General features: G+C 41.5%; 3 protein-coding genes across 3 annotated transcripts; 2 read left to right on the forward strand and 1 right to left on the reverse strand.

The window, feature by feature from the left end:
* The first annotated feature begins 23,183 nt into the window (after positions 1 to 23,183).
* On the forward strand, positions 23,184 to 43,643 carry LOC134859822 (ras-GEF domain-containing family member 1C-like). Its single transcript, XM_063876547.1, has 14 exons — positions 23,184 to 23,554; positions 35,195 to 35,410; positions 35,618 to 35,740; positions 35,949 to 36,086; positions 37,465 to 37,686; positions 38,967 to 39,041; positions 39,840 to 39,938; positions 40,456 to 40,558; positions 40,652 to 40,731; positions 40,828 to 40,923; positions 41,036 to 41,131; positions 41,214 to 41,337; positions 41,454 to 41,526; positions 41,859 to 43,643. The coding sequence occupies exons 2-14, from the start codon at positions 35,201 to 35,203 to the stop codon at positions 41,881 to 41,883; spliced, it is 1,464 nt and encodes a 487-aa protein (XP_063732617.1). The 5' UTR covers positions 23,184 to 23,554; positions 35,195 to 35,200; the 3' UTR covers positions 41,884 to 43,643.
* Positions 43,644 to 44,229: 586 nt separating this feature from the next.
* Positions 44,230 to 45,065, reverse strand: tmem126a (transmembrane protein 126A). Its single transcript, XM_063876548.1, has one exon. It carries the CDS (start codon positions 44,885 to 44,887, stop codon positions 44,270 to 44,272), a length of 618 nt encoding a protein of 205 aa, XP_063732618.1. The 5' UTR covers positions 44,888 to 45,065; the 3' UTR covers positions 44,230 to 44,269.
* Positions 45,066 to 45,651: 586 nt separating this feature from the next.
* clk4a (CDC-like kinase 4a) lies at positions 45,652 to 52,668 on the forward strand. The gene is made up of 13 exons (XM_063877203.1): positions 45,652 to 45,781; positions 47,318 to 47,478; positions 48,635 to 48,893; positions 49,520 to 49,622; positions 49,932 to 49,998; positions 50,091 to 50,207; positions 50,319 to 50,485; positions 50,563 to 50,657; positions 50,742 to 50,871; positions 50,952 to 51,034; positions 51,389 to 51,468; positions 51,584 to 51,674; positions 51,984 to 52,668. The coding sequence occupies exons 2-13, from the start codon at positions 47,318 to 47,320 to the stop codon at positions 52,188 to 52,190; spliced, it is 1,560 nt and encodes a 519-aa protein (XP_063733273.1). The 5' UTR covers positions 45,652 to 45,781; the 3' UTR covers positions 52,191 to 52,668.
* Positions 52,669 to 53,002: the final 334 nt, after the last annotated feature.

The raw sequence follows: 53,002 nt of genomic DNA on the forward strand, positions 1-53,002 counted from the left end.
GTGGGCACCTGAAGAAGTGATGCACACATTTCACCCATTTGGGATTGATGGACATAAAGATGTTCCTACAGGTGTTTCCACTGTTCAAGGCAATATTTTATCGATAAGGGGATTTGCTCAAATTCAGAAACAAATACACCCATATTCAAACATTTCTTTATGGGGACTGCTTTGTGTCATGTGAAACTGAATTGAGCCTACCTCAAAGTTGGATATAGACTACAAGTTTATTGCCAGGGAATTTTACCATTCAAGGAATTTGCTTTTGCGAATGGTGATGTAAACATAAACAATCTAAGAAAAAAAGTTGAAATAGAAGATAAAAACATTATGATGATAAAAAAGACACTCATTTTAAGAAACTATTTTGCATAAAAAAGACGAGTATTTACACCACATTAATTTTAAATATACAAAAGAACGACAATGAAAATATCTGGAAAACTATGTATTGTTTATTATATTTCAAGTGGAGCGCTGTGCACACGTGTGCAGAAATGAACAACCTCAAGTTCCCTACATTAATATATTGTGTGACGTTTGGTACAACTTTTTGCCTTGTGTCTTGTTCCTCTTTATGCTCTACCATCTTGTGAAAAGGTTTCCACAATTTGTTGAGTTCCCTCACCAGCCTGTTTCATGATGTGATTGTATTAGTGAGCCTAAATGTTTTATGTGATGCACCTGTCAGGGTGGATACACCAAAACCTCTCTCCCAAAAGTGTAGAATGAATTTATAGATCACTCGCATCAGAAACTGGGACGCATGCACACCACACTGCACAGCTCTCTGATGTAACTCCTGAGACACAGCAGAGTTTCAACATCCAGAGGAAGTCAGACACACATGAGTTTACCGGCATGTACGCTATTTAAAGGATCACCACATATGAGCATCACACTGTACCTCAACACTCAAGTTTGATACTGTGGAAATTGATTCCTCTTTTTGCTATTTAACTATAAGACCACATCCAGCAGTATCGGGGTGTTTGATTTGTGCTGGTGGACAGCCAGAGCCAGACGGCCGGGAATGGCCTGGATCTAGATGTAGATCTGGGTTTAGCCCCCAGACACAGTCTGTCTCCCTCTCTGGCCCTCAGTGCTCTCAGCCTCCTCTAACCTCCCAGACTGAGGTAATGGATCAGCAAAATGCTTTTAGTTCTCCTTAGAGTTTTTGTCTATTTCCCTCAATAACCTTTTACAACATTTCCTCTGGTAAAGATTATTGGCAGCCTGAGGCCTTGAAGGCTCAACTTAAAAAAAAAACATAATAACACATTGATTACGGAAAAGTTAAATGCTTTCAAATTGTCCATTAAGTGGGTATGCATGCATAATGAGCAGCAACAGGGTATATTAACCCACAGCGATGGGTTCAAGCTGTCTGGCGGACAATGTTACTATGACGACACTGCTCCCAATTTTTCTCCATAACTGCAAACATTCACTCTAACAAAACTCAAAATAAAATGTGCTCCAGGAAGTTACTGGGAAGAGAAAGAAAAAAAGAACTGAAATTGATTTGTACACCCCACTTGAAACAACACCGTTAATGTCATTAACATGAGATCCTCAAAGCGACGATGATGTGTGTTTACTGTGTGCAGATGATGAAGATATCAGGTAGGACAGCAGCTGAATGTGAGTAAAACATAGATGCAGGTGTGCTTTGTATGTCAATGAATGTGTCCATGGCTATTCTCAGTGGGACAACTAATGATCGTATTTCGATCCTGTGTGTGTGTGTGTGTGTGTGTGTGTGTGTGTGTGTGTGTGTGTGTGTGTGTGTGTGTGTGTGTGTGTGTGTGTGTGTGTGTGTGTGTGTGTGTGTGTGTGTGTGTGTGTGTGTGTGTGTGTGTGTGTGTGTGTGTGTGTGTGGGTGGGGTGTGTGTGTGTGTCAGCCCATGTCTGCATCTGCATCTGTGTGTGCAACACAATCAAAATGTAAGGCTTGAAGATATCGACCGGCTGTGCAGCAGGGCCTCCTGGGTCTTTCTACACAGATGTATTTCCGTACGCCCACATTTGATTATTTTCCCTTCTCCTTCCTCCCGAGTGGCCTTCACGCCCACACCCCCTCCCTGCCAGGGAAGCATTTATCACAACTACAACTTTTCAGACAATCACAGATCTGCAGATCTAACCCTCAGCTGAAATACACTGAATTGCTAAATAACTCATTTGTAAGTGAAATGTATGTTTAGCATTCAGTACAAGTGAAGTAAAGCAGAGTGATGTTTCCACAGAGCAGGTGTGAGAGGCCAAAGTGTAGGAGACAGCTTTTGACTTTGACACGAGAGGCTTGGCCTGGTGTCCTGTCTGGTAATTCAATTCAAGTGACATTTTACCTGGCGAAACATAACCAATAAAAAGTGTAGAGAATGAATGAAAGGCCACATATGTTGAAACACATGTTTGACCAAATACCTTTGATCAATTTCGTGATGATATTGTAGCATTGGCTATTTGTGTTATCTCTGGTAAGGTTAGGATATAGCACAACTTTATGACAGCTTTTAAAACCGGGAAAAACTTTTTGCCATTATTAGATTTCTGATTATCATATTGAGTGGTAACCCAAACCCTAACCCTATAGCCCAGCTTTATCCAGCACCATGAAGTTACATTTATCTTCCAAGTCATTTTATATTCCCCTTGTAAGATTTTCTGGAGGCCATTTGCGACAACCACAATAGCCTACAGCCATATTAGTCAAAGCAGCCTCTCTGATAAATGCCTGTTGCTTTTAGAAAATTGGATTTTTAATTGGATCCACCTGACTGCAGGACCATACAATATGTTTATAAGTTGCGTCTGCTTTGTTGGTGTTCTGTGCTTCTGAATGGAGAATGGTGTTCACAAGATGAGTGAGCCTTTGGTGCACATTGTACATCAAACATTGCTAAGATATCAATCTAAAGACTACACTTCTCTTGACTGTGGTTGTGAAGAGTTGTTTCTCAGTGAAGATGTTTGTCATTTAGTCTCCACATAAATCTTTCCCCTACCGTTGGTCTTCTCAGCTTTGCATTCGTAACATATTTACAGCCACTTAGCTTTTGTGTGTCTCTCCTGTTGCAGCTCATTGTTTCTCTTCTAGAAAGCATCATAAGCATTTAGTATGTTTGTAAAATGCCCTGTGACAGAGTGCATAATGACTCTGGGGCTATTTACACCTGCATGTCAGCTTTAGCATGTGGGCTGATACATCAACTGTCACACTGGCACTTCCATAGCCTGGCCCCCCTGCAGCTAGCTATTATAATGCTAATGGAACAGATGAGATTGGATTGGCATTTTATTTTGGTCAGCTCAAGCGTCCCAATAGTAATGCCACACCAGACAGACACTGTATTGCTGTAGCAGCTCAATTTAAGAGCCAAAACACCATTGATGGAGGATAAATGAGGCGGATCCAAGCTGCCTCTCATTTTTGTGACAAGACTAAAGATACTCTTCCCTGCAGGCAAAGCAGTTGGAGCCTCCCACTCTGAAGCTGTCTAATTGAGTAAGGGTCTATCTAACTAGTTCAGAACACATTCAGTGTGAAATACACATTTACTCAAGCAATAGAAGAGTGTAGTGTACGAGGCGTGGATAATTGTTTGTGTGTTCCTCTATCTGTTCAAAAATATATTTCTGTTTTCGTCAGAACACTTCTGCATGGCGTATTACATTCTGGCAGTTTTTCTCTTCCTTAAGTGGGTATTTAAGGCACTCATGGAGTATTTTTCTGTTATTCCCCGCATACAATATGTGGGAATAACCAGACTTAATCTTTGCGTTTCATTTCTTCCTCTATGCCATGTCAACTCCCTTCCCCAAGTTTGTACTGTAGATTTTCCCAAGCTTCGTACGTAGTCAGCCCAAGCTTAAAAAAACATAATCAACTAATCAGGTGACCTTTTATCATGATTGAAAACGTTTCCTTTATTCCTTTAGAGAAAAAATTATACAAATGTTTTAACAGGCTGAGCAGTATTGCAGCTTAGACTGACTTTATGTGTTAAACCGGGGGCATCCCATTTAAAACTGTGCAGGTTAAACGACCAACAAAAGAGAAGTTAGGTCATTAAAATACTCCAGTTTGAATACATTAATAAATATACAGTATATAATAACAAAGAACAAAAAAATGTAGGCAGAAAATAACAAACAATTATTTTCCCCATGCTGTGAGAAGTACCTCAGCGATCACAAATATACTGACAAATAAGACAGAATGGCCGGAAATAAATATGATGAAGAGAAAAAGAAAAGGTAGAAAACTTAGTATGATGCAATAGTCTTTATTGTATTTCATTTGTAAAATATATGATTAGGGCCAGACAGAGTTGAAAGGGGGAGATACTGGGGATGGCATCACCTGGAACATGCCAGCTTTAACCACTGAGCTAACCAGAGGCCCAATGATGCAACAGTTGACTCAAATAAAAGTAATTTGATTTATTTAATTCTATTTCATTGTTATGGTCATCATATGATGATGTCATTTGCAGCAGTGCATCTTGGGCCATGTGTGCATGAATACGTGTGTTTGACCACGCACCGGATACGTCAAAATAATGAAGTACCACCTGATGATGACAAATGGTGCAGCAGAACCCCCACCCCCTCCTTCTGCACAATAAGATCACTGAAGCATTAGAAGTGATGTCACATGTGAAGGCTCTGTGCAGGTAATGGGAAAGTACTTCATAAATGCAGAGGATCATAAACAGTATACTTACTACTATTCAAGAAATGAACACAAAGGAATATAATATGTGAAATGATTTATCTTTTTAACATTTCATTTTCTGGAGGTTATCTCATTTGATACAGATAACACATGGTATAAGCTAAATATGAATGAATTAGTAGATTACTATTTAATAATTAGTTTATCTTTAATGTCATTTTTTTAATGAAAAAATGCAGGAAAAGCAGTTTTCATCTTTGTTAATATGGAGGTTTTTTTAGGTTTTAAAATGACAACACAAGACATTCAAAAACATCACACTGGTCTTGGGATGGATATTTATTTATTGACACTTTTGAAACATTTTATAGACAAAACTTTTGAAAATGTTTCTTTCGTGTATAGACACTTAAATATAAATACATTCAGTACAGTTTCTGCACTATGCATTTGGGGTTGGTTACTTTGTCTCACTGTAACAAAATGTCCTGCTAACTCTGCAGTCTGTTTAACTTTCTTCCCATCAAATATTCTACTTTTTGAGTGTGTGATATTTGAGGAAATGTGGGGGCCTCAGCAATATTTTTTGGCAGATAAGTTTCTAATCTGTTTATAATGTGTTCAGAGGAAATGAGAGTGAAGTGAAGTCTCAGTTTTCACCTCTCACTTCCTCTCTTTTTGGGCTAGCCATGATTATATTTGTGCCGTCCTGTTTCATTGGCCAGACTGTGGTCACCCGCTGACCCTCTCCCTCTCTCTCTCTTCTCTATTTCCCTCCCTCTCTCCTCCCTTCTACATGTGACCATGTTATAAATCACACAGGAGCACAGTCAGCCTAAAACACAGGCCATAAATCTCTCTCCCTCCCTCTCAAACAAACACACAGGAGGTTTTTTGTGAAGCTGGTGGAGCATGAAGCTTCCTCCGCGCCATAACAAGTGGCTTTACTTACTCCTTCAACCAGACTCCCATGTTGGAGGAAGACATGAATATTTTGTGAACAACAACTCCTCCATAATGTTTTTGTGTTTTTTCTTGCACAAGTTTGAAGATGTTACGATTTGCCTTGCTTCTCAAACTTTCGCCTGTCTGTCCGAGGAGCCTACTGTACATGAGCGTTGTTCTTCATGTGAATTAGAGCCCACTTATTGCAATTGTTTCATGATTGAGCTGAGAGAGCAAGAGGACGGGCTAGTTATCCACTTTGCTGATGTGGGACCTCGTGTAGGGAGCTGAATACAGCGGAGAGCAATCTCTCACCCTAATACAGCACCAGCAGCTGCGTCCCAAGCCCCTGCAATGAAGACAGATGATGCTGAATGGCTATGATCAGTGGGAGCAGGAATTCATTTGCTTGTGTAAGAGAGAGAGGTAGAGAAAAAAAGAGTGAGCGATAGAGAGTGTGAGTGTGTTCAAGCTGTAGAGTGGCGATAGAGCGGAGCGAGCCATGCTGTTTTCACAGGCCATTTCCCCCGGGCTTTCTGTGTGCACAGTTGGGGCCTAGGGAGACACCGCCAAGATAGAGACAACTATTCATGTAGCTTAAAATATTCAAGGTAGCAGATAGATCAACATAATGACTCCCTGCTAGAAATTCAAAAGAAACTTCTGGTAAAGTCACACAATAAAAACGAATGTTAAAGAAATCAACAGTTTGTTCTCTTTGGAAAAGAAATATCTCTAAAGCACAGATTAAAAGTAGGTTCGCTGTGCCCTGGTGTGGCTCTGGCAATGTTAGTTAGATATAAATCACTGCAGTCTATCCTGACTATAATCAAATGGATTTCATGACATTGTTTTACCGACATGCTTGGTCCCCAGAGGGTAAAGTTTGCTGTTTTTGGTGATCTTCTGATTATTTCCCCAGCAGCAGTGGTGAAATATCTTGAGATTTGACTGATGGATGTGCAGCTAATTTATAATGCTTAACCAAATGTTGTTTTGGACATAAATAATTCATTGACAGTTTCAGATGAAACTTAAAATGTCATATTCTATTATCCAAACAGTATCCTAAAGCATTATGTGCAGCAGTATGATGTTGATTTAGATTTGTCAATACACATACACACACACACACACACACACACACACACACACACACACACACACACACACACACACACACACACACACACACACACACACACACACACACACACACACACACACACACACACAATGTCTCTATATCTCATTAAGGTTTTTGCACAGGTTTAGCCATAATCACCCATAATAATCCACAGTGTATGAAGTATCAGAAGCTGCATCAAAGCTGAAATATTATCCTTTGATTTTGCCGATTCACACGTGATTTAATAATTACATTGTGGTCTGTATGAGTCATGCTCCCTGCTTAAGCACAGCAAGAAACTTTGCAGCTTTTATCGGCCTCTGTCGTCATTATCAAACGCTATAATCCTCCTCATAAATGCAATGAAATGTACTTGAATTATAATGAGTCTAATGGTTGCAATGCTCTAAGCTCTTTTATAAATGCAGGCTGAGGCCTTGGCAAAGATTCACACAGGCCATCTGGGTACATGTGAGGTACAGCTGATGCCACTTCACGGGTCTCTCAATCAACACTTTTAATTACTAGTTAGGTATGGATCTAATGTATTCTATTTTCATATCTGGTTGACAAAAGAAAAACATGCATCAAATAATCCACAATATAGGGAGAAGCCCTTTTTTGGGTACTGTGTCAGTCCCCATTTATTATCTTCATATTCTCCTTAATAAGGCATTGAGAGATTATCCGCCTCCCCCTCCTCACTGGTGTTTGATCCCCCCCAGGAAAAACACGAATGACACAGAACAGGAGGTTAGGTAGTTATGCAATAAATTGAATGTCAAATAGGAAGATGCCCTTTTCAAATGCTCCCTCCGCTCTTTGCACCTGAGGGACCCTTGAGACACCTGAATCTGCTGACTCATTAATGAAAGCAAGAGGATACTGCTTAGTTCACACTCTATGGGATTCAGTGGCTACACACATGTTTAAACCCCAGCTAACACACACACACACACACACACACACACACACATACACACACACACACACACACACACTTCCTGCAAGTAATCCCCCAGCTCTATCTTTCCAGCCTCAAATCAAATTGAGCCACCGCCACAGTGAACACCACAAAAAAACAATTTGGCTCCCAGTTTGCCGTGGAAGTGGTGAACAATCATCAGAGAAGTGTGGCTGGAACATTTGTAGAGAATCTGACACCTCGCTTCTTACACACTCTGCTCCGGGAGTACATGCTGCGCCAGGCACTGAGACAAAGCCATAGGATGCTTGGAATGACAGAAGCATACAAACACACAGATACATATATTCACATATTTGCTCACATGCTCGCTCATACATGCACATAAGGTGAATGCTGGGGACTCTGTGAAGCCATGCATCAGCCCTCTCAAAATACAACATGCTTCAGTGTAATTGCATGTTAAAGACAACAAAACTTTGGCAGCAAATCCACTGCACAACCACCCCATCCCCCCTCACACGGCGCAGGCATGCCAGCATGAGTGTGTTTAAATAGTATTTTGGATAAGCCCCCCTGACTGATTGGTGTGGGTGTGTGGGTAGCAGTGGGCACAACATCTTCAAAGACTCATTGTTTAGCGATGAGGTTGACATGTAAACAAATCCCCGGAGCGAGGAGTATCACCCTTTGTGTTTCATCCACGTACATATACATTTTCAATATAACTATGAAAGCTATGCTGTTATGTAATCATGTGTGTATTGAAGCTGTCAGAGACTTTAGCTAGCTGCGAAGACAAGCTCTATACTTAGACGCCCCTTTCTGTTCCTCCTGCACTCGGCCTACACACTCTGACTCACCAACAGCCTGACTCCGATTCTCCATCAGAGGAAGCTTTAGCATTTAAGTGGCGCGGTTTTTTTCCTCTTTTTGTGACTTTAAAACATGCTGTTTAAGGAAGTCTACGGTGAGGTTCTCAGTAATTACTGGCAGGAAGAGAAAGTTGGAGAATGTATTGTCACATTGCTGTTCGTTGTAGTGTTCACTGCAGAGAGGTGGGTGAACCAGAAAGGATCATAGACTTTTAGAGGAATTTCCTTTTTCTAAGTGTGTATTCATCTGCATTACAAATCATGTCCTTAGAGTATGGACATTTTAATATCAAGTGTGTATTCTATTTTCTAATTCTCAAAGACTTTTTATTATTTTTGCAAATCACTCATAATCTTAGGTTGCACAAATAAAGTTTAAAGTGGCTTCCTTAGTACAAAGGCTGGCAAAACAAGCCTTTTCCACTAGGGTCATTGGCCTGCATACGATCAGCAGGCCAGGCTTAAACGTGATCCTCTTTATATTATTGAACATTTAGAATAAAGGAAGCAGTCACTGCTAGCTGCCGTTAACTAATAAACACTTCTGAAGACTGCTGCTTTTTTAATGCTCTGTATGATGTAATTTATTGTTTTGATCTAATGTGTTGTTATTTGTTTGATGCTTCCTTGGCTAGGTCTGAAATATAAAGTTGTAATCTCAATGGTACTTCCTGGCTAAATAAAGGTTATTTATATTCTGCTATACAGTGGGATTGTCCGACATCTGGGTATGAGAGAGGTCCAGCCATGTGCAGCTCAATCACTGGGTCCATCTTGTTAAATGACAAAATATGTTAATGAGCCAATCAAAATGTAGGTCCACTAAATTAAAATGATTCATTGAGAGGGAATAGCTGGGGCTCTTTAAAGGTAATTTATATGGATGTCGCTGCTTCATTATGTTAAAATATTTTAATATGATATGAGTTTTTATCACAGCGGTAAACAGTGAGCATGGGGTAGGTGAGGTGAATATTTAGCCTGAAGGAACATCTTTTATAGCTGTACAACTTGTTCCAGTGTACTCCAGATCTTCGCCCACACAATACCGAGTGGGGTGCATGTGTATGAACACACAACTACAAGATGTACACAATACACTAAGACACACATTTAGAAATGCAGTTTTTCCCTCTTTGTACCCCGCAAAATATCTTGTTTTTCATCCTCCTCTGCTCCTTGTCTTCTTCCTCCATCTTTTCTACTTGCTATATTTTTATATTCCTCAGTTCACTACAATGCTTTTTATTCTTTGCATTCTAAGACTTGCAGGTTTTCTCATTAAGACACAAGTCAGATTAATAACATCAATATTACTTATGACAACAAACTGAATTTTCAGTGTGTTTGTGCTTTTGAAGGACTTCACTGCTGTCCTTCAAAAGCACAAACACACTATTGTGTTTTTTACGCGTGATCAACGCAAATGTGTCCTTACATTTCGACACAAATTCAGACTTAAATCCCCTTCCATATTACTCTATTTGAAATACTTTTGACTATTTACAATATGCAGCATATGTTTTAGTCATTCTATAAAATCTTGGTTAGTTTAACTTTTAGTATATTGTATTTTCCTAAATTCACTATATCAGTGTATGTTTGTTAAGGGTAAATCTCCTAAATTACCAGTTATGATAAACTTCATATAAAAGCAGTTAAGAGAAAGTTTAAATTAGGCCATCGCTGTGGCGCAGTGGGATAGTGCACTTATCTTCGGATCAGGGGAGAGTAGGTTCCAGTCCCACTGTAGTCAGCATGTCGTTGTGTCCCTGGCTAAGACACTTCACCTCGAAATTGTATAAAATTGTTATAGAATGAAGCAGAATAAAGTAGAACACCACAAAAAAAAACTGAAGTAAAGTGCAAAATCTATCTCTAAATTCGGACTTCAGTAAATGTACTTAGTTACTGTCCACTGTGGGAATAGATCTTCCATTACGTAATTTCACTGCACAGCTGTATTTGACAAAGGAAAAGAAAAGCATAAAGAAACGAGGCAGCTGAAGCGGCCCCTGCAGCATTAAATCAGGGCGGAGGATGCAGAGTAGATGGCTAATGGGCAACCTCTTTGATAGCTGCCAATTTATGGGCGTCTAGAAAAAGCCTATGAGCTGGTGGGAGGCACATACCCAGAGATCCTCACTTCCATTAATGTAATTAGAGGGTAATCAGGATGGGGACACTGCTATCCCCTCTTGTGCCAGCCCCTCACACAAACCTGTTGCTAGGAAACCCAGCAGAGGCCTGTGGAAGAACTATAAAAAAAGAAGCCGGCCTGATAACACATTTCTGCAATCATAGGAGACCTCACTGAATGAGAGGCTGCAGACATCTTAATGTGTGGAAGGAGAAAGAGAGCCGACTGCATGAATGACTTTCCCCTCAGATAGGAAATAGGTTTTTGGGGCTACAAGACAGTATTAAATGCATCATGTATGGGCTGTTACTAATCTGGAGTGTATTCTTTGCAGTAAGCCTTATGAAAAGCAATGAAAATGGGAAGAAGCTATGAATAGTGTCTGACGCATGTTGTGCTTTCTTTGTGTCTCCATAGGAGCGCTGTAAGTGGCATTTTACATGGTGCCTAGTATGTTTCCATCCCAGTAAGGATGTTGGTAATTATAGAGAAAAGGGCATACATGGGTTAATTATCACACATAATGAGATGAGTCTTTCTCACACACTTTTCAATCCCTCCACTGTCTCCCCACTGTTGTCCTTCATCTTATCTCACCAGCTCTCTCTCTATCAGACTATTTGCGTCACTCTTGATTTGCCCTCTTTCTCTCCGACTCACACTAATTGTTATAAATTTGCTTTCCTAATTGATGATTCTTCTGTCTTTGTGAATTACCCCCAGGGTTGCAGAGTGAAATGTCCTGCAGGCCTGGATGGCGCCTGGCTGTGCTCAGATCTGCGTATAAATCAGGAGGCCGCAGAGCAAGACTAGAGAATGAAGGCAAGGTAGAGAGCGGGAGGTGAGGGAGGGATTTAAATACTCAGAAATTGTCTGAAAAACGATTCTATAATAAAGGTATGAACACTGCATTACAATAGGGCTGCAATAAAAAAATATTTTCACTATTCTATTTAATCTGCCAGTTCATTACTAGTTGAATCCATTGGTTATTTAAATAAATGATAAAAAAGCCCATTCAAGTTTTCTCAAAGTCCAAGGTGACTGTCGCCAATGCAAAGTTATTTGATAGGCAGCAAACAGCTTTGATCAACTAACTAATGCAGCTTTACACAAGACTTTAAAGTTGTGTTTTGCAAAAGTTTGACTGCATCTGTAGCTACAACAACAGCAGGGTAGTGGGCATGTGTTGGGGCACACACACATTTATATACACCAAGAAATACACACAGAACTCAGACAGCACTGTCCGTGAGTCATACTGTGCAGCACTCTCATAGTTTCTTGCTTTGCATAATACAGTACTCAAAGGATCACAGTCGTACTCCCACTCGATGCCCCTGAAGAGTTCTCCGCAGCTGTCCATGACTTGGAGCACTGCTACTGTGATCTTCATGCTGCAGCAGACAGTTTTATATAATAATCCACGGATTACTTATACTCTGGTAATGTAAAGACACACATGTCATGGTTGACAAGCTATAACCAACGTAAGTGACTCTTTCTACATCCTTTTGCTGAAGTAATGGCTTTAATGGGTCGTATTTCTTCGCGTGTATGGTCATGAACATTGTCTAAATTGCAAGACTTAAAATCAATACTGCATTTGGATTTTTTGCTGTCACGCCACATGACTGTTCCCCTCCTGCGTGCCTGTCCATGTGTAGGTAGGATCTGTATGGATGTCTCAGTGGATGTGACTCTGTAACCACTGAAGTGTTTCCCTTGCAGAGTGCACATTTCTGCTTCTTCTTCTCATACTGTCAGAATTAGTGATCCATATGCTGCTGACTAGCAACTATCAGGATTGCTCCCAGGATGTGCGCAGCCAGAAATGTGCTTTCTGTGGTAAATTTCATGTTCAAAATATTACCCACAATCTCTCACCTTTGACAATGTGTTTTATCTTACTGTCACTGTAGAATCCCTTCAGGGCAGCAGCTTTACTGGTGAAATATTACAGATACGTTGTGGTGCTGCCTTTTTTCTTCAAAATATCTTAGAAGTGTTACAGCAGCAATATATGGATTTTTTTTTTTAAATCTACGGGTAAATAATCTTGTGCTGTGATCATATTTTAGCACTACTGTGTTTTATGGCTTCACAGCAACATGTTTGAGTCAGGTTGTAAAGACTATATGTGGACTGAAGAGCAGTACATTCAAGCAGGTCTATAATGCGTCATAAACATACTTATGAGTTTTAACACTATATACTTATAGGCACTCATATATATTCATAGTCCTTTATAATTCTAATCATCGCACATCAGAAAGCATTTTATAATGAATTATATGGCATATACTGTATATAGCATAACACATCATAATTGCTGCTCACTCACTGATTTTTATTTTATTACAAGGCTCATTGTGTTTTATAATTTCCATGGTTGTAATACATTGTGATCTTTTAAAAATGCCGTCATGTTTTAGAATGAAAAACATTTTATTATTGTTTATAATGGCCAATTTGGTGGAATGAAATAAGCAGATCATAATGCATTATAATGAATATAAGCTTCATAGAAAGTGATACCAAAAGTTTTGTCTCTCCAAATTCTTCACGTGTGTTGTGGCTCCTGATAGTCAGCCGTAGCTTGGAGGCATTCTGTGTGTGTTTTTGTTTATCCTTATGGGTCATAGGTTGATGTACGGAGTGAACCAGGTGAAGCTATTTCTGAGCTTCTGAAATGATGTTCATTATCAATCCATAATTAAACATGTCACATACCTGCGGAACGAAAAAGGTAGACTGCTGTCAAATTTGACAGGGTGCAGCTGTGCATGTGTGTTTAGGGTATTTGTGTGTGCATGTACATGCCAAAAAGAGACAGTGTGTGTACAATTATCCAGCCCCTCATGACTAATCTGACAGTCACTTGTCCACCTGGTTCTTCCTTCATTATCACTGCAGACGGCTCAGCCTCTCACCTTGTTCCCTTGTCTACTCACATCACATGTCTGGCTCCCAACAGGGAGGTAATATACCTCAATTACCAATCCACAGATATGAAGTTAGCCACATAGAGGGCACTAAAGAAAACTCAGGGTGGAAAAGTTGCAAAAAGGAGTCCTGGTGCACAACAATAACCTTTAAGAAAAAATCATAGCGGCGGTTATGAACAAGATATGAAAACCAAGGGAGAAATTCAATTGAGAGGAGGGGAAAGACTTTCAGAATTATCTTTGAGGGTGACATGATACCAGACATTTAGTATTGTAGTTCAATGATACCACGGTGAATAACAAAAGCAATAAATCCCATTTTCATTGACATTTAATATTTAATAATCACTACATTTTTTACATACCATTTAATTTAGCTGACACTTTAATCCAAAGCGATTTACACTAAGTGCAATCATCCATGAGGATATACATTTAGAACAACAAGAATCGAGATTAGCTTTTAATAATGGAAGTGTGTTGTTATTGTATTTCCTATTTTATTGGTCAAGGTGCAGTGAAAACAGGTGAGATTTCAGTCTGGCGACAGAAGATGTTTAATAGAGGCTATATCACAGTATATTGAAATAACTTTCTAAACCAGAATGGTGTACCTGTTCTATAATATTCCTCGTAACCTTTACGTTTCTCATGATTATTTGTTAGAAATCTTATTCTCTGAATATTTTGATGGAAGTACCAATTGTAAACCCTAAAATATCGGCGCATATCACATGTGTAATGTTACGTGACATAAAGCAAAAACAGATTTTAATCTTGAATGGTCTATGGCGAGTTCAGAAATGAATAGTTCTGTACACCACTGTGTCAAACATATAGCTAACTGAAGTGCTGTTTTTGTCAACAGAGCCTGAGAGTCCATTTTATTTACGTGTTGTTGTGTTTTTATGGACAATTGTACTGCTCTGCTCTGGCCTTGTGAGACATCTTCACAGTGAGGTAACTCCCGGGAAGCTGATCGGCTCCACTGAATCTGATTAGTGTGTGTGTGTGTGTGTGCATTTTGTGGGTAAAGTCTGATGAGGTAATGTCACACTCCATTATTCTCAGATAGCTCGTGTGTGTGTGTGTGTGTGTGTGTGTGTGTGTGTGTGTGTGTGTGTGTGTGTGTGTGTGTGTGTGTGTGTGTGTGTGTGTGTGTGTGTGTGTGTGTGTGTGTGTGTGTGTGTGTGTGTGTGTGTGTGTGTGTGTGTGTGTGTGTGTGTGTGTGTGTGTGTGTGTGTGTGTGTGTGTGTGTGTGTGGGTGTGGTCTCCATGGAGAGCCTGTCAGGATGGGCCGGAGGTCGGTGCTAACAGATCATGGGAGCAGAGACTCAGCACTGTTTAGATAAGTGAAATGAAGGAAGGAGAGGAGAGAGACAGGGAGTTCGTCTTAGGCCACATCTTCTCTAAAGGTCTCTGTCACATTAGAGAATTTCCACTGTCTCCCTGCCCTGTAAAGGTAAACCTCATTAGGAGGGACTCTCGTGGCCGGCTTTCCATACCAAAAGTCCTATCCTGTCAGAGAAAGCTTTGTGTTATTTTGCTGCAGGTGAATGGGTACAGATATTACATTTTGATTATTTTTGTTATGTCGGTGTCAGGTATAATAGGACGGGTGAGGTTGTTGAAATCCAGTACAGTTGGATCAGACAGTGTAGGGTCAGAACAGAAAAGGTAGATTTGAACAGGAGTGTTATCACATGTAAAGTTAGCAGGTGTTTAGCATTACACAGGTTCACACATGCTCGTTTGAGTTTGAATCAGCTTGTTTTAGAACAGCACATAGACCGTCTAGATATGAGTCATTCTTCACACCTGGTTCAGAGTGATAAATCCCGAAATGCTTTCAGGAGGGATCCGATCCCTGTAATCATTACTACTGAAGACACTTAGACAGATCATTAGACACAATAAACGACTCACGCAAGTTGAAAATGATGATGTCAGTGCTACCATAGGGAAACTGGCTGAAGGATGATGTCATGGGCTCATCATGGCCAAGGCTCCACATTGGTGTCTGGGAGCCTGATTGGATTGGCGACAATCACAACGGATGATGTCAGCCATCTCACATGGCATTGGCCCAATTGTGCCATGGGCTCTGCTTGTGTGAATGCTGAAGAGTGCTCATAGCAACACTGTTAGAGTTGATGCTTAGTGACAAAGAAAAAGCCCGACAGAAGAAAGAGAGAAGAGAACTGAACAAAATGACTTTAGTGGAGGAGTAGCTGCCTCCAGGCTGTTTTTCAACCTGTCCTAATTGCTATTCAATCAAAGACTACCTTTGATTGAGCAGGCAGTCAGAAAACGGTGCGCACAAGAAGACTGCATGGCTCAGTGGAGGAATATTGTGACTGTGAATCACAATTGGGCCCTCACAGGCACTGGCCTGCTTTTTAAGGCACCCAACGCACCAAGCCTAAGAATAGTGTGTAAGATTGGTGTTGAGCAGAGTGTGATAGGAGACACTGGTCACAGTCAGAAACATAAAAGAACATCGCTGTACACTGTTAGTCTCCATCACTGTCATTTGTCATGGGAAGTGTAGGATTGACTGAGTCTCACCTAACCCTCCTCTCTCCCGCACGCTCACCAATCTGAGGTGACAAAGATGGAGACAGAGTGTTTCTGCTGAGAAAACCCATCTGTCACCCTGGCAACAGGAGAGGTGGGAGGGGTATTTTCCAGAAGAACAAGCCTGTCAATCACGCCAACTCCTGGAGCCTCTGATTGTGAAGTGAGACGATTTAGAGACAGTCAATGAGGAGGAAAGGCCAGGTAGGCCAGAAAAGAAGAAGAAGTGTAGAGACAACATTTGATATTGGAGTAAAGGATTATTTATTGTCAGATCACTGTCTATTCACATGCACATAACCATTTGATAAATGTGTATCTCTCTCAGGTTTCAGATGGAAATAAGTTGACTGTTCCTTTTAAAGTTTTGTCTCACGAATAGCCATTCAATATGAACATAAAGAGACAAGCACACTGTAATGAGATTCAGGAAGAATTTCCCAAACTGTGATCAATAAAAGTATATCTTATCTTATTTAATTGAAGCATGAGTTGCATGGAAAAATATTAAGAGAGAGAGGGGAAACATTATTACCCGACGGGTACACTTTATACTGAGAATATAAGACATCTTATCGTGGCAGTGCTGATTCTTCATTATTCAGCATTCATTATATTAGTGCTCTTAATACTTTCTTCTTGCACACATTATAAGTTAATTCAGAGTAATTACATCAGAAGAAACAAACTATTTAAATGTGTAATATATGATGGAATAATAAGGCGACTCTGAAAGTCTTATTTGATCAGATCCTATCAAGTCTAATGAATAACAGCAGACACTGAGACATATGTACAGTATGTGTGCTGAAGCCTTGGGAGATACATGATGTCAGGACCAAAGCCGTCAACATGGATTCCTGGAGCTTCACAGTGACCCAGTATGAACCAATCAGTCCTGTATCCTTCTCTCCTTTTCAGTGTCAACATAGGACACGACACATGTCAGAAACTGTCAGGCACAACCGTGTCAGAACAGCTGAAATGAAACACACCCATGCCCTTAAATCATTGTATGCACACGCAGACATCAGTAAAGATTCGTGAGATTGTTTGACAAACGAGGGCACACATCTTCCCCCCTTAGTCCTGCTAAATATTGCAGTTGACATGGATTTGGATCGGGGCTGTTTGTGCGTTTGTGTCTTTGATGAAGAGCACAGAAGTCAGCTGAAACATCAAATAATCGTTCTCTTGTTGGAAAGCAGCTCAGGAAAATTGCACTCATGAATGTTCCTCAACACAAATGAGTGAAATATATCAGAACGTCTCCAATTTTAGTATTTTTCAAGAATTGTATTTTTTGTGTTTAATTTAAGCTTTTCCAAGTGTCAAAAAGAGAACAAAGCTGAAACCCTATGTCCTTGAGTTGAGAGCACATTTCCCTCTATGAGGCCATGTAATCCCCCTGTACCCTGTGGATCCCAGAACCACAGGGAGGAGGCAGAGGCCTGTAACCCATGCAAGGAGCACTGTCCTGGGCAAGCTAAACACAGACAGACCTCTTCACCCTGAGAGTCCTGCAGCTAAACAAAAGGATTATGTTCCCTGCTTGAGAAACTAAACGAGTCATCTAAACCCAGGCAAACACTACAATAACATGATTAATTACATCTTCACCTTTGAGGGACTAACAGGGGTAAGTGCTGTGTGGGCGGATGAGTCTGTGTTAAGATGCTTATCATTACAGTCTCTTCTGGTTGTTAATGACAGGTGCAGCATATGCAGGTGTGAAACTAAAACTCCAGATGATAATGCTTTCTTCTACACCCCCTCAGACACACTGCTATGATAGCTCAAAGATGTCTCTGACTCAGTAACTCTTCTAAAAACAAAAAAACATTACGGTCTTCTTCTTCCTCGTATTCATCAATTGTCCTCTCATACTGGTGTGTTGTAGCATAATACATAGTTAGTTAATTGGCTTCTAAATTACCATCAATTCATCAACCTGTTGCACAGGCTGATGGAAGGATGGATAAAGAGCTAAAATACCAGCCCCCCCCCCAAAAAAAAATATGTTTAGGATGCGCTTCCTGGACCAAAACCATAAGATAGCTGTCTTTAAGCTTTCACAAAAGTAAGGTAGCTTGTATATCTGATCTCCTGACTGTCTGTGTTCCACATGGGCCTAAGTCACACACCAATGCCTGATGCCTCAGAAACCAAATATAACCTACATTTAGGAAAAAACACTTGATGGTTTGTATGTGTTTGTAACTTGATCACATGGCTGCTTCTGGATTTCTTATTTAGTGCTTTAAAGTTTCCGTATAGGGATGTCTGAGAGTTATTTTGAGTTTTTCTCTCAGTCAAAAGTTCTGCATAATCAAGCTGGTGAATGACTGAATTAAATATTTCTAAACCCTGCCCCGAGCTGTGGCTATCCAGTCAAAGAGAAGTAACAGAAGGCATGGCAGGCATGTCAACTTTGAATTTCTCTGCATGCAGAAGTGGGGTTAAATGTTTTGTTAATCAATGCCCCACAGTGCAGAACCTGAAGATAATTACTTGGCGTTGTTTAGGAAAATATCATGGTTTGGCTCAAAATAACTAGGGAAGTGACATTATTTAGGTTCCAGAGTTATGTTACAAATAAGTCAATGTTGACTTCTGGTTTCACGCGTAACACTATAGTGGTTTCTGGGTTTTTAGACCAAACCAACTGCCTTGACCTCCTTCCTACAAATAACTTTTTTCAGCTCTTTTTACTACATCACCTGTCCTGTATACAAATGATACTATACTATATACTTTTGTTTTTTTCAGCTTTTCCCAAAAACATGAACACAAGTGCAATACATACCGTATGTACCTATATCATCACCTCCAGATCAAACTGTCCTAACCTTCTTTGTCTTTGCATTGAAAACAGTATTCTGGCTCCTGTTGCCTCCCCTTGGTTCTCGTTATTGTGTCTGTTCAGTCCACAGCGCTTTCTAGATCGGCCTGCCAGAGGGGGGCCTACAACTGGGGGTGTCAGACAAACCTCCCTTTGCCCCTAACCCACCACAAAAAAGCCTTCTTGTTTTTGTCACCTCATTCAGTTAGTCCCCCTCTTCTGAAAAGGGGGGACACAGGACGGGTGGCGTACAGACAGAGCCATTCGCCCGAGGAGACAGAGTGGCGCCTGGGGAAAAGAGGACGGATTGGCGAGGGAGGCGAACTAAACTGGGATCCGGCACTAACAACAGTTTAGCCAGGTCTACAGTAGCAAGTAGCAGTAGAAAAACAAATGACTGACAGTTAAAGGACAGCTCCTCTGTGTCTGTTCTGTTGTAAACAGGGGAAGTTTTGCTGAACAGTCTTGACCAGAACATCCTCATTTTAAATCACAAGCCTCTTCCTCAAATGCATCAGCATTTCTTCCACTTACAGTCTGATCAGCAGGGTCTTACTACACAGAGTGCTGTGTTTGTAGCAATGAAAACCTGATGTGTTTTGTTAAACTTATAGCCTCATTTACAAGTGATTGATTTTTGTGATGAATGCAAAAGCATTTTTATTTTGTATTGGTACATTTGAAGTTGCGTAAATAATGAGTATACCCCTGGAAAGGCATGTTGGGCCCCACTGGAAGACCAAGGAGACAGGGTTGTTTGAGAAAGGCAGAGAGAGAGATGGGGAAAGTAACAGAAATAAATACTAAAGGGCAACTAGAAGTCAGAGACAACAGGGGGGGGGGGGGGGACTGAAAATCAAAACAACAACTCTTCCTGGAGAATGATTTTAAGGCACTGAGTCAGTCAGTACTTGATAAGAAGAAACTTTCTGCAAGGTCACATCTACAAGCTACCTTTTGTTCTCATACTGTATGTCTAAACGTAACCTTAATGAAGGGTAATGGCAGGAAAACATTTCTGAAATGGTTTTATAAATGTCTTAATCAAAGCAGCTGTTTCTGTAAAGGCTGTATCTGTAAATCATCCTCACCTTTACTGGCTGATAGGGCTCAGTTTGATGCATAACTGTCAGGTTCATTAACAGCAATTGTCTAGGATGTTGTTCCCTCGTGCCGACACCAAGCAACAGCTTTTGATCAAGGCGCAATGTGGGTGTTATATACTGCATGCAAATGATTTTGAAAAAAAAGAGGGGGGAAAACAGCAAACAAACTTTGAGACATTGTTAGTGTGAAAGCTGCAATCAGCACCTGTCACTGATACAGTTGCAACACCTTTACTGTATAATGAGAGACTGCAAGGGGAGAGTGGGGAGCCGAGGCGATGTGAAACATTTGAATGTGCCTCTGTCTGCATCCTCTGCTATTCTTTGCAAACTAAAAAAAAGAGCCCTTCTCACTTGTGCAGGGGCTCAACAAATGCTCTGTTGTGTAATCATTAGTAGAGGCCTCTGTTCAAGTGACTACACACAGATACAAACACAACGTACCTCTCATACACACACAAGGGCCAAACCTAAGAGCGGTTAAGAGGCAGAGTAAGGGAGTGGATTACTGTAACTAACCTCAAACATATTTCAAGTTGTCCATGTGATTCTTCATATGCTGTCTGAATCATCACTATATATTATTCACTTCTGTTTACACACACACACACACACACACACACACACACACACACACACACACACACACACACACACACACACACACACACACACACACACACACACACACACACACACACACACGCACACACACATAGCAGGGAATCACACTTCCATCGGGGAAAAAAAGATGTGGTCACCAAAAGCCTCAGCGGTAATACTTGGTTTTCGGTGAATACTTGGGATCAGACATTCATCAGTTAAAAGCTTATCTGGTATCTTTTATTTTGTCCGTTTCTCAGTCATTTCCACCAATTTTAATGACATTTTCAGCACCAGGTCTGCTGATGTGATCTTAGATAAATACAAACAGATTTTGACAATTTCATTATACTCATTTTCCCCCACAAAACCTGTTGCTGAAGGTTTTTCAGTCTCCCAAGTGGCAAAAAAGTCAGTGTTTTTTACCTCCTTGCAAACTAAAAAGGCCTTTATTGTGCAGGGTCACATGCTCTTTGTGTTCTAGTTGAGGCCTTGTTCATGATACAACAATACAAACACAACGTACCTATACACAAAGGCAAACTAGGCGGTTAAAGCAAGTAAGGAGGGATTACTGTATAACTCAAACCAATTTCAAGTGTCATGTGATTCTTATATGTGTCTGAATCATCACTATATATTATTCACTCTGTTTACACACAACACACCACACACACACACAACACACTACACCACACCGCAACACACCACATCACACAACACACACAACTCAGACACACACACACACAACACACACGCACACACACATGAGCGGGAATCACACTTCCATCGGGAAGAAAAAATGTGGTCACAAAAGCCTCAGCGTAATACTTGTTTTCGTGAATACTTGATCAGACATTCATCAGTTAATAGCTTATCTGGTATTTTTATTTTGTCCTTCCATCTTTCATCATATTTATGACATTGTCAAGGTTATGTTGTTTTTTTCTGTATCTTTCTCAGAAGCATTAGGAAACTACTGGTGTGACTATTGAAACTTGGTGTAACATGGGCCAAGAATGCACCCATTCAATGTAGGAGCTGATACAAATCACATAGCAGATACACACATCATTTTTGACATTCAAACATTGCAAGAGAAGGCATTTTGCCTCAGCAGAGGCATGCACTCTTTGTGCACCCTTCATGTTTCATAGTGAAAAAGCAATGTTTACATGTGGGTTAATTGTACTTTCCACTGTAGCAGTACCCTCTGCACCTGCTACAGTTTGGATGTGTGTGTGTGTTTAAGAGAGAGCATGCTTTGTCTCTTTCCTCTGCTGCAATATCAGACCAGTCCCTTGCCTCACTACAGGGACAGGAGCAGGCATCACAGCTCCAGGGACAGCAGCTCACACAGCCCCTTATGGCCTACAAGGACCTTTACCACTCTGCAGCTCATCCGCTTAATTAATTTCTCTCCCCATCCGTCTCTCCCTCTCTTTCTCACATCACTTCCCTACAAATTAATTACTTTACCTCCAATAACTTACACCTCAACCTTGTAAAAAATAAACATGCCAATAGCAGTCGGGGTAACACCAGGCAAATACGCCACTCCCTTAACCCTTTATTCTAGCTTCTCATCTCTACTCAGTAGAGAGGTTTTGAACATCATTGCTGTTGAATTAGGCCAATCGTAATATTGAGCTGTGGTTTTAATGGAAATTTCAGCGTCATTTCAATATTCCAAGTATGCATTTTCAATCAGGGGTCACAGTTAGTGAGTGTCACTCAGGCCAGGGAAGGTATTTTCCTGGGGATTACAAATGAAAAGTGCTCTTTGTTTCTTGTAATCTTCCCTAAACTGTTCGGGCAGATAACCTCTCTGGTCTAGAGCTTGTGTATAATGAGATGAAGCATTAGTTAATAGGGAATTAACATTCTTGTTACCTCTTATATTGGGTAGATGTGCAAGGCTTTAACATATAGTTTTGTGTGAGTCTTTTACAAACTTAGTAACTGACAAACAACGATGCAGTATAGTGCTGTGTGTGTGTGTGTGCGTGCGCGCGCGTGTTTGTGCGTGGTGATTCTCTACCTGTGACAGTAGTACACTACCGGAAATCAACCTTCCTTCAAAATAAAATCACGATATTATGAATAAAAAGAAGAATTAACTGGCCTATGATGAACGTGTATTTATATAAACGATGTTTATTTATACATTTTTATTCCTGGAACCTCAAGCCGTGATGATTGCTGTGTAAATTATAATGATATAGAAATAAAAATAACATCAATAAATGTCCCCGAGTGAGTACATTAAACCCCTCTTGGCAGCATGCCGCCACTTTAACAAAGTGCAACCCCTGTTCATTATTGAGCGTCTTATTTTGAAACCTGTAAGAGGAAGTCACCTTATTTTTGCTTACTTGACGGCTGTGTGAGTAGTTCCCTCTCCTCTCTTCTGCTCCGTCTTATCAATTGCTCTGAGGAAGTGTGGATGTGCTGTGCGGTCCGCCGTGTCTCCGTGGCGCAGGACAGGACAGTCGCCACGCCTACAGGGACGCACATTTTCACGGCGTCAGCTCTCAGTTGTTGTCCGCTGTTCCCCGGTGGAAAGCTGTCCAGAGCCAGGACATTTATCTACAATCAACAGACATTTACCCACTGACACTAATCAGACTGGAGTCTGGAGTCTGGCTCTACTTCTCCCACTGATGCCGGTTTAACAGGCTGTTTTTAAGCGCTTACATTTTGGAATATCTGGAGGCAGTTTTATTGATTTGACATCGGATACAAGCCGGATCAGAGATGGGGATCAAAGTGTAGTGCTGGTAAGTAGAACATTAAACAAGCTGGATCCCCTATTAGCATATTATGATTGCGCTCACGCCTACAGCCTGTGTGCGTGCCTAAGTATGTGTGTGAGCGTGCGAAGTGTTAGAATGCTTCTACTGTCTATTTACTGTTTCTAGAAAGATGTGTCGTCACAGATTGAACTTTACTAGGCGATGACATCATAGTGGCTTATCGTGTCAGGAACAGTGTATGCATGCATCACTTTACTACAAGGAAGGCATCACAGTGTGAGGCGTGAGTCAGCGGTGTGCTGGTCTAAAGGGCTGACATGGACTGAAGGCACTGCGTCTTCTGCCTCTGACACATTCACAGCAGCGAAGATTGTGTGGACAGGTGTAATAATCGAAAAAGAGGGTAGCATCGGAAAAGAAAAGTGCTGATAAGTGTTGTACTGTTGTGGTTGGATAGCTACATGGTGTAAAGCTTATCCTGTTTTGTTAATACTGGTATCAACATGGTAGTAAATGCTCTAGTGTAAACTCACTTCTGATCTGGCTCACTATCAATTATGCCTTTGAATATGTAATTCTAAGTGTAGAGTATTTGTTATGTTTCCTGAGAGGTTGAAATGAATACATAGGTGTGGCACTGTTGACATTCTTTTTTTTTTTTTAAATGCATCATCCACTAATGTGTCCAAGAGGTGATAAGCAGCCTTTTCACCGAAAGGCGACATAGCAGCTTTCACAGCTTACCAATACAAATGAAAAGGATTTATCAGTCTCCATCAGCTTACTGCAAGGTGACCGGCTCTGTCAGAAACCAGTTAGGTTGAGATACATTCTAGCTGTGGATATTACCAGTTAAGGCACTTCCGCTCCCACACCCTCAGCTCTCTACAGGCTGCACCTCCCAGCCCCATGCAGTGAAGCACTGTGGGGAATCACATTTCGAGACCGTGCTTTTTCACCATTAAGCTCCAAGAGGCAGCAGCAGCTCCTCATGTCTTTTTCAACACATGCTTTGCTTATTATTTATTTCCCTCACTCCAGTTGTTAACGATGCAACCCTGGAAACTGTGCATACCCTCAGCCTCACTGTCATTGGTTTGTTCTTCTTTATGCCCAGAGGGGTCAAACACACTTTTTTAAAATCTATGTTGTGCTGGCAAAATGAGAGTTTCCTTTGTGAAATGTCAAAATTCTGTAAATCAATCCTCAGATTTTATAGTCTCACAATCTGAATTGTTAAGCCTTGTACCATCATCAGCACCATTTGATGCTTTGTAATGCAGTGAGCAAGACCCAGAGCAGCTCTTTCTTACACCTCAGTCTCAGTGCTGCTCTCATTCAGACTCCCTGCTTAGAATGATTTCGAACTAAAATGACAGCTTACTCTAGTAGTACAGTAAATATGATTTGTACACGCATGAGTCACCGGAGTAGGGGTCTGTCAGAAGTCAGCCGTGAAAAGTCTGCAGGTACGGACAGATTACAACACATGTTCCCCCTAATTCAGGCCAAGTCTGCCGAGAATAACAGGTGTGCTGTTAATGAGGGCATCGTTTGGCTCAAAGTGAGACTGAGAGAGGCTACTTCCCAGAGAGTGAGGCTCCTCATTGTGAGTGTTTGTGTGAGGGGTGAGAGAGAGAGAACACGCATGTCTGTCTGGGGCAGGTCGACAGGGAGGTAAACACAGTAGCTGTTAGTCTGGTAGCAATGACAGCTTTATCACCTATGGTTTCTGACTGTGAGGGTGTTTGGGGGAAGGGGTGTGTGTGTGTGTGTGTGTGTGTTTGGAGGAATCATAGATCACACTTTATTATACTCCACAGACATGACAGGATTCCTCTACTGGCCTGTGGCGGACCAGTCAAAACAGGAATCCGCTACAAAATCCTGCTGGCAATTCTGTTACTCGTGCACTATTAATTCCAGTTTCTTATGTGATGGTTAAATGCACACGGGGAAATCAAATCTTGGAAAAACTACATTTATTTTGTATTAGGTCACTCACTGTCCAATCAGGGATAGGCTTGAAGCCCATCCCCCTGCCCTGCTGTGTCATTTCTGCTGTGTTTTTTCAAGCTGGTTACTTACTAGAACTGCATAACGATAAAAGGATGCCAGTGATAAAAAGTAAAACATAGATCATTGTTTACTGAAAACTCTTACTTACTTTTTACTTTGATTTCGACTCACAGATAATTTCAATTTTCCTTCTAAACTCATAAAGTGTCAGCTATGTATATTCAATTTTTCAGCACCTCACATAAACAGCTCCTCGGCCCGGCAGGAGGTCGGATTTAAACATGACAGGATATTGTGATGGCCTCTATACCTGACAGGCCATCGGATATTCCTTGGCTGCACAGCAACTTCGCCACTGACACGGGGATGATGAGAGTGATCTCGCTGACAGGCCGAGGCAAACAGGGTTCAAATGTGGAATCACTCTGTCACAGCTGGATACCCTCTATTGGGCAGCAAAAGAAAGGAAGGCAGGTACAAGGGATTTTAACACAATAAAGTGAAGAAGAGAGGGGGGCAAGTAGGGATTCAACAGGCATCTAATTACCTCCCAATAGGAGCCTTGACTCCATGGAAACGCTCTTTGCTCTGCAGCGCAGGTCTTAGCTGCCTCCACATGGCCTGCATGCTGTCCTATAGGCAGCTATCGACAGACTGTATGGATTGGCTGGCTCAAAAAAGCAATGGGATATGATTAGCTCCCTGGTGTGCTCCATAACCACAGGAGTAAGCATATAGATTACTCCATCAGATATAGGTTTGGAGTAATGACATTTTGCACTACTATGTGAGCAGTGTTTTTTAGTTGTTGTATCAGGCTGGAGATCTTCTGGACACCTGAGGATAAGATTATTATTCAATTAAATAATATTTGTAATATATATTTATATATGTAAATTTGTTGTGTTAAAATATAACTAGGATAAGTTTGGCTTCTTAATCAAGGTTTCTCTTTTTGACCCATGTGTGCTTTGAAATCACATTGCGCCAAATAAATCAAAGAGAGAAGACTTGTAGCATGTTGACTACTCTGGAATTGCAGATGTTTTTCGAGGAAGGAAATGTATTCAACATACGTTCGACCTTAAAATACACGCAATGTTACGGTGAACATTGTTTCCTGGTGTTTAAGTGGAGCGTTAAGGTTGGCTGACTTGGCTGAAACCTTACTCCACCACACAGAGCATGTCTAAGCCATCATTGGCTCCGTTAATGACATGGTTCCCCTTTTTAATAAGTGAGTGATCATTTTATTATTCAATGTAAAATATGTTGGTAAAATCCCTTTCTTGATAACAGTAATACCATCTGATAATCTGTTAAGACAGGGCTGCTTTGACAGCACACTGTTGCTGTAAATATAACTCACAAAGTATAGTGAATGCATCTTGAAAACATTTGATTGTATTTGAATGAACCATATTGTAACTTGGCTGAATAATCCTAATATGAAAAGTGTTATGGACACAAAAATGAGATATAGCGATTGAAAGTCAACATGAAATAACTAGTAGTGGATTAATGAAGCATGCATTTGACCTTTGTCTGTCTCTAATCATATCAAAATACATGAGGCATGAGTTATGAACAGACCAGACCATGCAATCTCCCTACACTAATTGGTACGCTCCGACATCATACATCAGCAGAGACACACCGCATGGCCTCTGCCCACGCTGGTTGTAATGAGGAGATGGATGTTCTTTACAGGGAAAGAGACAGCCTTGATGAAATTAGTAATGCCTGTTTATTAGATTTGCATCTGTTACCTTCTCGCTCATTAGTCAGCGGAGGTTATTGTGCAGGTTTGATTAAGAGTTATACAATGCTGGGTGGGTGTTTGGATGAGGTCTAATTTAAAAAAGTGTCTAATGGTACTATTGAGGAGGCTGCACTTGTTTCATTCATCCTTTCTTTCGGTTGCTCTCAATCACTTCACTGTGTTTCACTTCCCATATTGTTCTATCCACTTGGCAAGCTGGTAATTCCTCATAAGAGGCACTTAAGGGAAAAGGATGCCTGTTTAGGACAGAGACAAAATCACTCTTGTCCGTTCACCTCAAAGGAGCATTGCATCAAGGGTGGTTGCAAATTTTAATATTATGAATAAAACATGGCTGTTTTTTAAAGCATTATGACCATTGTGAATGACAGATTTAGGGCACTCGATGCTCAGACACGTACTACTTTCCCCACTAAGAGCCAATTTGTGCACTGCTTTAATTATCTCTGAGTAACATAATAGATTGCCCAGGCCCATCGCATGTCACAGACCTTCAATTCATTTTAGTACATCATTTATATCCACTTGGAGCAGGGAAAAAATGATCAGAAGTGGATTTCTTACACATGTGAGTTGGTTTGAACGAGAAGTCAGTGGATAATGGTGCTGAACCTTTTGGTATCAAAATCACAGACCTTCTCTCCAGCTGATGGTTTTATGTGATGCTGATGATTCCATTTAAATGTGAGTATTATGCATGTAATAGTTTGACTTCAGGGATTTAAAATGTGCAGATTTGCTCCTGCAAAAAAGTACTTTTTACTGGCTTTATCTCACTTTGTTTTGGTTAAAAATGTGAGAAAACAGACCGCAGCCGCTGCTTTTGCAGAACAGTGGCACAGATGGTTGTCCTCACAGTGAAGTAATGACTTCAGCCAGTCTTACTCTCTCAGCCCTTCTGCAAGCACACACAATCAGAAACAAAAAAACATACATGCATACAACTGTGTCCAAGCATGCTCAGGAATGAGGATGGCTACACATGTACACAGGGTGTGTTCATAGAGCTTTACATTGGGGGTAGATGGAGCCTGTGGGTGTGGAACAGGTGCCAAGGCGTCAGTGTGACCCCATTCAGACACTACAGGGGAATTCCAATAAAAGGGATTCGGGAAGGGTGTCCCTGTTGAGCCCGAAGTTTTGATTCCCAACCTCTGTGAGGCTCGTCCCACAGAGTGAGGCTGGGGAATGGGTGGGGAGATGGAATGCCTCAACAGTAACTCAATCCTGTGTTTGGTTTCTGTGTGGGTGCAAGTGTGCATGTGTTTTTTCAAGACATAATGAACTCATTTGTTTTCAGCGCCACTCCTCCCCAAACACACACACGCTGTTAACCAACAGTAGTGCGCTGAATATTTTGTTTCAACGCGTGTGTGGTGACATATGTGTGGTATTTTGCGCTCTCTCTGTTGTCAGCGGTGCCAGGCAGTCACTGTGCAGCTCAGCAGCCAGATTGGCTCGGCCCCTGCACCTCGGCATTCAGTCTGGACGCCAATACACTTTTGGGCTCCTGTTGAGACTGGGGATGATGGTAGGGGCAGAGGGCCAAAAAGCCGCCCATGCCAGCAGCTCCCACTGGAAGAGCAGGCTGCTGCAGGGCCATCTGTAGAGGCCTCCCGACTGCGCTCATTGGAAAGTAGGGCGTGGAGAGGCCGATACAGGAGGAGGGGAGGAATGATGGGGACATGTAGAAGGGAAAGAGGATTGAGAAGCTGAATGACAAAGAGGTGTTTACTTTATTTAAAGCCCCTGCTGTCACGAGAATAAGCCATTATTTCCCTAGTAGCATCATTTCAAGCTTTCAAAGAACACTGTGAGAAATTTGGGCCAGAGATGCAATACTCCAAGGCTGGCAAAACGGTGTCAGGACCGAAAATACGCAAGGATCCGCTTCTTTAGAGCGCTGTCCTGAAATAGATGCAGTGTTGAAACTGTAATGTGTTAAAGGAGTGCACATGTGGATCCTTTAATTAGAAAGTAAAGTGTTAGAGTATGCAAATGAGTTTGTGAGGGGGAAGCTGGGGAGTCATACGATGGACACAGCAGAGGAAAAGCAGAGTTCAGTTTGTGTGGCAACAGCCAAGTTTTAAAATTCATAGAGCCTAGACTATCTGCACACTGCCCTGGGGGAGAATATCAGCCTCAACCCCCTTCACAGCCCACCTTTCTCTCTTATCTTTAACATCTTATTTCTATACTCATCCCCGAGCAAGGGAGGGGATGCATTTTCTTTTACATCGGTCTTTTTACTTCCCTTTAACTGTGATATCTGAAGCCAGGAAGTGACTACGGAAACAAAACAAAACATTGCTACAATACCCATGCCGGATATTTGCAGTGCTCACCTCTGATGAGGTGCTGCTTCTTTAAGAATACCAATGCATCACGCCTTAGTTTCACACTTGCTTTGTATTGTTTCTCAGTATCGATATGCCATAGCCTTTATGTAAAGGTCAGTTAATTATCAGACATAGACAATTCTCAATAAGGACCATGAAAACTACAAAATGTAGTAATGAAATCTACCTATTTTAAATGTTGACATTTCCTGGAAAGCAAAAGCACAATGGCTTATAAACATCTACTTTGTAAATTTGATCTTTTCACCCAGCAGCACACCTGATTAATCTTGTCACTACAGAAAATTAAACCTCCTATCTGGTGAGCGCGGTTTGCTGTTGCATGAATAGATTTATTGGACCTTTGTGTACCCGCTGTACCCTCAAGCACATAAAAAGCAACTTTGAAAACATGCTTTTCTTTAACTTAAGGAGAAATGCGAATGGGCTAACTCTGTTTGTGGGTACAATAATTCAGTCAAGTTTGGGGGTTGAGACAAAAGAGATAAAACTTAGCTATTTATTTTTTATACCATCAGTATTTTAAAAATATGACTGATTATTCTCACCCAAATTGTATTTCTCAACATTCATAAGAAAGGATCTAGAATGGTCTGGGGCGATTGTCTTGCCTTGGATATAGCAGCGAATCTCAAGCACCTTAACTTTTACTTTGGCAGATGATGACTAGACATGGTCAGGAGTCCCAGTGAATCAAAGTGAACTCTGACAGCTTTAAATGATCTTTTAAATGTTTTCCTGTTTTTAAATGTCTTGCACCACAGCTACAGATACAGCCTAAATGCAGTCTTAAAACTGAGCCAAGTTGCAGTACATTATAACAACAAGTATCCTATATTCACAACCTTTGACCCCTGACTCTTTAATGATAGAGGTCAAACAGTGGTTGGATTTTTCCTGTTCCTCTGTAGTCTTTATGGATAGATGTCTCTAATGCTGATTATTGTGTTCATCCATTAGCTCAACAGTAACTCTCTCTTCTCCTCATAACACACAGGCACGAAAGCACACACACACACACACACACACACACACACACACACACACACACACACACACACACACACACACACACACACACACACACACACACACACACACACACACACACACACACAGGTAGGTGTGAGTAATACTATTTCTGTGGCAAAACAGGTTTTACAGAGACAGAAAAAAATGGCTTTAATTACAAAAGCTTGACTAAGTTATGAATCTGTTTGACAGCTTTAAGCTGCTCAGTCGTGTCAGGAATGTTATTGTTTCGTCAACACACACCTCACACACACACACTCACACACACACTGCTAAAGATTCAAAAGTGCTGATAAAGATTGTGCGTCTCGAGACAGTCCCATTTTGTTCATCATGATGAAACAAAGCGGGTAGATCCCCTGATGTCAACGATAACAGCTTGACAGAATCACAAGACAAAATAGACACACACACACACACACACACACACATACACACACACACACACACAAAGACAGTACCCTGAACAATGACACTCCCCCAGCTGTCTAGACCGAGTCAGGGCTGCTGTTGGGTGGCTGCTGAAGATCTCAAGGGAGATTAAAGCACACATCACTGCACTCACCTGTTTCCTTGCTTTATGTTACTCAAGGGGTTTTTTCATGCAGTGTCGATGCAATGTGACAGGCACAGAGGGAGCTGGGTGAATCATCAAGTTCGGAAACAAGTTATACATAGGGTACCGATGCGGCTGACTTCTTGGTCAGATTATAGGAACAATGTGTTGTAAGCCATACGGTATAAGAAGTCAGAAACATTATTTGTGACATTTACTTGGTCAGTCACAAGACTGCTTGGGTCAGTTTGTAAAAGTCGTCCTGGAGTTCACAAGAAGTGATGCATTACAACAGAAGGTAAACTGATACATTCTGGCCCAACATATCTTTGGGAACTGCTCAGCAACTCCAAAGCAACCACAGCTTAGCGATAGAGATGTCGCCATAAAAATGGAATAGCCTAAAGAATAAGATTTTGCAAATGTGTTAATAGATTTAAAAAAGAAACAAAGACAATTCTCTGCTTGCATAATCAATAACACTTATCCTTTGCTCAATTCAATACACTTAGGTGTGTGGCAGCTACAACCTTTGCTAATGTTGGTTAATTGATAGCAAAGCTGAGTATTGTATAACTGGACATTACTGAGTCAGTCTGTTAACTATATGACTCTACTAATCCACACAATATTCTCCCTTGTCAAAACCTAGCACCTACATTACCCATGATGCAACTTGACCCATAAGAGTTTCATTGGAGCTTTGGGTGTGTAATGCTAGTGGACCTGTAAACCAAGTTTAATGTGTAACATCCGCAGAGATCCCCTTCTTGTCGCAGTTAATGTGACACAGCACAATTAAGGTCTCACTTTTACTTTATTTCAGCACTTGACTTGATGTGTCAATGCAGTTTCCCTTTTTCTTCATGAAATCCTTTTAGAAGTCAGGTTCACATGTGTTTTAGTGGCACTGTGCCAACAAGGTTGAATGTGTCATTTACAGAAACCGATGACTGGTCCATTACAGGTACACATCTGAAGACAAGTTACCTGATTGACCTCTGCTCACATGCTACAGACTGTGAGGAATCAACTGACTGAGACGCAGGGCTGTGATGAAATCATGAATCAGAGCTGCAGAAAGGCTGTAGGGAGGAGAGGAGGAAGCAATAAGGAGACATTTGTAGAGCGAAGATTATCTCAAACGATAGAGGAAATCATTGACAGTGTGGGCACGTAGAATAAAACTCTCACTCCCTCCCATACATATATATGAATACAAACAAACTGGCAGAGGGCTGTGTGTGTGTGTGTGTGTGTGTGTGTGTGTGTGTGTGTGTGTGTGTGTGTGTGTGTGTGTGTGTGTGTGCGTGTGCGTGTGCGTGTGCGTGTGCGTGTGCGTGTGCGTGTGCGCATGACGTGACACAGATAAACTCCTGGATTTAGTCACACACACTCCTAGAGCTGAGACTTTGTCTTCCTGTCAGTCCTATCATTGAGGAAGCTTCCTTTTAGTCACCGTAATGCTTTCCTCCTGCATCTGTGTTGTTACAGAGGCTTGTTGGATTTGTCCATTTCTCTGTTTATCAGGCCGTGTCTACTCTGTGGCTGCATGTTGTAATCCTATCTGGAGGAGGTCGCTGGAAGGACAGCCCTGGCTTCCCTTTTTGGAACCTAATCTAGACAATGACAATCACATTTATAGGAGGAAAAAAAAGCTCACACGTTTCATTAAGGACGTTGTAGAGTATTCTAGTAATATTTACCAACTCTGTAATCTCTTTCACAGGAAAATAGACTATAGGGCAGGGAGTTAGTCCTTGTAATTCTACTTTTTAAGTAAGCTTTAATATTGATTAATAGGTTGATACAGCTCCATCTGATGTGTTGAGTGTTATCTGTTCTGTTCAATGACTCTGAGGAGAACACAAGAAGATGTCGGGTAACCGCAATATACTTATCTAAAATATAGATATAGCTGTGGGTGTCAGTAGGAAAGAAAGCTGTAAAGCCACAGAAAGAATCCCCATCCCCCAGCCTTTAGTGTCTCCGACTGTCTGTGTGCATTCGTGTCAAGGTGTGTACAACTGCATGAATAAGTGCTCGAGTGTCGGGGATAACAAAGGAAAGCTGAACCCCTCACACATGAAACTTGAGACATTAGCTTCGCTTCTACACACCAGTGTGCGCTTGACCTTTTACCCCAGGGACCTGTGACACCAGTTTATTCGAGTGGCTGATAGGGATGGGGGGGAAGGGAGCCTGAAGGTCACCAGAGGATGAAATGCAGTAAACCTGGACCACTCCAACGCCTCCCCAGTGATTTACGAAAGTTGCTGATCTGGCAAGATCAGGTTGAAAATGCCTCTTTTTCCGTTTAATTTTCCATTCCCTATTCCTGTACTGCTATTTCTGTTCATATGAGTTTGTTTTTTTTTTGTGTACGTACGGATTCTGCCCCAGCCCAAGCTGTTGCTGAGCTACTAACAGCAGGAAGAATATGGGGTGTTTACATCTGAGATAACTTCCTGCGTGTTACTCATGGTCTCACTGTGGGTTTCCTGCCGGTCTCATGACTCGTGCAGTCGAAGAGGTGTGTGCTGCACAACCTTCCTGAAGGCACCAAGAGACTTCAGTATTGAGCGATGATGTAGCCTCCCAGAATCTGTCAGGCAGAGTCTATTTTTAGTTAATAAATGAAAAATGTAATAACTTTCTCAACTTGATACACAAAATTTCAACTAATTGAACCTATATTTTCTTTTTCCTTGCCATTTGAAAGCTTGTTAACGAAGGGAAGGGGTCTTAATAATTTATCAGGTTCATGTAGATGACATTAAGGTGATTATGAGTGATGATGATAATTGCACCCTGAGGATCATAATGCTGTCCGTAGTATCTCTACTCTACTGTGTAGTGAAGTACTTCTTTCCACTACAGCTGCTGGGTTGGTCCATTGAGAGAACGAACATGTTGAATTTTTAAAACGTGTAACCCAAAGCACTCTTAAAGAGAGAGACGTACAGGGCAGAGATGGAGGCCGCACGAACGCTTTCAGGCAGCAACAGTATCCACAACGACTGATTGACCCACTTGTTTTTCGTTCTCTCTTCTGTCTTGTCGATGTGGAAGACAGGGGCAGCTGTTGCCGGGTATTCCGTATCCCCTGACGACTGCAGCGGCTGTCAGTCAGATGAAATGAGTGTGTTGCAGTGAACAATTTGAGTGAACAGGAGAGGATACACAAGTAGGCAGAACAGAACACTGATAAAATAAAATGCAGTTCAGGCTGATTTAGAAGCTCATAAGATTACAGAGACAGAATATGCATTCCCTTTCCAGAGTTGCCAGCGTTTTTTTTTATTACCTCAATATGAAATGCAATTCAAATAAATAAAAGAGAAATGTAGTGGCTGTTACCGTAGTGTATTATGTGAAACGAGAAGAGTGTATTGAAAAGAAGATGCTAGCATATTTGTATCAAAAATGTGTCCTCTACTCTATAAAGTCTGAGCAAACAGAGAATACTCCATTTGAGTTTAATCTATTAAGTCAGTAGGTTAAGATCACCCACACAACTTTTTTCACCGACTGAATGAAAATAAAACAAACAAACGGGAAAACCATTAGTCACATTCAGGCAATGGGCAGATAGATTCACACTTCAACTATGGACTGACTGGCCGAAGAGTAGAGCTCACAAAGCAAAAAATAAGAATATCGTTGTTTACTTTAGTGTGAGGTCTTTATGTAATTGTAATGGATTACAGTTCAATTTGATTGTATCCAGATTATGTTTTCCCTGTTACATGTATCTGTACTCCCCAAGCCTGATTATTTCCCTCTTGCCAAATGGAAGTGCTGCCAAAAATACTCGAATATCCATTTCATAAAACCAAATCATATTCCTCCTCCTGATTCTGTCTGCATCCTGCTGACCGTGTTTTTCCCCTGTCTCTTCTATTGTGTTTTAGACAGGAATGCCCCAGACTGTGTGCTCAGGCACCATGTTCACCACTCCCAGTGGCTTCAGCCCCCATCTGGCCTGTGCTGATCCTGGGGAGGAGGAGGAGGCCCCTCAAGAGGGCCCTGGGCCTGGTGCTTGCCTGGCTGATGGGCCCCCGATCACCTCCGCCTCCCTCGACACGCTGATCCAAAACCTGGTGCCCACTGCCGATTACTACCCCGAGGTAAGCCGAAATGACTACAGCCCTATGTTAATTATATACTCCATTATAAAGCTATTTTCAGTTTATAGCGATAGTGACAGAACTGCCAATTAGATCCTTAGCCTCATGTCTCTGTTGAAAGTGCTACTTTAATTACAGAAAGTGGCAGTGTTTTTTATTGATGTGGTGGCAGTGTCTTAGCTAATGTCTCCCTTCCTCTTTTGACAGAAAGCCTATGTGTTTACCTTCTTGCTGAGCGCTCGTCTGTTCATCCCTCCTCCGGAGCTGCTGTCCAGGGTGTGTGAGCTGTGCATCAAACAGCAGCAGCTGGATCAGAGCCCGCTCGATACGGTCAGCACTGCACCATGCACAAATACATAACTCCTGTATGCATGAGCTAATCCCAAGCAGGCACAGTGAAGGCATACAGTCATTCTAATGTTCTGCATGCAGGACATCACAGATTTTTCCCACATTGCTGACTTGGATGAATTTTGCTGAGAGAGTCACAAATGTTGACAACACTTAACCTCTTTCTCTTTCTCTTCCTCGACAACAGGCGAAAGTGCGTAAGTTTGGGCCCAAGATCCTGGAGCTGCTGACTGAGTGGACAGAGACGTTTCCGTCTGACTTCAGGGACGAGAAGATGGTCGGACACTTTAAAGACATCATCCACAGGATAGCTCCGTGTGATGAGGTAAACTAATGACCTGGAACTAAGGCCAAATGAAATCAGTCCAGTCAACTTCACCAAAGAAAGGAACTATTTGCTTATTTTTTTACAAATTTGGTAGATAAATAACAAAATGCTACTCATGAAGTCATCCGTTTCTACATCATAATGAGTTTTAATGGGCTTTAAGACTCCTGATTATGATCTATAGTGTGGTTGTGTTGCCATTATAGCCTTCACAGGCTGTAGCTGCAATGACAAATGCTCTGATGGGGAACGAAATTCAATTATCATCACTACCACTGTAGCCGGGTGATGGAAAGAGTGCCTGTGTAGGAGAGTAACCACAGCTCTGTGTTACACAATCTTACGTGAGAGGAGAGGAGAGGAGAGGAGAGGAGAGGAGAGGAGAGGAGAGGAGAGGAGAGGAGAGGAGAGGAGAGGAGAGGAGAGGAGAGGAGAGGAGAGGAGAGGAGAGGAGAGGAGAGGAGAGGAGAGGAGAGGAGAGGAGAGGAAAGGAAAGGAAAGGAAAGGAAAGGAAGTTATAGGAGTGGCTCTATCTGCAGCCTCGAGGGGACATTTGAGCAAGGGAGATGGATGGAGTAAGGTTGGGGGGGATGGGATACAGGGGCACAGAGAACAGAGAAGAAGGTAGAGAAGAAACGAGGGTGACGGTTGAAGACAGGGAATAATGGAGGGAGGTGAAAGAGGACAGAGCGAGGGGAAGGGCAGATTGTGATGAATGTGCTGCTATTTACAGCTGGCTGTGTACAGTTTGGGTGTGTGTGCACGCATGTGGGAGTTTTGGCTCTGGGTCATTTGTGAGCGAGCTGACCTCTTGGCCTCTGTGAGCCATCATCTGGAGGGAGGAGCACATAAACACACATTCCTGGACACATCACACTGCACAAAGCCTCAAATCCTGGGCTCATTTAATCTTTTCACACACCATTTGATAATGTCAAAGTGCAGTGTGCTTAGAATGAACATGTTGTTTTTAAATCTTAATGATTTGCAGATGTTAGCAGAATGTATTTTTAACAAACAGAAACCAGTCAGACAGTTAACGAGGTACCAATTCACACATATAAATAGTTGTTGCGATTAAAGCATGCTACTGATCAGTTAAATGATCAGATAATTACTTCAGAATTTACACTGCAGGATAACTTAAGGACTGTTTCCAATAACTACTAAATACCTTTAATAACTGCACAGTTACTGATATAAATGCCATCTTGTACAAATAGAGCAATAGAGCACTTAAATATGGGCTCACAACCAGAAATTAGTTTGATTTATTGCTATAACAGATTTATGAAGCATTAATAAATAATTCATTAGTCGTTATTGACAGCTCCTCTCCTCTCTCCTCTCCTTTCCTTTCCTCTCCTCTCCTCAGGCGTACTGGAAAACCCTGAACCAGGTGCTTCAGAAGCTCAGCCAGCGACTGGCCCAGCTGAGCCAGGGGGAAGAGAGCATCGTCAAGGTCTCCCTCAACGCCTCGTCCATCTCTGACAAGCTGGTGGCCTTCAAAACCAAGCCTCCGCCCATCCAAAAGGACATGCTCTCCATCTGCAACGATCCGTACACACTGGCACAGCAGCTCACCCACGTGGAGCTGGTGAGGAGAGGGGGGAGGGGAGTGTGGGTCAGACAAAGGTCAGGGTAAAGGATGATAACAAGGATGGACGAGGTAGCAGGAATGGAAAGGATTTAAGATGGGTGGAGAGATGGAGCTAAGGATTGGGAAGCATTGGGTCAGAACCCGTTCCAAATCAAGGACATGCAAGTCAAAGCCAGGGGATAAAAGACATCAAACCGGGAGAGAAAGTGGGTAGAAAGAGGGATGAGAGAGATAAGAAATGAGTGAAAGAACAAAGGGGAGAAGATAGGGGTAGTGTAATAGCTAAGTCAAATTGGCACAATCACTTAACATTGTGCTGGTAGCATTTTGAAGCTCGCCTTAGTGTGACCCTGATTATTACTAGTCAGCAATAACTTGTGTTCATGCAGTAGGATGAAAAGAACAAAGGGAATAATGCAATGCAATGTACATGAACAAAGGATCACTCACATTGCATGCATGGTGCCTTCAGTCTATCCATGTGTGTCTTGATGTGAGCACGTGTATCTGGGGGGGGATTGTTTCAGAGTGTGTGTGTGTGTGTGTGTGTGTGTGTGTGTGTGTGTGTGTGTGTGTGTGTGTGTGTGTGTGTGTGTGTGTGTGTGTGTGTGTGTGTGTGTGTGTGTGTGTGTGTGTGTGTGTGTGTGTGTGTGTGTGTGTGTGTGTGTGTGTGGCGCACACGCGCGCGCGCGCGCGTGTGCGCCTGAGTGAGCTTGTACCCTTGTCTGAGCGGTGACATCACCCCAGAAGTCAGTGATGTGCCTGGGGCTTTAAACAAAGGGGATAAAAACTGCTGTACATATATGTGACCTGACAGCTTCACTCTACGACACACACACACACACACACACACACACACACACACACACACACACACACACACAGATACATACACACAAAAGGAAAGAGAGAGAAAGACAGGCATGTACAGTGCAGAAATGCAAAGCTGTTTCTCTTCTATGTTCAACAACACGGTAGTTCTCATTTTAAAGAATGACATTGTTCTTTCAGTCACTGTCTATGGTATGCATGGGTGGAGCACTGTTTTGGTTGGGGATTATATCACGAGTCAGGTCTAGTCATTTTGTTTTGCACAAGCACGTGAGTTGTCTCTAAATAGAAGTCAATGTTTTCTCTTGTGTCACTATGAGGAAATATGATTCCATGGAGTCATGTCAGTGAGTCATTACTTCCCGTTATTGATCGTCTTCCATTACTGAAATGAAAGAGTTATTAATTGGACTCGCTCCATGTGTGTTTGTGTGTGTGTCTTCCAGGAACATTTGAGTCACATTGGGCCGGAGGAGTTTGTCCAAGCCTTTGTTCAGAAAGACCCGCTAGATGGAACCCAGGTACACATATGTTTTGAGCGTTTTTAAATGGTCCTTAAAATCCTTAAAACATTTTTGAATTGAGGGGAAGCGTTCAAGGGCTCGTAAAAAAAAGACAAAAGTCATTAAAGTGCTTAACAGTAGATAACCTTCATCCATGTCTAACACTATACCATGTTGGGCCTGGGTAGGTCTTTGAATTTGATGTTTAGGAAGGAATGGAAACCCTGATATTATTTCCATGCAGGAATTCTGTTTGGTCAAATCAATGCAAACAAATATTCTATCCTATGTAAGCAACATTATTTAGTATTCTCAGTTTTGTTTTATTGGGGAATACTGAAGGAAAGATGTAGATTTTTCCCAGAAAAAAAACATTCTGACAAGAAAAGCATTGTATACTGTGTTGTTAGGGTCTAATGTCTGATCAGGATTAGCTTCTTAAGGGGCCTTTTAAAAGTCAGCAGGAAAATAAGGTCACATACAGCACAGCATTGTAATAAAAGAAACTGTATCCAGCGCTCGATTGCTTCATCTTTCATCTCCATATTCAATGCTTTCACTCTCTCTTGTTTGTTCAGCGGGGTTTTTCCTCTGTATTCAGTCGCCTTCTCTTTCACTCATCTTCTCTCTGTCTGCCCTTCCCGGTGTTTTTTTCTTCTGCTCTCCATTGTTTGTGTTATTTCCGCTCCCAGCTCGCTGTCATTTACACTCACATAAGGGGGTCAGCCTGTAGATAGGAAGCTAATTAGGAGCAGAAGAATTCCCCATGGTAACATTTCCTATACTGAAGTGTGCCTGTTTGTGTTTCATCTGCAGCCGTGTTTCAGTGACCAGAAGAAGAAAACCTCCAACCTGGAGGCTTACGTCAGGTGGTTCAACAGACTGTGTTACCTGGTGGCTACTGAGATCTGCATGGTGAGTGGCAAATGTTGGTACACCCGGTTCTGATTTATTCTGTTTCTACGAGCAAAGAAACAGCACATAAAATGTGCTTATTATCTTAAAACAAAGAATATAAAGAGTAACACTTACCCTATTTGAAAAATCATAAAACCACTGATGAATATCATGTAAATCATGCTTTTACTTGCATGAGAATTTTAGAAGTTATATATGGTCACATTGTATATACTATATGTATATTGTTCTATATCATATCCATCATAGAACCAGTACTGTATGTTGTCATATTGCAAATAAGTATTCCTTTAAAGAGTTATATTGTAGTACAGTATTTCATTTTAATAGACAGCTGCAGATAAAGGCCCATTAGTTGTTACAGAGGGCCACTGCCCCCTAAAGGTTATTTAGTGTTACTACCCTGACACTGGCACAAGCAGTTTAGACTGGTGGCAGTACTTGTATAGAATGACTCACTTAGAAAAAAAAAGCATATATGAAACTTAAAAACCTCCTTGTCTCGTTTTTGCAGCCGGCGAAGAAGAAGCAGAGGGCCCAGGTGATAGAGTTCTTCATCGATGTTGCCAGGGAGTGTTTCAACATTGGAAACTTTAACTCCCTAATGGCCATCATCTGTGAGTCTAAATTTGGGATATCTGAGAATATGATTACTGAGAATTCTCCTGCATGGTCTTGTATTGATGGTTTAAATGTATTCCCTCCTGCAGCTGGCATGAACATGAGTCCTGTGTCACGGCTGAAGAAGACTTGGAGTAAAGCCAAGACTGCCAAGTTCTTCATTCTCGAGGTAAACACAATAAAACTATTCACTGGCTGAGATGTACAAGACAGGCAATAACTTGAACTTGACAGTTTAATGCTCCTTTGCCATTTGCTTTGACAGCACCAGATGGATCCTACTGGAAACTTTTACAACTACAGGACAGCCCTGAGGGGGGCCGCCCATCGCTCTCGCACTGCCAACAGCAACAGAGAGAGGGTAGGGCTCAGCAACATGTCACTGTGAAAGCTTGCTGGCATCATTGCAATCATTTAATCTCATCCTTTTACCAATACTTCCTACATTCTTCTGCCTGTTTCCTGTCCCTCAGATTGTGATTCCCTTCTTCAGTCTGCTGATCAAAGACATTTACTTCCTGAATGAAGGATGTGCTAATCGGTTGCCCAATGGCCACGTCAACTTTGAGGTGAGACGGTCACACTTTCTCCTGACCATAGGTCGATGTCACCACACTGAGAAAATGTACTCAATGCAATCTTGTTTTTCAGAAATTTGTTGAGTTGGCTCGGCAGGTGGGGGAGTTCATGACATGGAAAAAGGTCGAGTGTCCATTTGAGCAGGATCGGGCCATACTACACTACCTCCACACAGCCCCCATCTTCAGCGAGGACGGTGAGACCCTGTTTACTCTTTAAACTCTCTGCACATGTTAATCCAAGGATGGTTCTCTTACTAAACAATCCTCTTCACTGATTTTACAAACAATTTATTTTCTCAACCTTCCTCAGGACTTTACCTAGCATCCTATGAGAGTGAGAGTCCGGAGAACCAGGTGGAGAAGGACAGATGGAAAGCACTCAGGTGAGAATGATAACACTTATCAAACTAAAATGGGACTCAGAGAACACTGACCTCCCCCAATGGTGCCTTCACAAATGGTGTTATTCCTTTAGTTGGGAAGCCGGTGTGTTCATGATTTTTCATGTCATATTATCAAAGGAACACAGATAGCCATTTCCAAGTTGTTGTTACAATTTAAGGGAAACATTGTCCCAGTTTGCAACATATTTTTCTGATTATTCAGACACACGTGCTCTCTCGCAATTTTTACTTGATTCTTCATTTATGTGTCAGCCCCTGGCTATATCAACTCGCCGTCCATCATCAACCTTTCCTCTGTTTTCTCTCATCAGGGCTAACGTTCTGGCAAAGACATGAGGTGCTGACGGCAGCCGACCCTCCCACCAGTGAGGGAGGGAGCATGTGTTCTCATTGCACTAAAATGAACTGTGAAGGAGCCTAGCTGGTACTTAGGTGTTTTTCTATGAAGAAATGATTTTTTTTAAAACATGATGAACAGGATTCATCAAGAAGAGTGTGGAAAAATCAAACGAATAAATCACAACAAAGTGAATTGACAAAGTTAAGCTATAGAAACTGGAGCAAAAGGCTGTTGCAGTATTTTAAATATCTGTGATGAGGTGCAGTATGTTGGAGAAGGATACACCTCTCTTTTCCTCAATGTGTGTTTACTCTATACAGATATGTTTACTACTATAGAGAGTACAGTTACAGGGAAAACCACTTTATAAAATGAATTCTTACTGATTGTTGTTTTTGTATTTGCTCCTCTTCTGTTTTCTCTCTTCTCTTTCCCTTTGGCCTAACAGCCTTGTCTAGGTATTTTATTTTCCCTTTATCTGTGATGTACTGTTTTGAAACTTACAATGATGTGAAGGGCGCTGGCTAGCCCGTATCAGCTGTCTAATTTTATAGGTCTACTGAAGGAATGGCTAGTGACTGTGTGTACCTGGGAGGACCGAGAAGACATGCCTTGAGCATTTCACCAGTTCATCTCACGTGTACTTTTATGTGTGTGAGTGCGTTTGAGATCCAGATGTTCATGCATTCACGTCCGTTCAGATTGTCACTGTCTTGTTTTGCATGAGAATGACTGGAGAAGCCAGTTTATAAGTCATCTCTAATTGTATTTTTATTTATTGTATCTTATTTTGGGCGGGTAATATGAACTATTTAAAAAGTGTTTACTACTTTTAAATGTATTGTGCCAGTTATGCGAGACAAATACAGTATGGTTACAACAGGAGCTTGGCCCGGTGTAGATTGTGTACAGGTTAAATTAACTGCTCGTCTTTCTGATCTCCAGGAAGTTTTCTCTGACTGACGTTCAGTTGTCTGATATATTTATGGAGATTTCTGTGCTGACAGATGTATAGTTTTTATTGTAACTTTCCTTTACTGAACAAGTCAAATAGCATGCTACCACAGGTGTCTATCTGCCTAGAGTAAAGAGGGAGACTTGTGCCATATGAATCACTGGTTGTCATGACAGTTCAGGTTCCTCTGACTTGAAATGTGTTGTCTATTGTTTTGTGGGATTGTCACTAAGCTTTGTTTTTTGGCAGTTTTATTGTGATTCGGGAGACATTTTTTGAGGCTGGGGTTTGTGGGAGGAGAGGGTTATGGGGAACTATGTAATTATAAGCTTTTTAAAAACAGTCGTATTCAGTTTGCTATAATTGATTGATGTCAGTGTTTTCTCTTTAGAAGCACCTTTCCCCCTCTCAATAACGGACTGACTTTAATTCTCCCTCCTCATTTGTCATCAATAAACTTACTGTAACACATTCCTCAGATAAGTTAAGACAATACAAAGCCACGACGTGCAGTCAAACCCTCCGTTAAGTGCGAAGAAACGTTTTAATCAAACATGGCCTGTGTTCAACATGTGTTTTCAATGACAATCACATAAGATCTTTTTTAAAGTGTCATCGCACTGCCAAGTCCATCTTTGAAGTTTTTGCTTTCAAACATACATTGCTGTGTGCAATTCAAGGAGTGGAGTGCATTTAATGGTAATTGGAGCCAAGCAGGAACATGCTTGGCTTCAACATTACTGCATAATTTGTGACTGGTTCCAACAAAGCCTTTAATAAAAGTAAACCTTGCTTCGATCATTTGCCTTCAGTTTGATTGATTTCCATTTTTCTGCCCATTCAAGCTTTGTTCCTTGCATAAAACATTAAAACAATGCAATGCATTGAATAAACACAATCAGGGTTTTCAAAATAATGAATCCCAAATTGCAGATTTTGCAAGACTTGATTTGCAAATCTCACCTCCGATAAATTCATAAAGCAATTAACAGTCAACTGCAGCTCCATTTTAAACACATATAAACACTAGAAGGGATGCTGTGAATTTTCACAAATTAGTGGAAATGCACATAACAATTTAACAAAGCCCAAGGCAACCACTTCAATATGTTTGTTTTAGTTCAACCAACAGTCCACGTATCCAAAAGGTGTGCGATTTAAACTTACAAAAATAGAAAATCAAAACTTATTTGAGTGAAACCAGAAAATATGTTTCAATGACAAGCAATAAAAGCAGTGTTTTTATGTATTATAAATGATATGATAATATTGATATACAGGCCATTTTTAGAAAGGAAACATAATTTCATTTGTGGTGGGAAAAAATCTCAGGCACATTCCCCTTGAGATGATGAATTTGATAAGCATACAAACCAAGAAGCGCTGAGAAGGAATGGAAACTCTTTTATTTTCCGGTTTACTACATGTTAGTCTTTGAGTTCCTCTCTCTTTGGGTCAAATGTTATCCCCGCCAATTTGGTGTACGTTTCAAAGTGCCTGGAGCCCAGGTAGGTGCCAAAGACAGCCTGGAGCAGCATAACCGCTCTCATTTTCCTGAAGACCGGTCTGGAGAGGTCCACCCAGAACCTAAGCATGTTGCCCTTCACTGGCATCGGTGCTGTTTTGTACATGGATGCAAGCGCAAAGTTCACAGGTAAAGCCAGGAGGATAGGATACAGGCCACCACCGACCACACCAACAAGTGCACCTCGGATCAGGGCACAGGTGGGACAATTAAGATCCCCGGACAGCAGGGGGCCGGACACTGCAGCGCTGTAAAGGGCATATGTTGTCAGGAAGGGCATCACGACCAGCGGCAGGCTTGATGTGATGGCCGCCTGTGTGACATTCAGGCCTCTGCGAAACAAGCTGTTAGATATCAGTCCGGCAAGACCCCCGTTCCCTGCCAGATACATGGGTCCGTAGAGAAAGAGCTTTTGATCAATGTCAGGCAGTTTGTCGAAGTTCTTCCCCAGCATTTCAGCAATAACTGCTCTGGAGAGGACATTTCCAGAAACCCTGTCATTCTGCGTATTTTCCGACATCTCCAGATTAATGTTTTAACCAAAACACCAATCTACACTGTGCCTAATTTAGAGCTTATCGTTTACAATTTGAATAAGTCCGTAATCACATTTAGGAGAGCTGGTCGTCAGGATGAAGACAGGGCGCAGACATATCTTTCCCACAATTCAAAGCGAAGGATCGCGGGTTGTATTGCCCTGCGTTTAGCCTCTAAGGTAAGTTGTTTATATGAGCCGATTATTCCATTGGTTTTAAAAGTGGGGTCCGAGTTAAATTAGTCGTGTAGCTCTGCCAAAGTTACTGTAAAAAGTGTTCTACTATTTTTGACATATTTTAAATATAATAGTTGATCCAAACCTTTCCAATCTAACTTACAGAACCTGCAAATGTGTTTAGTTGATGCACAATAGTATTTTTAACAGCAGCAGTATTTATATTTCTAGTGTGGGCATAGATAATGTCAATATCTGCTAAAGTAAAACAGACAAACAATTATGTAGGCTGTTAAAGCAATAATAAGACAAGCGGCCAACTAAATATTCTGCTCGATCAACTAGAAAACAGAGAATGGAACACATTACTGCATTTTAAAAAGTGGATATTGTACATGTTCATGTCATGTTTAACAGGGGATATTGTACATTAAAAAAAATGTGACTGACTTTGTGCTTCTTCGAATTTAATTAAGTGCCGCTTGATTGTACCTGTAAGGTCATGTTCAGGACAAAAAACAAACATGTTTCATAGAAGTGGGCGTTGCTATTGCGTCATTGGATTTGTTTGACGACGTTCCATCGGATTCCGGCAAAGATCGCCATCTTTGAAGACGGCTAGTCGGAGCCTTTTTAATCCTTTGTTCGCATTTTTAACATAACCTAATATACACTCTCAAATCTAATCATTTGAAACACCAGGTAAGTCCACTTCTTGAATCATGGTTAACTGACACTTAATTATGTTTCCTATAGTTAATCCATGGAACATTCCCTTCATTTTAGCCAACGTTAGCCAGTTAGCTTTCCGAAGCTCGAAGTCTGGCCAACATGGCATATCTCTCTCTGGCTAATTAGCTGTGGCTTGCTTTGAGAATGTATTCATTCGAATACTTTAAGTAGGCATATTTCGGTGGCCTTTACTATAGTTTTGACAGTAAACATCGGTTGTTGGTAGTCACATTAAAATGTATGAATTTCATGGCAGGCTCATTGTCTTCGCGTGCATGTTGTTGTGGCTAAACTTTAAAAGCTAACATTAGTTAGCCTGCGCGACGGGCCTTTGGATCAACATCAAGCATTCGACGACTTGATGCTTTATTTACCCCGAAACAATCGACTGGTTAACATAGCAATTAAAGACATATCAAAAGGTAGTTGATTCCTTTTGAGATGCAAATTGCCATATGTAGTTTCAGCAATCGATTAAGATTAGAAAATTATTCAAGAAACTGCACGATAACTGAATATCTACGGCCTGACATCGCCCTACGTCGGCCGCAAGTTATAACTTTCCTCGTTTTACACTACCCTTCTGGCGTTTTGATCAACCTACGTACAATATAACGCTTTATCCGTTAGTATTTCAAGTCTTGTTATTAACGTCAACACTGCGCCGGATGTATTTGTTTTTCAGCCTGCTAACGTTGCGCAATTATCATGGAAGAAGGTTCTGCTGGGATAGTTTTAGAGCTGAAACGAACGAGCACTTACGGTGTATTTTTATTTTGGCTGAAAGTTACCCGATCAACTATTTGATTCATAATGTGGTAAACAACAACATCCAATCTACTTAGAAACAATAACCAATGTGTGTATGGTCTAACTTGAAGTGTGTGTTTTGCTCCGCTCAGCGGTCGGTAGCTTGGCGGAGCTGCAGGTGATCAGGTGGAGCTGCGTGTTGTCGGTCAGCAGCAGCTGATTCGGATCAATGATCCCTCTCTCTCTCGCGTCAGATTTATAATTCGATCGATCAGATCTAGCTAGTTCTAGCTAATGGTATGACTGCCTGCTTGTCAAAGGACACCTACAGAATAAACGAGTGGGAGTTCAGAGGCTTGTCACCTTCCCTTTACAAGCTTCAAAAATATATTTATCATGTGAATTTGGAATTAAAAAGTTTCATATTCTGAAAGCCCATTCTTTGTTTATTTAAAATTAGACAAAACACCTGAACCCAAGTTTTTTTCTCAAATCCACGTCTATCTGGAAATGAGCCGTTGCGACTTCTGACTGATTTCGATAGAGCAGGTCACATATTGGTAAGCTACACTTCGGTACACACGTGTACTGAACCGAAGAGCCCACTTTTTCACATATGAGAAGATACAGCGAGAATCTAGCTACATTCCCACAAAATGCATACTAGGCAATTGATTGTTGTTTTACTTTTGGGCAGTATCTGCGGAAACAATCCCCCAATACAGTGATTTATAACCTATTTTCCATGTCTTTCAGATGCACCAGTGTAAGCGAATGCGCTCCCCAGGTGTCTGGCTTGATGAGTATAGCTGGGAGGAGAGAATGGAGTGTCGCAAGCGAAAGAAACAGTATTCCCATAGCAGTGAAAGAGAAAATAAGTCAAGAAGAACTCAACTTCACCACCGAACCTATGACGGGTAAATATATTTCAGTATTTCTTGTGTAAAAGACCCTATTTAAATTTTAAAACTTTGATTTTTGGCTTTGGTTTCTTAAAGCACCTATTTTCCTGAAGAGAACAGTATATCATTCTATCCAGTAATGCTCCAGGAGACAGGTTAAGTGTTAAATATACTACAATTTCCACCTGGGTTCCTTATTGAAGAGTGCATTTACATTGTAGACCACAGCTCTTGCATATCCACAACTTTTAGTTTTTTGAATTCAATGTCAGATGCACTTAAAACAAGAATCCCTTTGCCCTCAGTTTGCAATCTTAATGTTTTGTAATCCTCTTTTTTTGTTGGTCTATGGGTAGATGTTTCCAGATCTACTCTAATTTTAATTCTGTAGGGAGGCAGACTTCTTCCTGGAAGACAACTGACACCAGCAGGGTGCCAGGGCTCTATGGGTTTCTGATCTTTTTTAGATGCTAATGTGCTAACATGGGCTGCTGGGTGGGTGTGTTCAAAGCAATTGCAAACATTCTAAGCAGACACATCCGTAATAAGCAAACACTAGGATTAACTTCAGTCAGAAATATTGGTAAGGAACTGTTGGTAGGTAATGGGAAAAGTTATATTTTATAAGCTAAACAACACATTTCCCAGGCCTTGGATAAATATAGTACAACACAGTTCACTTGTAGAGTAGGTATGCAGGTGCAGGATCACAGATCGTATTGCACAGCGGGTCGTGGTGAAAAGCTATCAGCATCTTTCCTTTCCTCACTGTCAGCAAACGTGGCCTTTCAGGGTGAACAAGATTTAAGGAAGGAATGCTTACAGTTGCCAATGACATGGCTGTACAAATGTTAATACCGCCTGTTCCATCACATGTTGACATAGCATACCACAAAAAGCACTATCTAAAGAACATCGTTTCTGAACCATAGCCTCTCATTGAACAGAATGTTGGGTATTTGGTGGCTGCAAATCAGCATGTTGCTAATTACAAATGTGACATAAAAGTCTAAGAGGATAGAGTGTCAAGCAATTGGCAGACTATTAGCACCGTCAAACGCAGACTTCATTTGAGAGCGCGATCACAGACGGGGAACCACGCTGTTTCTGACCTGACTTTCTGGTTCGTGTGTTTGACTTGTTTTTGTCCTTCTTTTTTGTTTGACTGCAGGCATTACTTGGAGACCCGTAGTCTAAACCATAGGCTGGATTCACGGGAAAGAACCACACAGGATCACAGTTTTGGCATGGCCTGTGAGGAAGACAGTCGTGAAGCAACCTGCAAGGACAGAGAGCGTGACTGGCACCACTACAGCAAGTCGTCCGGGCGCAGTGGTCGTAGTGGTCGCAGCGGTCGCAGCAGGCGAAGCAGCCACAGGCACAGAGACCGAGGGCGCAGGCGAAGCCCCTCTCGCCACAGGTCCTCCACGGTATGGGAAGATCCTTCTCCCCGCTACTCCCCTCTCCTGTCTTTTCCACCAAATCAAATGGGCCATCACTGGTGTTAAGCCAATGCCTAACACCTTTCTCTTTGTCTCTGTGTATCCAACTCTTCACTATTTATGCATGATTTTCAATAATGACCAGTAGGTGCTCAGCAAGTAAGACATTGTGAGTGTTAAAAGATTTACTAGAGAAAAAATGGACCCTGTTTTTGTGCTTAAATCTTAGTTTTCAGTAATAGGACGTGATGGTAAAGAATGATGTTTGGGAAGAGTTACAGAGAGCTACATGTAGATAGACTGTCATCAATCAAGTTCAGTTTTTTCTGTAATACTCTGAGAAAGTCTCTCATCTGAAAATCTTGTTGCCATGTTTTTCTTCTGTAACACACACTATGTGGTGGCTGCCGCCCAATTTCTCTGACGGGGCTGAATTTGAATTTGCTGCTCCGTCCTCCCGTCCATTCGCCTGGCGGTGTTACTGAACGGGCCGAATCTATCCATCCCTACACCTCCCCCCCTTGGCCTGGTTGAATGAATGACGATGTCGCATTGTGGTGGCCTGGTGCTGGCTGACTGATGGGTTATTGATGTGATGGCGGTTCCGGGTGCAGAGGAGGAGCCAACAGCGCAGGAGCAGGAAAAGATCCAGGAGTGTTAAGGATGATGACGAGGGTCACCTCATCTATCACAGTGGAGACATGCTGAGAGCGAGATGTATAGAATATATACCTTTTTTTTCTACTGTTGTTCAGACTTTGTGTCTCTCACTCTCTTGTTGTCTGGTTTTCATTTCTAAACATTACTTTAGAGGCTGTTGTATTTGGGCCAGTAGACTTAATACTTTTTTTAAATACTGCTTGTCAGTGTAACATATTTAGCATTGAGTTGCAGTCCAGTGTTCGATGCCTGTTTATAGAAGTGTAGCTAAACAGAGCAATGAAACATCAGGCAGTGCAACAGCCAAAAGCAGTGCTTCACCTTTTCTGTTCTGTGGTTCTAACTTCAACTTTCTATTTTCTGTAGATGAGATTGTGTGTACTCTAGGAGAAGGTGCCTTTGGGAAGGTCGTCGAATGCATTGATCACTCTAAGTAAGAAAATTCCCTTACAGTTCAATTAAAATAAAAAAAAGAATCCCTCTTTCTCACAAATGTGATATTAAAAGTCTGTTGTGTGTTTCCAGTGATGGAGCTCGAGTGGCTCTGAAGATCATTAAAAACATAGACCGCTACCGTGAGGCAGCTATGTCTGAAGTAGAGGTGCTTGAACAGTTGAAGTCCCTCGATTTGGATAAGAGATAGTAAGTCACACCACTAAACCAGATCACCACCCTGTGGTCAACACATGTCAACGTATTTTTTGAATTTGCCCCACAAGAAACTGACTCTGCATGTCCTCTCCTCCTCTTCAGTGCTTGTGTACACATACTGGACTGGTTTGACTACCACGGGCACGTGTGTATTGCCTTTGAGCTGCTTGGCCTCAGCACCTACGATTTCCTCAAGGAAAACAATTTCCAGCCTTTCCCCATTGAACACATCAGGCACATGGCGTACCAGATCATCAGAGCTGTGCAATGTGAGTGACGGGCACATTTGTAAAAAGACAGTTTAAAAACAAGGATTGGTTTTAATGTGTGTGTTCTTGTCTTTCAGTTCTACATAAAAACAAGCTGACTCACACAGACCTGAAGCCTGAGAATATTCTCTTCATTGATTCAGACTATAATATGGAGTACAACCCTGACATGGTAAGGATCTTCAGAAAAGTCATGCCTGCTGCCTTCTGTCATTTTGTGCAGCTGTTATACTACCATGATTTGTTTTGTGCTCAGAAACGGGATGAAAGGACATTAAAGAACCCAGATGTGAAGATTGTGGACTTTGGTAACGCCACATATGAGCATGAGCACCACACCTCTGTGGTGTCGACACGTCACTACCGTGCTCCTGAAGTCATTTTAGGTATGTGGCTGTATTTAACGCATCTTATACAGATCCCTCGGCAGAGACGTGTCTTATTCAGTGAACATTATCTTCTTCAGATCTGGGCTGGGACCATTCCTGTGATGTCTGGAGTGTAGGCTGCATACTCATTGAGTACTACCTTGGCTCTACTCTCTTCCAGGTAAGACCCATGGGAAAATGCTTGAAATAAGTATTACAAGTAAGCATTGGGAACATATTTATAAGATTGTCTACACAGTCACTCGTGTAAAACAAGGCTATTGTTTAATTTAAATTAAAAAATACTGTCATGCTGTATATTGGGTGTGTGAGTCTCACATCAGACAAGAAACAAACTACAGCTAGCGTTTGATTATCATAAATAAATACTCTATAAAAGGTAAAATAACAGCAACATGTAATGCTGTGGGTTTAAACAAGTTGTGTTTGTTCAAAATGCAACTATAATAACAGTATGGTAGGTTAGGAGTATTAGCACTGTAATTTACCATGGCATCATTGTTTTCTCCTTCAGACTCATGACAGTAAAGAACATCTCGCTATGATGGAGCGAGTCCTGGGCCCCATCCCAACAAAACTCATGCAGAAAACAAAGTATGTGGATTTTATATTCTGATCTCTTTACCATGTTCCTGAACATGAAATGCAAACAGAATAAAATCAATGTTTCCAACTAATATAAATTGTGTTATCTTTGTGTGTTGTACAGGAAGCGGCGCTATGTCCATCGGTGCAAGCTTGACTGGGATCCACACAGCTCTTCTGGGAGATACGTCAAGAAACACTGCAAACCCCTCAAGGTAAGACAGAACCTGTCGGTGTCCACCCGGGACATGCTGCATGTAGTTCACATGTATAATACGTGGAGGACAACAGGATGTGTAAATGATGCAGATAATGTATTTTGTTATTATGACTAAGAATATCAATATTTAACTAAATTTATATTATAAATGGAACCATTTTGACAATTATATGGTTACTCAATTTGAATTGCATATATGTGAGTTGCCTTTTTGTTTCTGAAGCTTGGGAAACAAATCAGGATCCTTTGTTTAGTTTTTAAAGACTAATTGTTACTACTTTGTTGTTTTTTTCTGTCTCATCAGAACTACATGCTGTCTAAGGGCGAAGACCACCACCAGCTGTTTGACCTCATAGAGAAAATGATGGAGTATGACCCAGCGACGCGCCTCAGTCTGGAGCAGGCCCTGCGACATCCCTTCTTCTCCTGCTACCGCAAGAGCAGCAGCAGCAGCAGCAAGAGCAGCCGCAGAAGCACCAGCAGCAGCTGCAAAAAAGACTTGATCCCCTGACCTGTGACCTTGGTCAGGGCCTGGCCGGCACCATGACATTTATCATGGTGCCAGCCTCTACTTCCTGCCTCTCCAGGAGAGGTCTAGCCTCACTGACTGTATCAGTCCACTGCTCTGCTCTGTCCTGTCCTACGCCAGTGTGCTTCTGACTCTCACTCATCAACAACCTCTTGTTATCATCTGTGGTCATTTTTGACGTAAGGAATTCCCCAATTGATTTATATTTATTTGCTATTGTAATTTAATTAAAGTCCAACTGAGTCCATTGTCTTTTTCTGCATGGTGAAGTGAGTGATGGGGAATGTACCAGATTGAGAATACCCCGCATCAGTCTTACCAGTAGTAATTTATTCAGCACTGGATGTATAAAAACTATTGCAGGCAGAAAATCCTTGTACATACAATTTATTATTGATATTTCACTGACTTTTGCAGTATTGTGTACATTTGTTTTCTCAATAAACGTGAATAGATGACAGTTATGTGTCTCGTGTGCAGTGATTGGGATGTTCAGTTGCAGTAGCTCCATTTAACCACCAGTCGGCAGTACACAGCTTGTAGACTACTGCAAGGGTCCCGCCAGAAGTAACTGATGGGCAACATGGTCATGTAAACGCATATACTGAAATGCTTAATGATATTAACATTGTACTCTGCACCACTTATTTTGAAGTTGAACGAAAAGATGCTTTCCAAATTGTGGCTGCACTAATGTCAAACCGATAATTGCACGAAGTCGGCATTGGGTACATGAACGAGTGGACATTGTAAAGTGCAAAAGAACAACCGTCACACACGGTAACCGCACAGCA

Source organism: Eleginops maclovinus, chromosome 23, assembly GCF_036324505.1.
Source record: "Eleginops maclovinus isolate JMC-PN-2008 ecotype Puerto Natales chromosome 23, JC_Emac_rtc_rv5, whole genome shotgun sequence".
NCBI classification, from domain to species: domain Eukaryota; kingdom Metazoa; phylum Chordata; class Actinopteri; order Perciformes; family Eleginopidae; genus Eleginops; species Eleginops maclovinus.

Bases quoted from the DNA above. Each gene is read 5' to 3' on its own strand.
- LOC134859822 (XM_063876547.1), top strand. From the start codon at position 35,201: ATGCCCCAGACTGTGTGCTCAGGCACCATGTTCACCACTCCCAGTGGC. The intron at 39,042-39,839 runs GTACACATATGT...TTTCATCTGCAG, and splicing joins ACCCGCTAGATGGAACCCAG to CCGTGTTTCAGTGACCAGAA. The intron at 41,338-41,453 runs GTGAGACCCTGT...AACCTTCCTCAG, and splicing joins CCCCATCTTCAGCGAGGACG to GACTTTACCTAGCATCCTAT.
- tmem126a (XM_063876548.1), bottom strand. From the start codon at position 44,887: ATGTCGGAAAATACGCAGAATGACAGGGTTTCTGGAAATGTCCTCTCC.
- clk4a (XM_063877203.1), top strand. From the start codon at position 47,318: ATGCACCAGTGTAAGCGAATGCGCTCCCCAGGTGTCTGGCTTGATGAG. The intron at 49,623-49,931 runs GTATAGAATATA...TATTTTCTGTAG, and splicing joins AGACATGCTGAGAGCGAGAT to ATGAGATTGTGTGTACTCTA. The intron at 51,675-51,983 runs GTAAGACAGAAC...CTGTCTCATCAG, and splicing joins AACACTGCAAACCCCTCAAG to AACTACATGCTGTCTAAGGG.